Genomic DNA, 70,974 nt, shown 5'->3' with positions numbered 1-70,974 from the left:
ATTTATATGTTCTAGAGCTCATGCTAGGTCTTGCAGAATACTGAGATTAATAAAACATTATCCATCTTGTTAATCATGTAGACTGTTGGAAAAGATTTACATGTGAGCTCAACAGCAGTGAGCCTTTGAGCTAGTCACATTATAAATGGTAGGTGAGAATGTACCTGGTGGAGAAAGATAGGTAGCTGGGAGTGTAGGAGGCACAGTGCTTATATAGGGAGTAGCAAGATATGGGATCTTATCAAAAAAACATAATTTTTTCACATAAAATAAAATAAATATTTTAATTTAAATATATGTCCATTAAATCACTTATTCAACTTTAATATGAAACTTGTAGTTCTGAAGAGACATCTAGATCTTTAACAAGACTATTTTAGATAACTAGATGAAGTGAAGAAATATATTGTTTAGATGGGTAGGAACTCCCATGCAGAAGATCCTGAGATGAAGGTTTTGTGGGTTTTTTAAAGCAATTTTTATTTTTTATTACATAGAAATACATGTTTATCATAGAAATCTAACAAAGTAATAAAAAGAAAACAGGATTTCTTCTAGTTGATAGACAAGATGAACTTGGGGTAGAGGTGGAGGGATGGTACCATTCCATCACTAAGCAAGGTTTTAATATTCAGATTTCAAAGTTCTAGTTAACCAATGGCTGTATTTCATTCTTCTTTAATAAAAAAGGTTTTCATCTTCATATATTTTAGTGACCAAATTATGGCACAATTGAGAGGATTAATTTATTATATAGTCCAATGATTTCATGTAAAACCTAAGGTTGGTGCTTCAACTGATTAATTTTAAAGTTGCTGTTATTTTCTTACTCAGTAATGTCTGTTCCTTAGAATGATAAAGCAAGATGGAGTCTTCCAAACTACTTGGTTTACCTTTTTATTTTACAAACAAGGGAGCTTTTCTTCCCAGGCTTTGGTTTTCACTGACTTATTCCTTTAGATTTTCTTTTGTTAAGTTCTCACTTGATTGTAGTTCTCTGTCTTTCTGGTCAGACTGTTTGGTTTTCCATTTCTCAGCCCATGGTACAAAGAAAAAGGAAACTGAAGAAAGGAGATAGCATGTGCCAGAGAAGTAGAAAGAGCCTGTGTAGGTCTGCATACGATCATATAACCAGCCTGGAAAGAAGGAATGGTTTCTATTAGTAAAGCAAATCTTTCCATTAGTAATTCTCAGCCAGGACCTCCACTTCAAAGGAAGGAACCTTTTATACTTGCCAATCTGATTTGTGACCCATTAGAAAGTTATTCAAGCTTTATACCTTATTTCTAATTGATGAAGTTAAATCAGTTTCATCTGAGTTAAGGACTTATATCTGCACAAGTCATTATGGACTTAGAACTCATCTCCAACCTTACACTGGAAGTTGAAGAAAATGAGCACATACCATTTCATTTTATGGTGAATTTTATTAGCATACTACTATTCTTAAAAAACAAAAGAATCATGAATTGCTATTATTTTCCAAAAGAAAAAGGCAAGAACTAATTACCTTCTTGTATTTGAACAAACATTTGAGTACTTACTGTGTTTCTGGCAGTGTACTGTGTTAAGGATATGGAGCCCAAACAGACATAGCCTCTGCCCTCACAGAGCTTGAAGTTTAATGGGGAGAGAGGTATTAACCATGAAGGGAAGGCTCGGGTGATGAGAATGTATGAGAAGGAACTGATTGATCAAATTGGTTAAAGGAGTTTCTCCTGAAATCTAGATTTTTTTTTTTTTTTTTTTAATGTGTGGGTGCACCTAGGGATTGAACCTAATGGTGCTTTACCACCAAGCTACAGGGTCTTGCTAAGTTGTCCAAGCTGGACTTGGACTTAGGATCTTCTGCCTCCACCTTCCCAGTAACAGGGATTACAAGTGTGCACCATTCCAACGGCTTAGGTTGAGCATCTTTTTTAAAATATTTTTTTTGTTGTCAATGGACCTTTATTTTATTTCTTTATATGTGGTGCTGAGAATAGAACCCAGTGTCTCACACATGCTAGGCAAGCGCTCTACCACTGAGCCACAACCCAAGCCCTAGATTGAGCATCTTTAATCCAAATCCAGAATGCTCCAAAATCTTGAAATTTTTTGAGGACAGACTTGATGCTGCAAGTGGAAAATTACACACCATGAAACTTTTGTCTCATGCACAAAATTATATAAAATATTGTGTAAAATTACCTTAAGGCTATATATGTAAGATATACATGAAACATAAATGAATTTTGTGACTTGGATCCCATCCCTTAGCTATATCATTTTGAATATGCAATTATTCCAACATCTGAAACCCTGAAACATTTCTGATCCCAGGCATTCTGGATAAGAGTTACTAAACCTATATTAGCTGTCATAAGCAATCTTAAATTTAAGTGGCTCCTAGATAATGTTAAAATTTTTTTTAATACTTTGTATTTTAGTTGTAGTTGGACACAAAACCTTTATTTTTTATTTTTATGTGGTGCTGAGGATCGAACCCAGCACCCTGCACATGCCAGGCGACTGCTCTACCACTGAGCCACAACCCCATCCCCATAACGTTAAAATTTGAGCTTCATCCGTATTAAAACATCCAGTCTATTGACCTGGAATAACTAGTCTTTGTCTGCCACTTAAAGTAAAAGGAGATTGTATGTTTGATTTTTTTTTTTTTTAACAGTATGAAATGACTATATGCAAATGTACTTCCAACTCTAAACAGTTTAATATTTCTAAGTACATATTTTTAGAGGAAATTATTGGCAGTTCAGAAGCCTCTGTATTCTAACATTTACATGGAAGCATATATACATGTTGGTATTCAAAGACTGGGTTTTGAATGTAAAAAGGAGGAGGAGATAATGTACCAGCAGTAATTCAGGATGATATACATGCATGTGAGTCCTCACTCCTTGCTGACTATTGTTTCACATAGCCAACATAAGGAAGAGTGAACTGGCAACTGATGCAAAATTATTAAGCCAGAGCCCTCTATAAGCATTTCATCAAGGTCTCTGGACTGTCTGCATCAGATTCATCTGATATGCATATTAATTCATATTCATGCCTAATAAAATTAGACTTATTATATAATGATTATTTTATTTTAAATTGTCTAAGTAATTTTCTTATGCATGGTTGTAACCTTTATTTTGAACAGTAATGTCTAGCAATTTCCTGTGATAATTTTAAAACAATTAAGATTTGCTTGAGCTTTCTTTAACAGTTTTGCAAACCGGGTGTTTTTATTTTTATCCTAACATGATAGTAGAATGCATTTTGACACATCATACATAGAGTATAACTTCTCATTCTTCTGGTTGTACATGATATAGAATCACACTGGTCATGTATGCACATAGGGTAATAATGTCTGATTCATTCTACCTCTATACTCCTCCCCTCTGCCTAGTCCAAAATACCTCTATTCTTCCCAGCAACCCCCAAACCAGTTTTCTTAAAGTCAGCAAAAGAGAATAAGAATAATATTTCAAGTTTGATGTTCAATAAACTATTCTAAATTCATTTTTTTAATGTCAGTATTTAAAAATCAGTCTACATCATTTTATGACTTAAGCCATAACATGCTTAAAAGTTTGACATCCTAAGAAGTATTCATATTGCCAGATATTTCAGAATTTGGTTGCTGAGCTGAGTTCTGAATCCTTTGTATGAGGCTTACTATTGTAAATTTACTATTGGTCATCTTGTTAAAACATAAACTATACCCAGAAGGTCTTTAATCTCAAAGGTCTTTAATGTTAGTTCAAATAAGTGTTTGGGAATTCTGTGATTGCGTAGTTTAAAACAGGACTTCTACCACTATATAGCATAATGGCCAACCTCCAAGGTGTACAGAGACAATTAGTTGATTTCTCATCCATTGAGCCACTGGTTGTTAATTAGCAGCTTTGTCTTTTTATTTTTGGTATGCGATACAAATATCTTGTATATGTGCTATGATAGGAACAACTTTGGGAAATGTGAATAACCAGATTTAAACCTTTTTAAGACAAGAACTCACTAAAGGCCTGACACTAGAAATTTGCAATAAGATTTACTAGGAGTTTAAAAAAAAATTGTGTGCTACAAGTTTTAGTAAAAAGATTATTTTATTTTGAATTATTAGTCTAAGTCATATCCTTATGTATGGTTGTAATCTTTGTTTTGAGCAGGAATGTCTAACAGTTTATGATAATTTAATGATAATTTTGTGGTCTCACATGGTCTGGTGGTGCACACTGGTAATCCTACCCACTAGGGAGGTTGAGGCAGCAGGAAGGCAAGTTCAAGGCCAGCATGAACAACTCAGTGAGACCTTGTCTTAAAAATAAAAAGTGCTGGGGAGGTAACTCAGTGGTGGAAAGTGCCCTTGGGCTCAACTCCCAGTAGGGGTGGGGGGATTGTGGTCTCTATTTGCATTTGGAGGCTCAGTTTCTTGGCTGAATGAATGTGTTATATTTGCAACGGATGAACTGTTCTCTCATATTTTTAAAAATCACAATAGAGAGTTATTTAGAATCAATTTTTTTTGTGTTTTTGTAGGTATTCATCAATCTTAGATATACTGGATCAGAGTGAAATTCTGTGAGGGCTTTGTTGTTTGTGGGGAAAAATAATCACCAGATAGGTAAATGGCTTGAATTATTTTGTTTTGCCTCTTCAGTGTATAATGTATTCCTCAGGACATGTGGAGGACAGAGAACTTGGCTGTGTCTTCCCACTTGTCTCATTCTTACCCCAATCTCCAAACAGATATATGGCAGATCAAAAGTTTGAGTTATTTTGTATCTTTACTTATCTAAAGGAACAGAGATAAAAGAATGGATTTTCATATTTTTCCTATAAAACAGAGTTGGTGCAATATTATCAGTTTGACTCCATGTCATTTCTGATGAGATATGAGGTTGGCAAGTAGTAGCAAGAAAGAGATGTACTACTACTTTAGAAACTAGTTAACTTTAATGTATTCTGGACTACAACTGACTTGCATGTATTCAGGATTAGAAATGTTTTTCCTAGGTTGTGTCGAGGAAAAAAAAATCACTTTTGTGAAATCACCTGCTTAATTGAGATAACCTTCAACATATTTTAAGGGCTTTAGTGTTCCGCGGCTTACAACATCTTCAATCAAAGGTAAGAAATGGAGAGACAGGTTACAGTGGCTTAATCAAATTTCCAGTTTATGAAGTAGAAGAATGTAGATTCCAATAATTCTCAGTTTCATGAGTTGTAGATTTTTTCCTAAGTGTTAAGTCTTGACAGTGTAGGTGGCAGATTGTATACCATACCCATAACCTCCAGAGTCACAGAAGGACTTTGAGAGAGTAACTTTTCTCTTATGTATCCCATATGGCATCTAGCAAAATGTTGTGCTAATAAATAGCTTGATAATTATTGAGTGAATTTACAGTTATAATCAAATAATTATTTATGGTGTTTTAAGGGAGTTTTCAAGTAATTATTTGTGATAGATTTAAATAAGTAAATACATATACAAAAGTATGTACTAGCATAATATATGCACTTGTTAGTTGGGAATGGGTAGTATTTGAACAAGGGGAACTGCATTCAGTTTTATTTTATAGGCAGGTAATATCGGCCTTTGGTTTTATTTTTAACTGAACAGAACTTTGTCAAGTGCCTTGAATGTAAAATTAGGAATTTCAACTAATAGTTTACATCTGATTTGTATATTGGAGATTATGATTATATACTTAATTTTCTTCCCATGGCACTATTGTATGCTTTCTGCAGGTTTACTTTTGTTGTAGAGGTCTACTAAAAATATAATATGGTTTTAAAATAGTTAATCCTTTTCATTTTTACAATCTTCCAAGCCTTCCATCTTAGTGTTAGTGTGTAGTTCTGGATGCTGTACACTGTCAGCCAAAAACAGCAGTTGCATTTGGATGAGCCATGACATTTGGCCTACACTTAGATCTGCTGTCCCTTCTGAGTCTGGGAGCCTAGAACAACCCTAAAACTGACTTAGTCTAATTCTGGCTCTATTTCAATATTTAGTAAATAAATTTTCACTGAATATTGGAAAGGGATAGAAGGGACTGTGGGTTGGAGTGGGCAAGGGTGGTGCTGTACAGAGGAGTATGTATAGGAAGGGTAAGTTTTCAATTCCATCTTTTCAATCCCTTTATTTTCAGTAAAGATGTGATAATGAATTTGGTTGCTACACTTATTTCTTGTCATAGTCAGAGTTGAGAATGATATATAAATAATTTTCATTTGTATTTTTTAATACTAAAAAGTATGTTTTTAAAATTATTGGATATTTTATGCTTTTTATTTCCTTGAATTTGTAAATATGTTATATAGATTTTTTTTTTCATTTCCTACAGGAAGGAGAAAAATATTGTTTATGTAATCAATGTTTCCATTTTTAACTAGTGTTCCCACTGAGGATTTACTGTTTGCCAGATTCCTAATGAAAAAATGTCTGTAATCTTTTATAGGAATTTCAGCTTTTTCAATTGGTAATAACAGATCTAGGTAAGTAAAAAATGAGAATCTCACACAATTCTGAAGATCTAAGTTTGGTTGACAATTCAGTATTTTATCATCAGTAAGATGCCCATACCCTTTGAGAAGTGAGTTAATCTGTTACGTCAACATTTCTGGTGTTCCTTCAGTAGTTGCTATTGGAATCAGAAGTTAGAAACAAATCTAATGGCAGTTGTAAATCCCTTTTGTTGTTTCACAGAAGAATGACTTTTAACAGCATAAGGGGGAAAACTCGGGGGTGGGGGGGAAGCATAAGGACTTTCCTGAACTTTCTTCCTTCAGCAAGATACTTAGTGGCACAATATTATATTCAATGAGAAATCCTGGTATATTATAATCTTGTTTGTGGTACTATGAACAACTCCTGGACTAAATAAAAATCTATATATAAATTATCAATTAAGTCTATTAACTTCCTTTAACTTTTTTGTAGAATTTATAAAATTTATGATTGCCTAAATAATATTCTAAAAATTGATACAAATATTTATCATGAGCTCTTTTTATCCTCACAAATAGTTCTAGGGTATGCTGGACTTTGGGTAGTAAAAGGCTTGCAAATATTTTTTGCTGATTGATTGACAATAAGAAATTTATGTTTCATTCTATATTATTTAGGTGTGTATGTGGATGAAATAAAAGTTTCACAATAAAGAGATAACCCTCTTTCTTAATCTCTGTTGTAGTCTATTCTTTTTCATTAAATAAAATTAAAAAGATCATGACACAACAAATTGATTCATGACCCACATATGCACCTACAGCCTTTTCTTTTTAGGCAGGGGTCCACAAAACTTGCCTTGTCTTGTCATATATATTGAACTCTTTAAACATTTTAAGATGTATACAAGAACATGTATAATGTTAAATATATTGTAATTATATTATTTGCCTTTGTCATTTGAATAAGATATTCTGTGTCTTGGTGTCTGTTATGTTATTATACTTTTGGCCTAATGAACTTGAAAAGTTCCAAGGCCACTGTTGGGACAGCCAGTAAAGAAAGGTCCAAATTGAAAGAATGTATCAACAAACTATATTTGAACTGTTTTCTGCACCACACTGATCTGGATGTTAGCCATAAAGTAGCTTTTCTGGGCAATTCTAGTATGTTGATTCCTTTTACTAATTCCTAGATGACAATTCAAGCCTTTTTTTTTTTTTTTTGTATTGAGGAATGAATCCTGGGTGTTCTACTACTGAGCTACATCCCCAGTTTTTGTTTATTTTTTATTTTGAGGCAAGGTCTCACCAAATTGCCAAGGTTGCCCTTGAACTTGTGATTCTCTCACCTTAGTCTCCTGAGTTGCTGGGGTTACAGGTGTGTGCCTCTGTGCGTGTCTCAATTATGGGCTTTACTTGAAAATTTTGGCCTGCTTTACAGGTGTAAAATATAAGCTAAGAAACAACATGGGAAAGGGTGTGTTCATAAATGCAAATAAGGCAGTTGATTTTATGTTTAGAGTATACTTAAACTAAATCTCAGGTAATGGTGTATTTTTTTTCCTCCTGTTATAAGTTTATGTTCTTTTTCTACTACTATTTCCCTTTTCTAATAGTAAGAGAAACAAATGTAACATTATAAAACTTAGTTTTTAAGAAGTGATGGTAGGGCGAGATCAGAAAAATCCATCCTTTCTCTGTCTCATTTCAGGACTGAAAGCAGCAAAATTGAATTTTAGTCTAAATTCCTTTTTGTAGGTAACTGGAGATTCATGTTATAGTAATTTGTACAAATATATTAAGAGGGCTAGGGATATAGCTCAGTTGGTTGAGTGTTTGCCTCACATGCACAAGGTCCTGGGTTCAATCCCCAGCACCACACACACACACACACACACAAAGAGAGAACCTATGGTGTGTAAGAAACTTAACATTTAAGGCTATTTCCTACAAATATTACTGTGTGAGTAGTCAAAATTTTAGTGGTTGTGGATAAATTGTTCAGTAAGCACAAAATATCCAGTTTTTTAAAAGATGAGTGTAAAATCACACTTCAGCCCTAAAGTTAACTTAATCAGAACTCCCAAATATATACTATATGAACTTGTAATTTTTACCAGTGGCCCCAGATATCCTCTCCACAGAGATTCTGCCCTTTAGGTCAAGTATCTTCCCACTATTGCTACAGATAGAATATGAAGGGCTAGCCTCCTTTCCCTTCCTCTTTGAAATACAGACCCTGGATGGCTATATATACATCAGAGAACAAAGGTATCAGGTTTGTAGCCTTCAAAGTCTGTGGGAGTAACTCTTATTTTTATAAAAGATGCTCATGAATCTTTGAGACTCTGGACTGCCTCCCTAGATATGCAGACATACTTCCTTGTTCTAAAATTCCCAAAAGAATATAAGAAATTTCTTAGGGGACATCTATTGGATAAACAGCAGATTTTCCTGTCATAGTGATGGAGCAGATTAGATACTTAAGATTCCATTTCTTTAACCTTATACTATCATTACATGTTAGCATTAATCCTGGATCAGTGTTTTCTTTTATTGCTTTTGAAATTTGCTCAGAATGTGGCTCAGCCCTTACCTGCTGTAGGTGGTCCAGAAAGGACAGCAATCCCAGCAAAGAAACCAGCAAGTCCCAAAAAACTGTGCACTCTTGAATTCTTACACAGATCAACCTGCAGGCATTAGAATTCAGCATTAGCCATATTAAAGATAAAGTTCTATAGACATCTGGACTTACAAAGGGGCAAGTACTGTTTATGTTGTCTCAGACTATGAATATTATGACTTCTGAGGTAGTTTGGATGGCGTTTTTGTCCCCAGTATAATGAAAGCAGAGATCAAGTAGGGAATAGTAACTTTGCTAGGTAGGCAGTATTTTCAGTTTATTGGGAATTTAGTTCTGGGTTTTTTTTTGTTTTGTTTTTTGTTTTGGTCTAGGGATGATTGAACCCAGGGGAACTTAATCACTGAGCCACATCCTCAGCTTGTTTTTATTTTGAGACAGGGTGTCATTGAGTATTTTTCTTTCCCTGAACCTTTACTAAAGGAAATGGTAATTTACAATCTGAGCTGACAGTGATACTCCGAAATCTACTGTAGCCAAGTACCATAGGTTTTAAGAAATAAGATATTACAAAGTGTTGATTTTGGCTTTAGGAATTTGGAGTTTTGCCTGAGCTGCCTCCAGTGTCGTTATAGCACTTACACTAATGGTAATATCAGGCCAAAAATGTCCTAGGGATTGTTTTCCAGCATGTTGAGGACCTGGTTTTAAGAAGAACCTGTGGGTTTCCCAACAATCCCAAGAACACAGTTCCATTTGAGGTGAAAACAGGGGAGCTGTGTACAGTGGCATACACCTGTAATCTCAGCAAGTTGGGAAGCTAAGACAGGAGAATTGCAACTTCTAGGCCAACTTCAGTAACTTAGTGAGATCTTGTCTTAAAAAGAAAAGGCTGGGAATATAGCTTACTGGTAAAGCACCTCTGGATTCAATCCCCAGTACTTAAAAATAGATAGATAGGTAGGTAGGTAGGTAGATAGATTAAAAAAACCTGAAAGTACACAGGACCAAGGCAATAATCTCACCAAGAGAAAAGCCACACTGATCAGAAAATCCCCTTTTCTCTTGAAGAGTTCTCTGAGAACTTACATTGTGCCTAGGAGTTAAAGACTCCTGGAGCTGAAGGAGAGGAAAGAATGCAAAACTGACCTGAGATGGATGAGCAAAATGGAATCCTGCTGAGCCCTTTCTTGCTGTCATTCCTTTTCTGTCCCAACTAACTAGTTCTCACCCTCCCTCCCCTCAAGGTAAGAGGAAAAACTAGACAGGATATAGCTAGTTACAGGGTTTTTGAGCCTTTTTTTTTTTTTTAATTGTAATACATTTTCTTTTGGAGAGATTATTACTATTACTTGTACTAAGTGGTTTAACAATGTTAATGATATGTCTACTTACCAGTACAGGAAGTATCAGTGCCAGATAACCACCAGCAAAGATGGCAAAGAAGACGGTGTAGGTCATAAGTAGTGGAAATGTGGTGGCTAAAGGAGCAAGCAGGTTAGTGATGCCACAGAGGATGAGGTAAGACCTGTGGTATTGATACTTCTTGATCCAGTTTTGATCGGCAACCCATCCAGAAATAAGCTGACTGACTGTCTCAATGATACCTGGAACAAAATAGAAGGTTAGGAAATCCTGATTTCATTTTCCTAGCCCCTTTGAAAAATGTGAATTAGAAGGCATCTTTTTTCCTCAAATAATATAACCCCCATCTTTACTCCAGGATATGGGGGTGGAGGGGTGGAGGGGATGGTTTCATTTGTCTTCCACAATAGGATCTATGATTTACACACATTCTGAACACTCCAGACACATACAGAAATGCCAAAAAATATTCTTCATAGTTGAGTAGGAAACCATTAAGTTACCAGGTGGTGTTTCTGATTGTGTTTAGGAAGAACAACACCCAACTGGGAATCCCTGGTTACAGAGGACCCTGGGCTCAAGGGGCTTTGCAGTTCCTTCCTCTAAGAAGTCTCAGAAATGAGGAAGTGAGATTTCTAAAAGACTAGTCGACTCTTAGGTCAGTGTTCTAAGGAAGTTAAGTGGTGGAAGATTGGGAAATAAATTAATAAAGCCTTAAGTTTAAAACAACATAGATGTTGGGACTCTTATCATTGATTATGAAACTTTAGGGGTAAGGATCTCCTAAGGTTATTATGCTTAACTTGAAAATATGTAAGAAGTTTAGAAATTGGAGATTATATTTGGAACACTGGAGCTATCATATAGTAAATAAAATTTAAGAACCACATTCTTTTTTACTCCATTTCATTGTACAGCATTCTAAACCCTTTATCCTATTAGAAGCTAATATAACACTGAGATTTTCACTAAGAATAAATAGCATGAACTCCAGTTGTTTCAATTTCACATTCTTTTCTATGGTTCATGTATAAACTCTTTCATTAAAAAGAATTAAAAAATGGGTGCTATCAGTTATCATCATTTTGTAGGGTACATATTGGGAATGTTGTATATTAAGACTTTTGTTTCCATTATTTAGAGTTAATATGATCTAACTTGATTCTGCCAGACATTGTAGTACAGAAAAATTATTTTAGCCAGGCATTTTCTCTTGTGCATACAACATTACTTGACTGAAGCAGAGTATCTTTTATCTTGGTAAATTTTCAAAGAAGTTAGTAAGAAAAGTTACTGTTGAATTATTGTGAATTTCCAGATAATTAGAACTATTTCCTCCTTAATGTCAGCTAATCCACTGGTGACTGTTCCATATTTTTCTGTCTTACTATTATTTTAAGGGGAAATAATACTTGGCTACAATTTTTGCCCCTGGGGGTCCTAAGGATTGATTGCAGGGACTTGCTCATGCTAGGCAAGTGCTCTACCACTGAACCATATCCCCAGCCCTATCTACAAATATTAACATTATTGAATGCTTACTGTGGGCCAGGCACCATGCTAGCCTCTATATACATTATACTTTTAATCCTGATGACCTTATAAGGGCAGGTGTCATTATTCCTATACCACAGATGAAGAAATAATTGAGGCACTGAAAAGGCAAGTAACTTGTCCAAGGTCAAATAGTTAGAAAATGCTAATAAGCACAATCCTGGATTTGGGAAGTCAAGCTCCAGAATCAATCCTTTCAACTCCTGCACTATAATGAATATCTGGGGTTCTCTAGTTCCTGGAGTAGCTGTGGCCACTGAGCACCAGTTTTTTTATGTTTTTATTTTTGGCATCAGAGACTGAACCCAGGGTACTTGACCACTGAGCTGCATCCCCAGACTTCCTTATTTTTATTTTTGAGACAGGGTTGTGCTAGGTTGCTCAGGGTCTCACTAAGTTGCTGAGGCTGGTCCTGAACCTGGGATCCTCCTGCCTTAGCCTCCATAGTTGCTGAGATTTCAGGTATGTTCCACCATGCCCAGCAAGCACCAGTTCTTTAAAATTTGGTATTTATCCAATAGAGTGTATATCTATTAGATCAGACACATAAGAATGAGGTAAGACTTGGGTTAGGATCCACTATGTAGCTCTGAGTGTATATACAAAGTACAGAGATAAATATGTGCAGGGAAAAACCCTGACAACTCCCATTAGCTTCAAAAAACTTTTTTTTTTTTTGGGGGGGGGGGGCTTCCTGCAACTTTTGTCCTTTTTTGTTTGTTTGGGCAGGGGGTGTTAGGGATGGAACTCAGGGGCACTCAACCACTGAGCCACATCCCCAGCCCTATTTTGTATTTTATTTAGAGACAGGGTCTCACTGAGTTGCTTAACTCCTTGTGGTTGCTGAGGCTGGCTTTGAACTCGTGATCCTCCTGCCTTAGCCTCCTGAGCCACTGGGATTATAGGTGCGTGCCATCATATCTATCTGGCTTGGACTTTTTCTTGATCTTTTTAATAAAATTTTATTAAAGCCAAGTTCATTTTTCCTTCTAGATAGGAAGTTAAAGTAGGCTTTCTTACCAGCCACAGAAACAAGGTAGGAGGCATCCATGATGTCAATCCCTAGTGTTTTGGCTCTGGCTACCAGGTGAAAGGTAGGGATAAAATATGCTAACTGACTGAGGAGAAAAGACCAGGTAAATATGTAGAAGAAAGGATTCCTAAAAAGAGATATATCAAAGAGTCGTTTGCAGTTCCACGAAATAGCCTTTGTCTTGTAACTTTCTTCATTAGTGGTTAGTAACAATTGGTTCCTGTCAGGCCCATTGTTGAACTCTTCATTTTGATTTGTAGTTTTAGCAGGTTGTCCAGCTTTCTGCATAGTACTATGCTTGATGGAAAACTCTTCCTCATTGAAGCATGGTGTTTCTCTTCCACACTGTGCTTCTGGACCACTTGAAGACAAACTGCCACCTTTATTTTTAATGTCAGAATTGTTCTCACTTTTGATATTAATAGGTCTTAAGAGCATACTTGAGGGCACCAAATTCAATGCAATTGCTCCAAATAATATAAGGGCACCTAAACAGAAGAAATTGAGACATGAAAAAACAACCTCTCGGTTCACAATAATTTTTGTTCATAGGTTCAGATAATTTTTGGAAACATACTCTGCTTCCTAAGTGTAACTGCTGTGTCTTTGTAACAATGGAGTCCTTTGGACATAGAAAACCAGAAAGTACACTGCTAGGAAGCATTTGGAAACAGCGTTAGAAAAGATGATAGCCTTCTGTCTTGACATTTAAAAACTTTTTTGAGGGCTGGAGATGTGGCTCAAGTGGTAGCGCGCTCACCTAGCATGTATGAGGCACTGGGTTTGATTCTCAGTACCAGATAAAAATAAAATAAAGACATTGTGTCCACCTAAAACTAAAAAATACTAAAAAATAAAACACTTTTTTGAAAGAGAATAGATAACTTCTCTTACTTGATTTCAGGGTTTCCTGACCAAAGCTGTGACTTCATGTATGGTGTGTCTAAGAGTGAGAACAGGCGTTAAGCTCTTCTCTCTCATCTTATGAATTTGTCAGCTGAATAATTTTTTTACTTTAGAAAGGAAAGAGTCAACTGAACCACTGTGTAGATAAAATATACACGTATATTAGCCAGGCCACAGTAATACCACTAATTGGGAGGCTGAGTCAGGAGGATCACAAGTGTGAGGCCAGCTTTTAAAGTTGAGATCTTGTCCACAAGATAAAAATAATGGGGCTGGGGTTGTGGCTTAGTGGCAGAGTGCCTGCCTAGCATGTGTGAGGCCTTGGTTTCAGTCCTCAGCACCACATAAAAAATAAAGGCATTGTGCCTGTCTACAACTAAAAATTATTAAAAAAAAAAAAAAAAAAGATAAAAATAATGAAGGCTGAGAATGTAGCTCAGAGTGGTTGAGTGCTCCTGGCTTTAGTCTTCACTTCCACAAAATAAATAGGTAATCTGATTAACTATTAAAGAACATTATATTCTTTTTATAAAAAATGTTTTTTCCGTTTCATCCTATGTAGTCTAGTGAAAGAGGGATTTTTAAAATGCAGATTTTTCTTCCTTGCCCCCTCCCACTCCATCTCCTGTACCTCCTCCAGAATCCTGCACCCCCAGCACTGGGGTTTGAACCCAGAAGTACTCTCACTGAGCTACATCCCCAGCCTTTTTATTTTCAGATAAGGTCTCATGAATTGCCCAGGCTGGCCTTTAACTTTAGATCCTCCTGCCTCACTCATCCCAAGTTGCTGGAATTTCATATGTGTGCCACTGTGCCCAGCCAGATTTTTTTTTTCTTCTTCTCAAAGGGAAAATATAAAAAAGCAAATGTTTTAGGGAGGTGGGGAAAGGAGGAAGCCTTGTTTCTCCAGGATGTCACTGCCATTGCAGGGTGTTTCTAGCTGCACAGAGTATCCCCCATCTTCTCAGAGTTTGAACTCTGGTGAATTCTGAGGTACTTTGTGTGAACTGACAAAATCAGCAGGTTGCCCAAGATCTCATCTTTTATTTCATTTCATTTTTCTTATTACTCATGATTGAAGCCAGGGGCACTTAACCACTGAGCTATATCCCCAGTACTTTTTATTTTTTTATCTTGAGAAGGGTCTCATCAAGTTGCAGAGTCTGGCCTCAAACTTGCAATCCTCGTGGCTGAGCCTTGAGTCACTAAAATTATAGGCATATACCACCACACCCAGCTTCGAGATTCTTCTGTGGAGTATTCTCAAAGGAAGAGGAGCATCTTTACTATAGATATGCTCATTTCCTCTCTGGCAATATGTTTCAAGCTTTTTTTTTTTTTCTTTTTTGGCACTAAGGATTGAACCCAGAGATGCTCAACCACTGAGCCACATCCCCAGTCCTTTTTTGTACTTTATTAAAGAGACAGGGTCTCACTGAGTTGCTTCCCTTGCTAAATTTGGTAAAGCTGGCTTCAAACTCTTGATACTCCTGCCTCAGCCTCCCAGGCTGCCTGGATTACAGATGCACCACTGTGCCTGGCTTAGGTTTTGTTTTTTTTGCAATGCTGGGGATTGAACCCAGGACCTTGCACATACTATGCCAATACCTTTTGAAATCAATTGCTCTTGAAGTCTATATCATTCTAGTCATCAAATGAAGAGACTGAACCTTAAACCTTGCAGAGCTGATAGTTTAGAAACCTAGACTGACTTACCTGTCCAGTCATAAAGATCTATCAGGAATTTTGTAAAAGGTGCCAATAGAAATGTCAGTCCCATCCCAGAACGGGCAATAGCCGTAGAAAGAGCCAATCGTTTTTTGAAGTATTTGGTAGTTACCACAGCAGCTACTTGGTACAAGAAAGCAGAACCCAAACCTAAAAGAAAAACCAGGAATTTGGAATTAAACTTTATCTAATTTTACTAGTTACTTTAATAGGTGATTTAGTGCAGTGAGATATTCTGGATCTCATAATGTAACTAGGAGTTCAGGACCCAAAGGTAGTAGAAGGGAAGGTTCCTGTTCCATCTCTTACAGTCTTCTGTTTACAGTTTACTCACCAGGTAGAAGTCCCATAGTCACACAAAGAAAGGGAATGCTTGTAGCCCTACTACTGATGAGATAGCCACCAGTAATAAGGAAAGTCCCCAGAATAGAAGTAGTTTTCTCTCCAAGTATTTCACAAATTATGGCAGCCAGGGGACCTTAGGAGAAGAAAGAGAGGCAAATGCTGGGTAAACATGCTTTGGCATCCCTTATTCTCTGGTGTGTGATTTAAATGAAAGAAGGAAAAAACTCTACTTTGGGATATTATGTATCCTTAAAAAAAGTTGTATTGGGTTTTTTAACATTACTAGTTCACACTACTTTGCTTTCTGAAAAGTTTTTTTTTTTTTTTTCTGTTTTAATATTTATTGTTTTTAGTTCTCGGCGGACACAACATCTTTGTTTGTATGTGGTGCTGAGGATCGAACCCGGGCCGCACGCATGCCAGGTGAGCGCACTACCACTTGAGCCATATCCCCAGCCCCTCTGAAAAGTTTTTTTTAAAAGGATAGTAAGATGGTTTGTTGAGAATCTTATTGAAAATGCATTATAAAACTGCCACAATATGAGATTTTACTAGATGGCTGCTTTTTTTTTTTTTTTTAATCAAGAAAGACTGATTTATTTTATCACATAATTTTTAAAGACTCTGTATATTTTTATGTTTAAGGATTAAAGACACATACCAGGGCTGGGGATGTGGCTCAAGCGGTAGCGTGCTCGCCTGGCATGCGTGCGGCCTGGGTTCAATCCTCAGCACCACATACAAACAAAATGTTGTGTCTGCCGAAAACTAAAAAATAAATATTAAAATTCTCTCTATCTCTCTATCTCTCTCTCCCTCTCTTAAAAAAAAAAGACACATACCAAACACAAATAAAATATTCACAATACATAGGACAAATTAAAATTTCTTAGTACAGAATCTAGAATAAGGTAAGGGTCTATATAAATGTCTTTATTATTATTATGGATTAATTTATTAGAAATCAGTAAATAAAAGTTCTTCAAAACTGAAAAAAGGAAATAAACAAATCCCTAATCTCTTAATGTCTAATAAACATACAGTAAAATTCAAACTGTCTAATACCTATAGAAATCTGTCTAAAATATTAGGTATACATTTGTTTGTGGTGAACAAAGATTTCTGAAGGAAAAGATTTTCCAGTTACTGACAAAGTCTCCAACAAATATCATGCAGATGAAAAAGTGAATTTTTACTTTCTATGTGATTTGTAAATAAGTCTTTAAAATACTTGTATTTCACTCAACCTGGGAATTCAGTGCATAGGAATTTAGAATTTTATCTAAAAGAAACAATGAGGAGTGTTAATGTACACTCTTTAAAGACCTAGTAACTTCTAAGTGGCTTCTAAGTTTGAATACTAATCATAAAGGAGGAAGAATTGGTTCTGTGTTTTGTTTTGAATGTGATTAGATGATTAATGCTCTAACTTGAGGTTGAGGGCCTGGCTCATTGGACTTATAATAAGGCTTTGCCAGACTGGAAGAAAATAAGGCATAAAAAATTGAATCAGCGGAGCTGGGGCTATTGCTGTGGTAGAGTGCTTGCCTTGCATGCATGAGGCACTGGGTTCAATCCTTAGCACCACATATAAATAAAATACTTGTGTCCATATACAACTAAAAAAAAATTGAACCAGAGAATTAAATAATTGAAGACGGGCATGGTGGTATATGCCTGTAATCCCCAAAACTTGGGAGGTTGAGGCAGGAGGATCACATGTTCAAAAGCCAGCCTTAGCAACTTAGCGAGGCTCTAAGCAACTCAGTGAGACTCTTTCTGTATAATTTTCCCAACTTGGTACCAAGTGAATGATAAACATTGCGATCTCTTACTCAGCATTACATATTAATATATATTAATAAGTGAACCTGAATGTTAGCAACATGTAAGTCTTAAAGGACTAACAGAAGAGTCTTCATGGAATTGCTTTTTGTGGTCCTTTTCCATGGATAGCAAGCTTATTGATAACTATACCTGCAGAAAAACGAAGTGAAGACATGATGGATCCAATCCAACCAGTTTGCTCAGCAGTGCCTTCAAATTCTTCTTGGAAGACCACAAAGAAAATTGCAAAAGTCTTGGTCATCCCCATCACAAACACATTTACCTAAATCAAAACAGACCAAAAAGTCCCAAGTTAGATACTGAGCAAGCCAGTAGAGGGGAGTTTGCAGCTGCTAGAGGTTCTGTTGCTCTGTCTAGTATTTGCTGGTTTGCCTTATTGGTTCCTCATTACATATCTTGTATTTTGGGGGAGAGTCATTCCTATTTAGAGTGGTTAAGCATGCTACATGAAAGTACCTCATCCTCTTCAATGTAGTGGAATAGGTCAATATTGTATTAAAGAACAGAAAGTTGAAGTTTAGAGAAAATTTCTCAAGGTGGGGTTACAGGAGCTGAGATGTGTACTCAGATGGACTGACTTCAAAACCACCACTGCTTTACTGTCCAATTCTCTTGGCATCTGTTAAAGGCAGCTACTCCAGTTATCTTTGTGGTAACTATTGAAGAGCAATTATTCCTGTCAGTTCTTAGTCTAGCTTTGTTTTAACTCTGCTCCTAAGCTAAGTACCATCCTTCAACATGATATATAATTAGTGAATATACTTTTATCATCCAAATTGGGACACTTATTTATTTTTTATTTTTTTGGTGGTAATGGGGTGGGGACGGGGGTGTTCCTACCAGTTAGCCACATCTCCAGCCCTTTTTGAGACAGGATCTTATTACTAAGGTGCTGAGGCTGGCCTCAAACTTGTGATCTTGCCTCAGCCTCCTGAGTGGTTGGGATTACAGCCATGTGCTATCATGCTGGCTCCAAATTGAAACACTTTTGAGAATGACAGTGCTTAGTTACAGCAACATAGCAGTGTTTAATAGGGATGTATAGTCACCTTATAGTTTGGTCTTGTGCCCCATTCTTTTTCTTTGTCCCACCTAATCCTCCTGTTTGTCCCTCTCGTTCCCTCCATAAGAAGAACTGCTCCTTTTGAGGCCTGTTTTCTACAGACTACTAATACTTTTTGTTGGAATTCTGATTAGCTTGGAGGCAGTGAAAAGCTATTTCTCCTCCTCTTCCTCATTTTTCCAGCAGAGGGAATTGAACCCAGGGGTGCTGTACCACTTCAGCTACATCTCCAGCCTTTTTATTTGTGACAAGGTCTCCCTGAGTTGCCCAGGCTGGCCTTGAATTTCCAATCTTGCCCCAGTATCTCATGCTTCTGGGATTACAGTTGTGTGCCATTGTGTCCAGCCAAAACTTCACAACTTATTTAGAAAGCAAAGTGCTATGGACATCAGGGTTCGATATTCAAAAGTTAAGAAAAAAAAAAAAAAAGACAATCAGTTCCCCAATTCAGGCCATTTATAACCATAATTTTCTTCCAAGAACACTTCTATGAAGAAAATCAAGCTAGGAAATACAAGTTTCAACTTGTTTCTTAGTTTAAAGCAGATTGTGTTCTCTCATGAGCAAAGAGCACTCAAGTGAGGTGTCATTCTGCAAAATAAGCTTTCTTTTTTCTGTGGATGTGGGTTCTGTTCTGGTGTCCACAGGGTGCTGACTTGTGTTCTTATCTGCTCGAATGTGGCTAGCTACAGGCCTGTGGTTTAGTACCTTTCCTCTTTAGTCTGTGCTTGATGTCTGGTTATAACAACTGTGAATAGCTACAGTCTATCTCTCAAAACTGAGTTTGTGTCTTCCATTGTGTATTAAGGTCAAGGGCAGAATTCTTGCATCCATCTGTCCCACTCCCTTGATACCTCTATCCTTTGTTTTTATTTCAACTAAAAAAATTAAAGACCTTTCCTAAGGTCTATGTTTTCCCTTAATTGACAAAGACTACATCAATCTGAATCGTGAGCTTAATCACATGTCTTAGACCAAGGTTGGTGGGTTTTCCTTTACCAGAGTCCATATGAGATAGAAATAATGGCTAACCCCCAAGTAAAACAAAAATCCTTGCTGGTCACGGTGACACATACTGTAATTCTAGTGTTGGGTGGCTGAGGCAGGAGGATTGCAAGTTCAAAACCAGTCTCAGCACTTAGCGAGACCCTTTCTCAAACTTAATTAAAAAGGGGGTAGGGCTGGGGATATGGCTCATGGTTAAGCACCCCTGGATTCAATCCCTGGTTTAAAAAAAAAAACAAAAACCCAAAACTAGAAATTATATATTCCCTCATTGTCTTTTTTGTTATTATTTTAAAAAATATTTTAAATTTGTATTTATTTTTTGGACTGGGGATTGAACCCAGGTACGTTTAATCACTCAGTCACATCCCTAGCTCTTTTTATTTTTTGAGATAAAGTCTTGTTTAGTTGCTGAGGCTGGCTTTGAACTCCTGACTCAGCCTCCTGAGTTGCTGGGATTACAAGAGTTCCCCACCATTCCTGGCTTGTTTTTAAGAGATGGTAATTGGGTTGAACCCAATAGGAACACCTACAGGTCTTCCCCAACCCTCCCAGCAAGACCTCCCTCACCAGATCATTCTAATTGGCTTTGAGAGGAGTTGAATTAGCCTCAGTAACCCATTCTGGAATCAGCACCAGGTTTTGTCAGAGTTATTTTTATTTAACAACAAAGCACTTCTTTCTACCCTTTGTCTCCATCTAATACCATCCTAATTTATCCTGGCCTTTACAAGCTTTTAAACAAGAGTATTGGGAGTGTCCACTTCTCATGCTACCTCTCCACTGAAGCTGAAGTCCTAGCAGTCCCATCACTCTACCCTAATGGCTCTTATCAAGGTTACCAGAGACTTCTTTACTACTAAACTAATTCATATAATTGTCATTTCGATCATATTTTTCCTTTTAGCTGCTTCTGCATATCATTTTCTCTGAAAATTTCTGGATTAGTGCTTCTCTGTTTGCTCAGTGGGCTATCAGATTCATTCTCTACATCAGGTTTTCAAAAGATTTTGTCCTAGTCCCTCCTCTCCCTGATACTTTTACCCATCTTTTACCTTCAAATTAAAAGTACCATGTTTGCTGTAGACACAGATTGTGCAAATCTTGTGTACACACATGCCAAACACTTTCTTGGTGATAAGTCCCTCAGACTCAAGTGTCCAATATTAAATCATCCAAGCTATCTTCACATTATACCCATCTCTTCCTGTGTCCTCGAACTCAGTGAATTGCATTCATCATCTACTTAGGCAAGCAACCCAGGACTCCTTGATTCCTCCCCAACATCTAATAACTGTTAAGTCTAAAGGTCTCCTTGATTTGCTTAGATCCATATTTACTGCCTTTATTCAGCACCTTATTGTTTTCCCGCAATCGATCTCCTTGATTCTAGGCATTATCCACCCAGCAACCAGAACTATATTTCTGAAATGCAAACCTGATTCCATCATCCCCTACTTAACTTTCCTCATTAGCACCTCATAACCTCAAGATAAGAAATAACATTTTAGCATATCTTTCAAGACCCTACCCAGCTCTGATTTCATCTGCCCTCATTTGGTTATTCATAACTATATTATCAGTTTATCCATTCACTAGCAGGTATTTAGTGAGTACCTACTGTATGTCCCAGGAAGATGTAGAGCTAGATGTACAATATTGTACACTTGTGAGCAATGTAGGCATGGTCCCTGCCTTCATGGAACGTTCAGTCTAGTGAGATAGATTGAATATAGAAAATAGTTATACACATAATACAAGTAGTTATAAACAGTAAATTAACATCCCCTGCCCCTGCAGAGAGCTTCCTTAAGCATATTCAGTTATTTTTCACTTAGTTTTCAGGAGTTAACTTGTTATAGAGAAATATTCTTGTGATTCATACAGAACTATAAGCATAGTCCTTTAAGGATCCACATTACCACTGTGAGCACTTACCTCTCATTGTTAACGTCTTGATATATTTTGTGCATCACTCCCCAAATAAGGCATTGTTTATTAATCTGGTTATTAGCCAGCTTTTCTTACCAGCAAGTAAGATCAAGTAATTTCCTAGCCATAGAGGATAATATATGAAAGGGTGGTTCCTGGGGAGAAAGGTGGAACAACTAGTGACCCTTGCTAACAATGTACACATAACACTGCTGAATATGATTTAGGAAGTGGCCTCGCCAGAAAGGGCTCTTAGACGTAGGGCATCTTTAGTTTCCGTATTAGTAAGAAACATTCCTTATTCTTTGGTAATGAAGCTGATATTTATTAGATAGTTCTATATTTGTTATGAATTTCATATTACATAAATCTTGCCGGGTATCTCTGTTCTTCCGGTTCTGTCACTAGGGAGAGGGCATGATGTTTTCCATCTCTGATATTCATAGATACTTAGTTGTCCACATTGTGGATATCAGGTTGTCATCAAGACCTGTGCTCCCATGGCTAGGGGCTGCTTTAGGAGATAGAGGGCATGTGTGTGAATGCATCTCCAGAGTTAATAGAGCAGACCTTGGACACATAATAATTTGTGGAAGCCAGGTATCATGGCACATGACCATAATCCCTGTGACTTGGGAGGATGAGGCAGAAGGATCACAAATCCAAGTCCAGCTTCAGCAACTTAGACCCTGTCTCAAAAAAATTAAAAAAAATTTAAAAGTCTTTTGAAGGAGTGCAGTGCTGGGGATATAGCTCAATTGGTAGAGTGCTTGCCTCCCATGCACAAGGCCCTGGGTTCAATCCTCAGTCCGATAGTAAAAAAAGGCGGGGGGGAGGCGATTTGGGATATAGCCCAGTAGTAAAGCACCCCTGGGTTCAGCTCCCAGTAGCAAAAAAAAAAAAAAAAAAAATGTGGAGCTGGTGCTGCTGTGCAGGGTTGTTTGGGTCACAGCTATGATAGGATTTACCAACTTTCTAGAATAGATACATAGATGACATACATCACCACTATCATTTAGCAACCCTGAGAGGAAGAAAGAGGGAATGAAGTTAACTTATAAAATGGAATGCCTAGTCTAGTTACTTATGGCTGCAGGAGAAAAATAATCTCCCTTTTTGGAATCAATGTCCTTCCTTTCCAGACAAATCAAGTACCCACTGGGTCTAATTCTAGTTTAAGTTATGGTTATCGGGAGAGGGAGGTTGGAAAGTAAGCAACAGGCTGAACTGAGGAAATGTACCCATCCCTGTCAGTGAAAGGATTATATGTTCATGCTGGGCTGAGCCAGGCACTTTTTAAACACTGCCTAGTGCTACATCTATGATGATTAAAAGTATCATTGTCCCCAAATCCTAATTACCATGTAGCTAAGGTAGAGCCTGCTGATCATGACAGGAGCATTTGCTAGGTTTAAGCAATGGTAGGAAGAATAGAGTACTAGATAGAAGCCCTTAGCTTTTACTCAAGGGGAACATTTCAGCTTTCTCTTTGGCCTAGCATGGGCCTCTTGACTTTGGTAGTATGAACAGTTCCTGGCCTGCTGTCCACTCAGATACTAAGGATTTTCTAAGTGATCTTGTTAGGCCACTCTGAGGCTTTCTCCACCAAATTCTAGGCAGTTGAAAAGGAAAGCAGATACTTACCAGGAAAAAATGAAACACAATCATCCATCCCCATCCTCCATCCAAGGTTTTAGTGTAATATGGGGTTTTCCCCTCCCTCTTCAGCATGATGTTTCCTCTGTTTTAAGTGCAGGAAGATCTCTGTGACAGATCCAAGACAGTTGATAAGAAACTGATCTAACCCTTTAAACTCTGTGGTAAACAGTAAACTCACTGTTTACACATGTCTGACATAACTAAGGATTTAGTTAACTATAAAGCCTGACCTCCCTGATTGTTGAGTGGCCTCTCCTCCAATTGTGCACAAGATTCTTCCTTGGGCTGCAAGCTAATTCTAGAAGCTGTGTGTCATCCTCCTGGTCCTCTAGCAAACTATTGACTCTACAGAAATAAGGGGCCAGGTGGCAGGATGAGGGTAGGAAATACCTTTATAAAGCACTTGCTAAATTATTGCTATTCTAAGAAACCGAATAGACATGACAAGTGCAATACCTGTTCTTTTAATGGATCCTGCATCAGAAAAAAAAAGTTGAAAAGGGCAGTTGGGGAAACTGAAACATGACTTGTTTAGTAGAGGGTGCTGTATTGAGATGGATCTTTTGGGAATGATGATGGTCTTACGGTCCTACTGGGACTGTTTTTGTTCTTAGGGGAGAAATGTGAAAGCATTGAGGAATGAGGTATTCTCTACCTCCTCAGGAAGAGTTCAATAAAATGTATATAGAGTGAAAAGAAAATCTAAATGTTCTGAGGAAGGGGTGCAGCACTTGTTATTTCCCGCTGAGTTTGAAAGCAGGCGGTTTCTTTCTGGAGAAAGGAGAATCAGTAGTGTGCGGAATGGCTGTCCAGTGAGCAAGCTGGACAGGAAGAGATGCTGGTCATTTCATTCCTTGTAGAAAATCAACCCAGCATACAATCCCATTTCCACCTTACCTTTGATGTTGTGCTCTCCAAAGGAATCCCCTGCAGACAAGGCAATTTAGGAGGAAAAATAAATCAGACTTATTTCGTAGAAAGTTACTCTTTTTCTAAGCCATTTCATTCCGCTGCACTGTGAAAACAAGTTAGCATTGTAGGGCAGAGCCAGTTGAGGCTTTCCTGCCAGTGGACTTTACTTCCTGAGGGGAGGAGGAAAGGCTGTAACTTGAGAGCATCTCAGGCCCGCCCTCCACCCACCCCTTGCTCAGAAGGTAGACTTTTTCACTGTGGGATCAAAAGTAATTGTCAAGTAAACTAAGGGCAAAATCCTTTCTGTGACTGTGCTCAAGGCTGGGGGATGGGGCTTTAGGATTCTAATGCACATTCCAGAGGTTCCTGAGGGAGATTATCTAGACTTGCTCATAGAGGTGGGAGATACATTTTCTGGACCACAAATGACAATCATGGGGGTTGGAGTGAGTGCTTAGTATGTATAAGGCCTTGGCTCAATCCCCAGCACTAAGCGGTGGTGGGGAAGGCAGTCTTAAGTAAATTCAGATTGTGTGATCCTTTGCGTTCTGGTTACAAATTTGGAGTTTCAGGTCTAATTTTAATCTTTTCTTTTTATACTTACATATCTTAACTTCAAATACCTCCCATAAAAGGAGTATATTTACAGTAATATCAGTGAAGCTTTTTTCTTATTGAATTTTGGATTAAGGCTATTTCTCCTAGAAAACTACTGGGACAGTTCAACTTTCTATTCCTATTTCCTTCTTCTGCACCCTACAAAAAAAAAAAAGGCCAACGGGAAATTGCCTTTCATCTCCCTACACCAATATTCCAGATTTTAAACCAGGGTGTATTTTAGGCCAAAGTGTTTTTCTTGCTGTATCCAGAAATTCTGCATGTTCCCTTTTACAAAGCAAGGGGTTTCTGAACCTTTTAAAGCCATACTATAACATTTTTTAATGAAATAGCTTAGTTGTTTGGGAAAATGCTCCATAAGTGTAACCATGGAAAGATTATGCAATTATGTGGTGCTGGTGGTAGGGATCAAATAAACATTCAGCAAAAGGCAAAACCCAAAGGAAAAGGGAGAATGCTTTTCAGAGAGCTCTTTGTTAATCACACACTCCAGAACATTTTTAGTAAACATCTGTAGGACTGTATTTGTTTTTTTTTTTTTGGTGGCACACTTGTTGCTTTTTTAAAGCAAGGCTCTCTGATTCTAATCACAAGATGAGATCAAACTATGCTTTATATTGATAGAGAGGTCTGATTCCCGAGGCTGGGGACAGATTTGAAATGTGGCAAACAGGGAGTCTAAGAAAGCAGCAAAGTCCCAGAGATAAGCCCTTCCAAACCTAAGGAAGCTTTTAGATGTAATCGGAATTGCAAACTTGGTAGAATGTCAGCTTTGCCATTTTTTTTAAGCATTAAAGCTCTAGAAAAGTTACCTTTACTGATTCCATTTGTGGGAAATACTATTTTTCAAGGTTGTTGTGAGGATTAACAATATATATATGAAGTGACTATGTTAACCATCTATTCCTTATTGATGGAGCTACTGTTTGTTGGTAAGCATTCTTAAACTATGCTGGGTGTGGTGGTACATGCCTATAATCCCAGCAATTTGGAAGGCTGGAGCAGGAAACTCTCAAGTTCAAAGCCAGCTTTGGCAGCTTATTGAGGCCCCGAGCAACTTAATGAGAGCCTATCTGAAAATAAAAAATTGAAGAGAAAAAAAAAAAAAAAAAAACTAGGAATGAAGCTTAGTGGTAAAGCACCCCTGGGTTAAATCCTCAGAATAATAATAATAATAATAATAATAATAATAATAAATAAATCCACCTTTGGGATATTAGTTAACATTTTGGCATCTGTATCCAATCCACAATCCACTTAAAGCATGTAGGGTGTTTTACATAAACAAATAATTCCCTCAGCCTCAAACCTAGTCTTGGCCCTAAAGCTATTCAGCGAGAATACAGCATGTTTTCTTAAGTTACCACTATTACCCTGATTCCTTTGTCAAATATAGCCCATTAATAATTTTTAACCCTTAGTGACTTAAGTGTTTAATACAGTGCTACAGCCTAGAATTAAGAGATTTTAATTTTTTAACTGAAACTTTACGTGTCCTCATTCATTCCTTATGCAGAAAAGAGTTAACATAATTGGCCTGAGATTCAGGTCTTAACAAGTGAAAGGTCTTAAAAAGTTGGCCTCTGCCTGGCATCTGGGACCTTAGATTCAGTAGAATTCCCACTATTCCCTAAAAGGTGCATTGTGCCTAATGTGCAAAGAACATGTTGTATGCTGGACAGTTGCTTTTCTCTGGGACTCTGGAAATTTAGCATGTGCTGAGCAGAAAGTGCTTATGTGACCACCCTCCATTGGGCACTGAATCTCCAGCAAGCTTCCCTGGTTGTGGCATTTCACACTTATCATAACCCACTGCTAGGGGAATTAAGTACATTGTATGATTTCACTGAAAGAGGATTCTTGGAAGCATGTGCCTGGTTTCTTCTTGACATGCCCCATCTAACCTTTTCCTTTGGTTGATTCTCCTTTGTATCCTTTTACTGTATTAAATAACATTAGTACAAATGCTCAGTCCTTTGAAGGCCTACTGAATCATCAAACCTGAAGAAACTATGGCACCCACCTGGAGTCCCAGCCACTCAGAAGCTGAAGCAAGAATACCTCAACTTTGAAACCAGCCTCGACAACTTATCGACAGCTTGTCTCAAAAAATAAAAAGGGGCTGGTTTTGTGGCACAGTGGTAAAGCACCCAGTACTGCCAAAAAACACAACATTTGAGGGACTATATATTTATCTATGTTTTCCAGAGAAATAATAAAATATTCCCTAGAATGGCGGTAGGGGGTGGAGATATTGATTTACTATAAGGAATTAACCCACATGATTATAGAGGCTAAGAAGCCCAAGATCTATACCCAGGAAGCTGCAGACCTAGTGATAGTATGGTTCCAGTTCAAATCAAAGGACAGGAGAACCAATGATACAATTTTCAGTTCTAGTTTGAGTCTGAAGGCAGAAAACCAATTTCCCAGAGCTCAAAGAATGATTTTCAAGCTCTGTATTCTACTCAGGTTTTTAATGGCTTGCATGAAGCCCACCCATATTTGGGAAGGCAATCTTTACTGATTCTGATGTTAATCTCATCTAAAAACACCCTTGCAAGCACCCAGAATAATGTTTAACTAAATGTCTTAGCATCTCAAGTTATAAAATTAGCCATCAAAGGAGCGGTCTTGAGAAAGACCATACTCCAGCTTTAGTTCTGTGGACTAAAAAATCGGCCATCTCCAGCCCTGAACTCTTTTCAGTATTTCTTAGATTTTATCAATAAATTGGTTATGCTGTCCTACCTTCAAGGGGTGGTTTTGAAAAATAAATAAAAAGTATGTTACTCATTTCACTGAATAAATAGTTCCCGCCTCTTGCCATGGTGCTGGACAAGGGAGTATCTTAAGCAGAGTGGTTTTGTCCTGAATGCAATGTGAGACTTCTGAAGAAAGGTTTAGAACTGTGCCTGGTACACAGTGAGTACTCAATACATGTTAATGAACATGAGGAATGCTGTCAGAAATTCAGCTTCAGGGCTGGGGATGTGGCTTTAGTGGTAGCGCACTTGCCTGGCATGCGCAGGGCACTGGGTTCAATCCTCAACACCACATAAAGATAAAATAAAGATATTGTGTCTACCTAAAACTAAAAAAAATATTAAAAAAAAAGAAATTCAGCTTCAATCTAAAATCAAACTTTGTTACCTTTTCTCTAATCCTTCCATTTGACTGCTTGTAAGGCACCTAATTTTCCTATTCAGTCATCTTATTTATTCATCCTCATTTCCCGTTTATCTCTTGTATTTGATCCTGAGCTAATTATCTCAACAGACCTATTTCTTCTCTAAAATGGAGATAAATCATAAAATTGAGGACTAAATGAGCTAAATGCTAAGTAATTTTACTTAGTATGTATCTAGCATGTAGCAACAGTCTCAAAAAAGGTTGGCTGTTATCACAAGAAGCTAAATTAGATGCATGAATGAGTAATCAAGAGTTTTCTCCTTGGGAAAAATGAGCTTGGTCTACAGATTAATCCTAAATTATCCCACTTAGTCTTACCTGCTTCAAAACCCAGGAAAAGGCTCAGGATTCTTTTTTTCAATATTTTTTTTAGATGTATGGACCTTTATTTTATTCATTTATTTATAGGTGGTGCTGAGAATGCTGGGCAGGCGCTCTATCACTGAGCCACAGCCTCAGCCCCAGGCTCAGGAGTCTTAGGTGGGTAAGTCTGTGAGTGAGCTGTCCTTTCAGTTTTTTTTCTTGTTTATTTTTTTTGTTTTGATAACCTCTTAACAGACCAAACTAAGGCATTTGCTGCTATATAAATATTCCTTTTGGTATATCCTGTCTTTGTTAAGCCATTTCCTCTGCCTAGAAACCCTTTATTCCAAGTGCCCATTACATTTAAAAAAAAATTATATATATATTTTTTTTTTAGTTGTAGGTGAACACAATACCTTTATTTTATTTTTATGTGATGCTGAGGATCAAACCCAGTGTCTCACAGGTGCTAGGCGAGCACTCTATCACTGAGCCACAACCCCAGCCCTATTTATTTATTTAGAGACAGGGTCTCACTGAGTTGCTTAGTGCCTTGCAGTTGCTGAGGCTGGCTTTGAACTCTTGATTCTCCTATCTCAGCCTCCTGAACCTCAGGGACAGGCACACACCACTGCACTGGGCCATCCATTACATCTTTAGAGGCCAAGTTTATACTACAAAACCCTCTTGTTTTAGTTGTACATTTATTCAGCAAGTATTCATTCAGTGTCTGTATAAAGAACTGTTCTAGATTCTTACTCATCCCCTCAAGATGTATATGCTAACAGGGAAGAGATAATAAAACACACACACAATGTATGGAATATGACATACATCCATTTCCCTTCAGTACAAACTCAAGGGCTTGAGACATGCCTCATTCAAAATCTTTGTTTCCCTTCTGATATTCTGGATATTTTTTTAAAAAATATCTTTATTTTATTTATTTATTTAATGTGGTACTGAAGATCAAACCCAGTGCCTCACACATACGAGGCAAGTGCTCTACCACTGTGCCACAGCCCTGGATATTTTTTATACTGTGAAACATTAAATTGCTAAAGAGCAACTAGAGCTGTATTCAAATTCAATGAACTGAGGTCCTTTGTGTCTACCTGTGCACCATTCTGTTGTTGAGAACTATAAAGGATAAAGAAAAAGAAAAGTTAACTTATGGTAAAAGATTTTTTCTAGCCAAATATGCCTATTTTTTTCTAATGGTATGGGTAAATATTGTGGGCTCCTGAGTTGGGAGTCTGAGTTCAAAAGGTATCTGCTAATCCCTTAGCCTTAGTTGTACAAACACAAAAGGGCAAAATGAAGTTTTTGGAGTAACTATTTAAATGATATTAGCTATGATGTTATTGAGAGAAGTATATGCTTGATTTAAATATTCATGGACACTTCTGTTAGAGTATAGGCATTTTGGGAAAATTCTGAAAGAGAAGTAATTTCAAACAGATCTTTTTGAAAAACATAACTTTATAACTAAAAAAAATGAGCATTTGATTAGGATTTTAAAGAATCCAGAAAATACCTAAGCTTTCCTCCAAGCAGATTTATTTAACCTAACAAAATTTTATATACAAAGTGATCTGGACATGCTGCTTCAAAACATGATCCTTATTAATATCCTGATACGTTGGTTAAAAAGCAACTCACTCTAAAATAAATAGAAAAGTACCCAATGCATATTCAATGAATGGCTTAATCACTGCAACTTAACTAGTTTTGTAAGATGATTAACATAGTAGGATTGAGTCCCTATGACAGGCTGCTGGAGAACTGATGAGAGACATCAAGAGGCCATTTTGTGCACTGCCACGGTGATGCCATCATGCTTTTGGATCATAATGTTCCTGAAGAAAAAAAGGAAAATATTCAATAAAATGTTAACAAGTGGGACTTCAGTATAAGACTAAAATAACATCATATTTCTATGTATGACAGCAATAAATTAGCACAATAAAAACATTTGGGTGTACTTAATGAAAATATAAAAATAAAATTAATCCTTAATCTTACTATTCACAGATACTGTCAATATTTTCCTGTTTTTTTTCCCCTTAACATTTAAAATTTTTTTAATCTAATTAATTATACACAACAGCAAAATGCATTTCGTTTCATTGTACACAGCACAACTTTTCATTTCTCAGGTTGTACAGGATGTAGAATCACACCATTTGTGTAATCGTGTGTATGTAGGGGTAATGATGTTCATCTCATTCCACCATCTTTCCATGTATGCTACTTTCTGACTCTTTTTTATCTAATACAGATTTTTTTCTTTCTACAAAACTGTGATCCTATTGTGCATAATTTTATATTTTGATCCCCCCCCCATGTACTATTATCCTACAGTTCCTCCCTTGGAATATCCTTAGTATGTCTATTATTATAGAAGTTACTATTTGATCAGTCTTCTTTTGTGCAATTTATTACTTTTTCTTGGTAGACTGATAATTCATAACAATTCTTACTCATTACTGAAAAGTCATTGTGGCTTGAAAGCACAATTAATTTTAGAGGTCAGCCTGTTCCTGTGGTTCCATAGGTGAAGAATTCCCTCCCAAGTACTCTGAGGAATCACTGACACAGGGCAGATTTTCCAGAATAAAAGGAAAAGAAGGGGGCTGGGAAGGGGGCTCAATGGTAGAAAGCTTGCCTAGCATGTGTGAGGCACTGGGTTCAATTCTCAGCACCACATATAAATAAGTAAAGATCCATTGACAGCTATTTAATAAAAAAGGAAGGGAATCACTGACATCTACTTACCCATTATCTGATTCTAGGCACACCACAGGAATATCAGTGGGGTCAGAGGTTAGCTTAGCTGCTTGTTGGGCTAGAACAGATATAACCCCAGCATGTTCATCTGACAGAGTCCCACGACCTGGAAAATAGATGACATCATGTTACCTGATTGTCTTCAAACAAGTACAGAGCTATAGTAGTATCTCCCTTTGAATTAGAAATTGACATGAAATTATTTTCCTTGATATTCAGCTGGTTACATCAGGGAGAAAGTCAAGCAACAATTCTTGAATGTTATAAATGACAATTTTCAAAGTCATTCCCATCATCATCTCTAAACATCATCTTCTCAAGCATATAAGGAAGTTGTAATTCAAGTCAATTTGAAAGTCATAAATTCATTTTATACAGTTTACTAAAACCAAGAAGTTCAAGTGAAATTACCAAAAAGCAGTCAATAAGAACAAATTAATTTAGGGCTGGGGTTGTAGCCCAGTGGTGGAGCACTTGCCTAGCATGCATGAGGCACGGGGTTCGATCCTCATCACCACATAGAAATAAAATATTGTGTCCACCTAACACTAAAAACTAAATATTAAAAAAACAAATTATAAGAAATTAATAAGAACAAATTAATTTAGTGAAATTAATTCCTTTTGAGAAATCTGATTTTTTTTACCGAGTTCAACCTCAAAGGACATATTTTTATTTTGTCAGGTGATAAGAGGTAAGATCACCTTAATAGCATATGTGAATATTCTGTAAGCAATTCTTTCTTTTTTGTTCTGGTTCTTGGGATTGACCCCAGGGTGCTTAACCATTGAGCTACATCCCTAGCCCTTTTTATTTTGAGACCGGGTCTTGCTAAATTGCTGAGGCTGGCTTTGAACTTGTGATCCTCCTGCCTGTCTTCTGAGCCACTGGGATTTATAGGCATGCACCACACGCCTGGCCCTGACTCAGAACTTTTTGATAACATTTTATAATATAATTAAATGTGGGGTCCCAAATACAAACATTAATTACTAAGTTTACAATAGATTTTTACACATAAAAGCAACATAAGGTTAACTGTGCCTGAAATTAAGAGAATAGACTTGCCACCACGACAAACTACAGATTCACTATTGTTATAGAAAACATTCACTGACACAGTGTAGTCTTCAAACCCTTTGAAGTTTTTTCAGAAAATGATTCAGTTTTAGATTTCTACACGTGAATTTCAGTCTTTCCATTACTGAGCCTGGCAAACTCTTCAAAATGTTTACCTTTTTTCTCCAATGAGTATGTAAAAATGACTAAGTTACAGATTACCAAAATGGTGCCAGGCACATTAAGCACATTATTCTACTATTATTGCCATTATTAAACAACAACCCAGTTGTTTAATAGATAACTGGAAACTCTGAGGCGCTGAAAGATTCTTTTTGGTCCAAGTTCACATTACTACCAAATGGAAGAATGGGTTGAACTCTGATGTGTTCGATTTTCAAATCCCTGTTTTGACTGCCTAATAATTTCTTGTTAAGTGTAATTGGGCTAACAAATAACACCACCCACCTTGCAGGGGTATTGTGAAAATCAGACACAGCTTAACAGTTCCAGTATAATGAATTCAATAAATGGTAATTGTTGTCACTATCTGAAGTCCTTTCTAGACCCAATTTAAAATGATTCAAATGCCATTTATGTAGACAACTATTTTGTACTACAGTGATAAGAAAAATTTCTATTCTTTTTTTAAAAATATTTTTTTAGATTGACACAATACCTTTATTTTATGCATCTTTATGTGGTGCTGAGGATCAAATCCAGGGCCTCACATATGCCAGACAAGTGCTCTACTGCTGAGCCATAGCCCCAGCCCCAGCCCAAACGTTTCTATTCTTTATGTGCCAATTAAAAAGTTTTAATTTTCTAATCTTATTTGGAAAGAATCTCTACTCCCACAAAAATTCTCAGAAACTACCAAGGTAAGGGGAAATAAAAGCTAGAGCATGGCAGTGTAACAGGCTCCACGCTAACCTTATATAGGGATTGGATAAAACACTTACAGCCCAGATTAAGTCCTTGTGAATCTGTGCACAGGACTCCAACAATGGACGGATTCTTCATTCTAATTCCAGGAACACATGAAAATATTTAAATAATTACACCAAGTACAGACTTTCTGTGTACCAGATATTTTAAAAATGCTTTGAGTATTTCCCAACCTTTTTTCACTACCACACCCAAAAAATTAAGTTATATAATTTATTTAAATAAAACGTTTTATGAGAAGACTGTCCAGTGCTGCTGAACTTTCAAGGGCCACAATATTGCAATACCTAGGATTTTTTTTTGCCTTTGTTATAGATGTATGCTTTAGCATATGAACTCGTTTAAGTTGAAAAGCTTATTAGGAGTTCCCTCCCAGACAGAAGAGAGAAACTGGACACCAGGTCTCCCTCTATGCCTTATACGTTTCCAATCTTGAATTTCATATAGATACTAGAAAAATTTAAGGGACGATACATTTCCTTAAGTACCAAGTAACTAGATTACATACACGAGAAGAGAAACGTGTGTGTGTTTACACTGCAGGGCTCGAGTATGCACATCCGGTATTCCCCCAAATTAACCCGTTTCCCAAGTTGACGAACCACCGGGACCTTAGAGACGATTTAAACGCCACAGATGGCTTGAGCCCAGGAGACCTGGTGAGGAAGTGTTCGGAGGCCAGCGGGATTTTAATTCCGGGTCACCCACCCCTTCTGAGTCCCAGGGCTCGAGTAGAACTCGGGGCGTCCCCCAAACTCCCCGGCCAACACCCGCAGCTCTCACCATTTGTCCCAACCAAATTCCCCTAGTGCGACCTCAGGACAGCCGGAAGGGCCCGCACTACTCACGTATCCTCCAAGTGCTGCTCCAAAGTCGCCTCCATCCCGCTCGAAAGCCACCCCGGCGCCGGTCCTCCGTTACAGGCCTTGGTCACGTGACGCGGAGGAGGCGCGCACTCAGACGGCGCCTCCAGAGGGACCAAATTCATAGAGGCGCAGCGTCCGCGTTTTTTGCCGGTAAACATCACTGCGCTCGCGCCGGGCAGAGACCCACGAGAGTTCTGCTACCGTGGTGAACCACGCCTGGCTACTCCGCGGAACCGGAGGCGCGGATTTCGCCCCAGAGGCAAGACGTCCACAGCTGGACCTCTCTGGCACTTGACTTCTGCGATTTTTTAACCTTCGGATTACTCGGATTATGGTTTAAACGACTCCGAGTTCTGGCTCGCGCAGGCTCTTGTTCAAGTTTTACTGTAACCCGTGGGTCAGGCCGGGTGTCATCTGGGCAGAGGGGCAGGTACGCAGAAGAGGCAGGGCCGCAGGGTCTGAAGGACGAGATTGCACACTGAGAAAGTGTCGGAACTTTAACAAAGGCAGATACTCATAGCGAAGGCTCAGAAAGTTTTTGAGGGGAATAGTGGCTTTTAAGTCATACCTCTTGAGACAACTGGTAGGAGTACCCAGTTTAAACATGACTTTATTATTTTTTTTTAAAAGGAAAAAGAGTCATCCATAGTCCCACTGTCCAGAGATTACTGTTAATCCCTTGGAGAATATCCTTTTCAGATGGCTAGCTTTGCAAGTGTATACTTTGACCGTTTATTTTTTTATTTTTTTAAAGCAAGTTCAGCATAGATACTGGACATAAAATTCTGTATTTCACAGAATTTAACATGAATATTTTTTCACGAGACTAGTATTCACTTGCATTCCTTTGCAACAGGGCAAATTATTCCATGTTATAGCTATATCTTGATTGAATTAACCAAACCCTTATTAATGTCCAGTTAGGATGCTTATAGTGTTTTTGTTGTGTGTGTGTTTTGGCTGCTGCAATCCTGAGTGAATATCCTCATAGCCAGATATTTGGGTCAAAGGACATAGTAATTTTTAGGATTGTTGATATATACTCTGCAGAGATGTGGTGCCAAGTTACATTCAGATGTGTAGCATTTTGATGGAAGTGGGGTGTATCCGTGGACTCTCCTATCCCTCCTGGGTCTCTACCCTCTCTTGTGCATCTTTCCCTGCACTGTTTTCTCCAATGCTGTGACCAGCATCTTCATTTTATCTTCTGATCAGGGGCCCAGCTCCAGAGCTCTTCAGAACTTGAATTCGGAGTCCTTCTTCACTACAAAGTGGTTGTGATGAAACTTGCAGAATTTTAATTTTAAAAAAAAATTCTAGTTTGGGTGTTGTAATTCGGTGGATTTGAACTATTGTTCTAGAGAATTTATGTTCTTAGGAACAGCACAATGTAGGCCAAACAAATTTTAGAACAGCAGTTTAAAACTATTCTTGAAAGATAGGGTTAGTAGGGCTGGGGTTGTGGCTTAGTGGTAGTGTGTTCGCCTAGCATGCATGAGGCCCTGGGTTCGATTCTCAGCACCACATAAAAATAAAGACAATAAAGTCCATCAATAACTAAAAATATATTTAAAAAAAGATACGGTTAGTGGTAGAGTACTTGCCTAGCATGTGTGAGGCCCTAGGTTCGATCCTCAGCATTGCATAAAAAAATAAGTGAATAAAATAAAGGTATTGAGTCCATGCACAACTATGATTTGAAGAAGTTTGTGCCAGGGTCTAGGGAAGTCAGCCTGCTTCCTGCCAGAAGTCATGCCAAGGAAGCTGCACATCTCTGTACCACCTCCTTGTGGTTCCATGTGGTAAAGCTTTGCAGGGCTCTAGTTTTCTAAACCTTCACAGTCTGTCCAAATAGAAATATAATGTGAGTCATATTTGTAATTTTAAATGCCCTGATAGCCATAATAAAAAGTAAAACAAATTAATTTTAATAACATTTTTAATCCAAAATATCATTTTAACATGCAATCAATAAAAATAAAGATAGCTTACACTTTTTCAACTATAGCATGCCTTAAAAATCCAATGTATATTTTATACTTAGAGCACATTTCAATTAAGCCTAACCACATTTCAAATGCTCAATAGCTGTAGGTGGCTAGTGACTATGACACTGGCCAATGTAGCTCCAGGGTATCTTAGCTGATCTCAAAGCCAGATCAATGATTAAAGGATTCTCAGAAGGGCTGCTGATTACTTTTTAAGTTGTAAGGAATGCCTTTGAAAGGCAAAGGAGAAAGCAGGGAGAGAATGGCATCTGACCCACAGCCTTGTCATGTGGGAAGTGATGTGGGAAGGCAAGCTTTCCATACCACCCCCTCTTTCTCTGCCCTGCTGTCCTCCTGCCCCTGAGCAGGAAGGCAGAGGGAAAGGAATAGTGAATAGAAGCTGGGCAAGTGCTGGGGGACTGGAGTGGTGCTGCAGGAGTTATCTGACCCCTAATTGTTTTCTACCTTCTTCAGCTCAATAGGATATTTGATGAAACTTTATTCTTGGTTTTGAACACAAGTGACCATTTCTGGGGGTAATAGTGTTTCAGAGCAAGTCCCATCCATGTTAGCCAAAGTGATTCCACTACCAGTTGTTTGCAGTCCCACAGACAAGATATCAAACAAGTCATGCAGGGAGGACTCTTTGGGCTCAAATTTCTCCTGAAGATAACAGGTTATTTGCTGACAATATAATGTATCCTATTGACTTAAGGCAAACAGTGCCAGGACAGCCTCAGGCAAAAATTTTTTTTTTTTTAAAGAAAGCGTGTGGGATCTGTAAACCCAGCAACTCAGGAGGCTGAGGCAGGAGGCTCATAAGTTTGAGGCCAGCCTCAGAAACTCATTGGACCCTGTCTCAAAATAAAATATAAAAAGGGCTTGGGATATGGCTCAGTGATTAAGTACATCTGGGTTCAGTCCCCCATACAGAGAGAGAGAGAGAGAAAGCACATGGGGTTCAGCACAGAAGGCCCAGTCTATAGAGTCATCCTCTTGACTTCCATGTTTCCACCACTCATGTCTGTGTCTGTTTGATACTTATCAATAGGAGAAGGTCCACAGCACCCACATTAAGGTATTTGTCCTATTGTATTCTCCATTTCTGCATCCTGAGAGCCACAGAGTAAATAGGAATATAATCAATACTCACTGGAGAGTCTAATGGAATATTTTTCTGTATGTATGGTACTGGGGGTTGAACCCAGGGACACTCTACCACTAAGTTACATCCCCAGCCCTTTTTATTTTATTTTTGAGATGAGGTCTTGCTGAGTTGCTGAGGCTGGCTTTGAACTTGTGATCCTCCTGCCTCAGCTTCCTGAGTTGCTGGGATTGCAGGCATTTGCCACTGTGCCCAGCTTGATGACATCTTTTGGAAAGGACTCTGTAACAGAGAACCGTCATGTCCTGAACATTGACCACTTTTAGTCTCTTCTTTCTTCTTCCTCCATAAACAAGCTCTTGGAAATGAAATTCCCAGGAGGGTTCATCAGAGAATGCCAAAGTCCACATGTCCTGACTGAGGGTGGGACAGAAGTGCAGGGGGTCTCAGACCTTGTGTGTCAGTCCAGTGCTGTTGGACCAAAACAACCCTAACCCCTCTTCCTTGACCTAGCAGAATTCTCCTGAGAGGCCCATTTAAGAAGTGCAGCTCTAATAGTGGGTTCAACTCCCTTCTGGATGCAGAGTCTCTGTTCTAGACTGTGGTCACTCTCTCAAGTGCTTGGGGTTACAGGCCTTCAGTGGAATAAGCCCTTATGAACCACCAGAGGGCACCAAGGCCACAGAAAGCCCTGATCAGATGAAGGGTCTGGGGTGGGGGAAAGGAATCTGTGTCTATTGAGATACCGTTGATAGAAACTAGTGAGGAGGGCATCATGCTAGGTGGGCGGGCTTGGAATCAGATGTAGACTTGAATCCTGTCTTGGCCACTGACTACCATATGACTTCTCAGCCTCAGAGGGTACCTCTATGATGTAGAGGTATACCAGGGTGTAGGGAAGAGTATAGAGGTATTTTATGTAAGGGGCTGGTGCATTGTGCACATCAGTCTGAGTAAGGAAACCTGTTTGTTTCTTCAGGTTGTTTATTATCTAGGTGAAGGCTGAGAATGTAGCTCAGTGGTAGAGCACTTGCCCAGCATGCAGGAAGCCCTGGATTTGGTCCCCAGCACTGCAGAAAGAAAGAAAGAAAAATAATAATAATAATATAATCTATGTGAAGGTGGACATAGAAAAAGTTCAAAATAAGAGCAGAACAGCTATAGGCACCGAGCAGTCTAGTGCTCATGAGAGAGGCTAGGTTTACATAGCTTCTTTTTAGAGCTGTGTTAAATGAGGCTATTATGGTTTGGATGAGAGGTATCCCCCAAAAGCTCACATGGGAGACAATGCAAGAAGGTTCAGAGGAGAAATGGGTTACAAGAGCCTTAACCCAACCAGTGAATTAATCCCCTGATGGGATTAATTGAGTGGTAACTGAAGGCAGGTAGGGTAGGGCTGGAGGAGGTGGTGCATTGTGGGTGTGGCTTTGGGGTATATATTTTGTATCTGGTGAGTGAAGTCTGTCTCTCTGCTTCCTGATCATCAAGTGAGCCGCTTCCCTCCGCCACACTCTCCTGCCATGATGTTCTACCTCATCTCAAGCCCTGAGGAATGGAGCTTACTGTCTGTAGACTGAGACCTCTGAAACTGTGTGAGTCTGCAAATAAACTTTTCCTTCCCTAAAATTTTTCTGGTCAGATCTTTTAGTCACAGCAGCAAAAAAGCTAAGTAAAACAGAAGTAATTAAGTAGACTTTTTTTATGTATTTCTTATAATAATAGGCTTTTCTGTAGTATAAAAATTATAAAACACAATGAGGAAAAACAGTCAAGTGAAATTCTAGCCCTAACTGTAATGTAAAATAGCTAACTAGGGCTGGGGATGTGGCTCAAGCGGTAACGCACTCGCCTGGCATGCGTGCGGCCTGGGTTTGATCCTCAGCACCACATACAAACAAAGATGTTGTGTCTGCCGATAACTAAAAAATAAATATTAAAATTCTCTCTCTCTCTCTCTCTGTGTCTTTAAAAAAAAGTAATTTGTTAAAAAACAATAAAAAATAAAATAAAATAGCTAACTAGAATGGAGTAAGATTTGGAGAAGCTGGAGATGGGAAAGCCACTTTTTAGGATCACAAGCTGCCTTCCTGCTAAAGCCTCTCACCCCAATGGAGCTGAGACACAGCACCCTGGTGGGGAACACCTCTGCCTTTCCAAAGCTGCTACTATTATGTCCCCCCTTTATAGTTAAAATCCTGAGGCTTAGAAGATCAGAATTTGCTCAAGATCTCACTGCTGGCAAGAGATGGAACTGAACTATTATCCTCCCTCTGTCACTTCAGCCCTGGCACAGTGCTAGAACTGAATAGAAGGAAGCGGGGCTGTTTTGGAGGCCCTGTCCAGATCCCTTATTCTACAGAGAAGGAACCTGAGGCTCTGAGAAGGGAAGTGGCTGATGGAGACCTTTTACTTTAGATTTTTAACTTTCTTTTGAAATCCAACTCTATGGTGCTTCCAGATGCTGCCCCAGAGCTTTAGTTCAACCAGCTCCAGAGACATTCATTGTGATGGATTGAAAGGTGTCTCTGAAAGATTCATATGTAGGGTCCTAACCCCCAGAATCTCAGAATGTGACCTCCTTTGAAGATAGGACCTTTGTAGACGTAATCCAGTTAAAATGAGGTTATTAGAATGGACCTTCATCCAGTATATGATTGGTGTCCTTATCTAAAGAGAAAATTTGGACTCAGAAGTGCTTAGAGGAAAGATAACAGGAGGTCATAGAGGGAGCAGACAGCCATCTCTAAGCAAGGAGAGAGACCAAGAACAGATCCTCCCTCACAACCCTCAGAAGTAAACAAACCTTGCCAATACCTTGATTTTTGACTTCTACCTTGCAGACTTGTGAGACAATGCATTTCTGCTGGTTAAGCCACCCAGTTTGTAGTATTTTGTTATGGTGTTCCCAGGAGACCAATATGCTCACATATCCATAAAACTGGTAGTCTCCCATTCCTACAAGGACTGGTTGAGAAGATCACCCTCCCAGGGACAAAAGGAGATGATTTATCCAGTCTGCCCCCAGACTTGCTACTTGGCTAAGATATGCTTCTTTTATTGGACATTGACCATAGTAGCATGACACACTTGCCTTTGACCTTGAATCTGTTTTATGTCTCTGAATTTGACCTATAGAAAATGCTCAATAAATGTGTGTAGAAGAAGTGAGTGGGAAAATAGGCTCCTGGCCACTCTAATTCTCTTCAAGTAATGGGTTGGGCAGGGCAGTTGGGTATAGGCTGTCAGTGGATGGAAGGTGAAGTTGGGCATTGTCACATAAAGTTTAGAGCTGACCTCAAGTTCTGGAAGACCCAGTGAAATATATTTTAGATGATTCAGGGTGGGCTAAAAAAGTTCCAGTGCAGGAAGCTATTTTCCCACTGCTTTATTAATTTTGCTACTAAGGATAAATGAGATGCAGACTTCTATATCCAAGTCTTCGTTAGATGCCCAGTTAATGCAGCCATGACAAATGAGAATGAAACCCCTTATGAATAAAAAAAAGATCAACCCAGTATAAAAAATTGCAGAGCAGAGAAAAGAAAATTTAGAGGAGCTGATAAAATACCGTAGCCTTAATTAGACTGTCTGCATCACACATCAAATCAGCCTTAATGCCAAGATTTATTGGCCTTGGAACTGGGTAAATGAAATAAGTGCTTGAAAATAAATGGAAAAGAAATCACCTATATTGCAATGTATCTGGGGGGCTGGCCTGCACGCAGGCTTGGCCAAATGTGGGTATGCAGCAGCTTTGCTGTGTACCACTGATCCCACCAGTTACCAGTCCTGCTTCCTCACATGTTAACATATAGCATTAAAGAAGCACGTGGAGGCAAGCACATAGAGCAGGGTTTAATTTAAAAAGGAGTAACACAGACTTCTCCAGGGAGGGAGAAGGGGGCCATAGCTGGTATCCTGAGATATATCCCAAGAAGTGAGAGTGTTCTGCCTCTTTTATACATCCTAAATTTTCTTTGTTCTCTTGCTCTCTCCCCCCTTATCTCTCTCCTTCCTGTGTACATGACTAGGCCCAGGAGATGGCCCAGGTGGGATGGCCCAGGAGGAGCCAAGGTGGAGTGATCTGGCCAGGAGGGGGGCCCTGGGTGCATTAATTAACAACTTTTACAACTCCCTTTATTGGAGCAGGGGCAGGTTATCTTGGTAAGGATGAAGGAAAGGCTCTGAGGAATTAACATTTAAATTCCTCAGGGGTGGTCTCCAACTTCTGGAGACCCAAACTGGCCTCTGTTCTCGTGATCCAATGCAATTTACCTATTTACACTGACTGCCTGCCTTAAATTCTGGCTTTACCACTCTACTGGACATGCCTCCTTGGAGCCCCAGGTGGGTGTCAAAACCCTGCTTGTGGGAGCACAGTAGGTGGTGTGGTTAACTGGCCCTGCTGTTATCCTGAAAAATCGTCCTTGAGCAGTGAAATACATTTGTATCTTTTTTTTCCCACCACCTATACATTTAGTAAGGTGGTGAGAACCAGGTGTTACTGGTTCTCAGAGAATGTGGAATCAGATGGCCCACTCAGTTCTCACAGTTCCACCATGGAACAGAGCAGGAACTTACTTTCTGACTGCCACAGTCCACCTTGAAATCCATGATTAGATTTGAGAGCTTATTTGCTATCACAACATGTAATTAGCTTCTTGTGAGACTTTGAACAAGTTCTCTTATGCCTAATATCTGTTTAGATAGTGATAGTACCAGCTCATACAGTATTGTGATAATTCCAGGAGACAGAGCATACAAAGCTCCTAGCACAGTCTCAGAGACCACTGGAAGCACAGAATCAATGAAAGCTCTTTTTGTTTTCGGGATCCCAAGAAGTGAGGAGCTGAGACATTTGAAGTAGGCTATCACTCAGGGTTCTTATTTATTTTTTATTTTTTAAATTTTTTTTGGTACTAGGGATTGAACTCAGAGGCACTTGACCACTGAGCCACATCCCCAGCCCTATTTTGTATTTTATTTAGAGACAGGGTCTCACTGGGTTGCTTAGTGTCTTGCTTTTGCTGAGACTAGCTTTGAACTCAGTGATCCTCCTGCCTCAGCCTCCCAAGCCACTGGAGTTACAGGCATGGGCCACCACACCCAGCCCAGGGTTTTTAATTTTAAAGCAATAATTGCTGACCATGGCTTACGGAGTATGAAAGGAAATTATTACAATGACATCAGGTAGCTCATGGAATTGGAAAGGCAAAAAAGCTAAAATCATGGCATTTGCAGGTAAATGGATGGCGTTAGAGATGATAATGCTAAGTGAAGTTAGCCGATCCCCCCCCCCAAAAAAAATGCCGAATGTTTTCTTTGATATAAGGAAGCTGATTCATAGTGGGATAGGGAGGGGGAACAAGGGATACACTAACTCTAGATAGCGCAGAGGGGTGGGAGGGGAAGAGAGGGGGCATGGGGTTATTAATGATGGTTGAATGTAATGATCATTAGTATCCAAAGTATATGTATGAGGACACGAACTGATGTGAATACACTGTGTATACAACCAGAGATATAAAAAATTGAGCTCTATGTATGTAATAAGAGTTGTAATGCATTCTGCTGTTATATATAAATAAAAAAAATAAATAAAAGTAAAAAAAAAAAGAGCTCAGTCTAAGCTTCCAGGGCCAAAAGTTGTAATATGCCCATGCTGCCCTTGCCCCTGGCAGGAATGTGCCACACCTGCCAGCTGCACAGGGGCCCCTTCTGCAGTAGGAATATAGCCCCACACCCACTGCTGCCCTTGCCAGCCAAGAGGAATTTTCCCAGAGCCTCTGAACTGAAGCCTAGGTACATTTGAAGGTGGAGCCTGAGTTACATGTCTGGCTTCTGTTGTAAGATCAGTTGGGGAGGAAACATTCTGCTTTCTGTAATTCTCATGAATACCTAAACCACAGCAAAGCCATTGATGGGGGGCTGGGTATCAAAGAAGCATACCAAGTGTCTCTTCCTGCGGGCTTCTTGCTTTGCAGGGAGCAGATTCCACTGGGACACCTACCGCCCCTTTCACAACTTGGAGAGCAACTTTTCTGGGCAGCATCCATGCCCTGGCCAAGGGGAGGGATGCATTCTGCCCTGTCTGGAGCATGAGCCCAGACTTACAGGAAGTTCAAGAGCACTGGTCATTTTACAAGGTGCATCTAGAGATAATGGCAGTAAAAAGGAGTCCCAGAGTCTAGGTGTTAGCTATGGCCTCACTGTAGATCCACAATTTCATTCCTTTATTGTTCCCTCACCCATAGTTTGCCAAATACCGTGCTTGGAACAACAGTAGAGCAGGCAGGGTCCTCATTTCCTCACTCAAGGCTTGTGGTCTATACAGTAAATAAGCTAGAAATAATGAAAAAGAAGTCCTGAGTTAAGTTTTTGGAGAAGATACACTTTCCAGATGTGACAGTGACAGCAGTCTATATATACTTTTGGCCCTGGCCAGAGCCTGTGGCCAGTGCTGCAGTTTGCAGACACCAGATTCTAAGGAAAGGACTCAGGATCAGGCAGCTGACCCTCTCCACGCCTTTCAGAAACAGAGCTGCCTCAGGGATGGGGTTGTGGGGAGGAGAGAGGGAGGGAAAGGAGGATGAAAAGAGAAGCATCAGGATCAAGGCCTTGTCTGTGTCTTTACCCTCCATGATGCCTAGATAAACATCTGACTCTTGGAAGGTGGTCAGTAAACATCTGTTCTGTTAGAGAAGAACTCCCCAATGGAAACGTTGACCCTCTCCAACCCTTCATCTGTACCTCATTCCAGCTTCCAAGGAACCAGCAGGAATGGTGACAACCACAAGTGTCAACAGCAGTGAAGGCGGCAGATGCTCTTTCTAAAATACTTGACTGCTGCAGATCTCACCTCTCAAGGCCTGGGTTTTAGTATCTGTAAGCTTGGTATTTTCTCTTGCAGTTAAAGAACAGTCAGGGGTTTTTTTGTTTGTTTGTTTTTTGTTTTTGTTTTGTTTTGGGTACTGGGGATTGAACCCAGAGGCACTTAACCACTAAACCACATCCCAGCCATATATATATAAAATTTAGAGGCAGAGGCAGGGTCTCAATTATTTGCTTAGGGCCTCACTAAGTTGCTGTGGCTGGCTTTGAACTCACCATCCTCCTGCCTCAGCATCCCAAACTGCTGAGATTATAGGTGCGCACCACCGCTCCTGGCTACACAGTTCATTTTAATCCCATGGTCATCCTCTGAGAGATCTCTTTCCCCATGTTATGGATGAAGCAACTGAGGCCCAGAAAGGTCCACTGACTTGTCAAGGTGTTTAGTACTTGAAAGTGCCCAGGGCCTTGGATACCAAGCCTGAGGCCACCACTCTTTGGGATATTCATCCCAGGTATGCGGGCTCATCTGTAACTCTGTTTTTGCAACCACTTGAGATAAGAGCCCTGTGAGTCAGTCCCACAAAGTGGCTGAGAGCTGCCTCCTTCCCATCCCTCCCCCTTCCGCCCCCCCCCCCCCCCCCCCCCCCCCCCCCCGCCACCAGCAACGGGAGGACTTGTCCCCATGTCTTCAGCACCACACAGTATATCAACTGCCACATTAATTCTGGGCCATCAGCATTCTCCCCCAGGAGAAGGTCAGAGGAAAGGAGACTCATATCTCATTGGAATTTTCAATTGCCAGAGGGGAAATAAGATGAATATAATCTATCAAGGTGGGGAAGAGCTAATCTGAAAGCAGCATAGATCACTTTAAGAAGAGAGCAGTTTCTCAGTCTCTGGACAAGAGAAAGTGAAATGAGGACCAACTTTTTTTTTTTTTTTTTTTGTGAAAACATCAATGAACAGAGAAAATGTCTAAGGTCAAGGGCAGCAAGTTCTCTGGCTCTCTCCACTTGCCCTTCCCCAAGATGGTCATTATGTTTCTTATGTACACACACAGGACAAAGTCCATTCCCTGTTCCTTGAAAAATAGTTAAACTTTGGTGAGGATTGATTATTGCCAGGCAGTGAATGAGTGTTTTATACAGTCATGTGCTTGACCCAGGGATACCTTCTGAAAAATGCATCATTCAGTGATTTTGTCTTACGAAGTGTATGTTCACACACTAGATAAGTGAGATTTTCCTGGGGGCCTGGGTACTGGGGATTGAATCCAGGGATGTTTTACCACTGAACTACATCCATAGTCCTTTTTATTTTTTATTTTATTTTCTTAATATTTATTTTTTTAGGTGTAGATGGACACAACACAATGCCTTTATTTTTATGTGGTGCTGAGGATTGAATCCGGGTCCCGCCGGTGCTAGGCGAGCACTCTACCACTGAGCCACAATCCCAGCCCCCTTTTTATTTTTTTTTTAAATTTGAGATAGGGTCTCCCTAAATTGCTGAGGCTGGCCTCAAACTTGTGATCCTCCTGCCTCAGCCTCCCAAATGTTAGGGATTACAGGTGTGTGGCAACTGGCAATCCTGACTTCCTGCTGCTTCTGTCATGCACTGGCAGCGTGTACTTAGTGGTGTTCTTGCAGGCCCTGGGCTCTCACTTGGCAGTTCACAAAGGTTTCAATTTATAGCCTGCGACTTTGCTCCCAAGCAAGACTATAGTTCTGCCCTTAAAAGTCTGGAAACCTGGCGTTGACTTGACCTCCCAATGTATGAAAGTCCTTCAGGCCTTGAATAGGGAGTTTTCATCCATATTGAGGATATGTTCCGGCAAATAATTTCCCTCCACAATCAACTCATTTGAAGTTTCCAAATAATCTTCATCTCCCTTTGCATCAGTGCTCCCAAACTCACCACTGACTCTCACATGATGTCATGAATAACATCATTATAAATGATGGAATCTTTTTTGTGTGTTTGTTTGCAATGCTGGGGATTGAACTCAGGACCTTGCATGTGCTAGAGTCAGCCCTTTTTATTTTGAGATGATATCTTGCTAAATGGTCCAGACTGGTCTCAAACTTGTGATCCTCCTGCCTCAGCCTCCTGAATCGCTGGGATTACAGGCATGAGCCACTGTACCCAGCAGGTCCAGCCTTTTCTTTCAATATCACAAACTCTTTGCTTTGGCCGTGATCTTCATGGTGCTGAAGAGGATATGTTGGTCTACAATCCAGGCCATTAGAAGTTTCTCCATATCTGATACAGAACCTTCTCAAATTTGTAGTAGTGTTGCAGTCCCTTAATAGCTTCTGTCATTTTGCTTCTGTTCATCAAGATCATACCTATTGCGCAACGGGATGTGCCTGGCTGGAGAGAAGTAACTATTGCTGATTGTTTCCAGGTCAATCATGACATGGCCTCTTCCTGGCCCCCTTAGCAGAGGATTTTTTTATGTTGGGAGACCTTGATGAACAAAGCAATGTAGGATTAAATCAAGCATGAAAGAAAATGATGGCATTGAGAATGAGATAAACACACTCCTGGGCACGGTGGTGCACGCCTGTAATCCCAGCAATGCCAGAGGCGGAGGCAGGGGGATCACAAGTTCTAAGGCCAGCCTCAGCAACTTAGTGACACCCTCATTCAAAATAAAAAACAAATAGGGGTGGGAATGTTGCTCAGTAGTAAAGCACCCCTGGGCTCAATCCCTAGTACACGCATACACAAAGACTCAGGTAAACATAAGCCGCATGAGACTGCTGCTAGGAAACCATAGCAGAGTTGCAAAATAAACTATTTTTTTCTTTTTATAAATAGAAAGAGAACACACTAAAACAAAGATAGAAATAATAGGAAATACATAAACCAGTAAACATCCGTTTATTACCAAGTATTAAGTCCAACGCATAACTGTGCGTACGTGCTGTTCTTCATATAACGGGCAGTATAGCAGGCAGGCCTATTTACCAGCATTGTCCCAAACATGTGAGTAATGCTTTGTGCTAGGATGTTAAGATTGGTGCACACCTGTAATCCTGGTGACTCCGGAGGCTGAGACAGGAGGATCGCAAGTTCAAAGCCAACCTTGCCAACATAATGAGGCACTAAGTAACTTAGTGAGATTCTGTCTCAAAATAAAAAGGACTGGGGATTTGTTTCAGTGGTTAAGTGCCCATGGGTTCAATTCCTAGTACAAAAAAAAAAAAAAAGATGGTTATGATGTCTATAATGTCACAAGGTGATAGAAAATTTTCAGCTCTGTTATAATCTTGTTGGGCCACAGTGGTATATTAGGGCTGTGGTTGACTGGAACATGATTATGTGGCACGTTACCATACTTATTATCCAGAGACCTAAAATGATAAGTGAGTTAGGTGCTGTTCTTTGTGCCACTTTACACATATGGAAACTGAGCTTCAGGTGGTTGACTTGCCCAAGGCTACCCAACCAGTGAAGGGTGAGATCAAATGCATACTAGCTGACCCCAAGCAATGCAGGTGCCTCAGCCCCCAAAGTAGCCTGGGCATTCCTGCTTGAAGACCACTGTCCCTTCTCTCCACCCCACTCATTGGCCAAAGGGCCAATCCCTCAGGGATCCCTGCTGACTCCAAAGGGGACCTGCCCTTTACTAGTTGTCTAGAGGCTGGGCACAGCTAGGGGATGGAGGGCCTGAGGCCTCAGTCAAGGTTCTGGACAACCGAGGCTCAAGGAGGGTTGGGGTTGGTAAGCCGAAGGCAAAGGTCCCAACAGCACAGGTGACATCAGCATGCAGGGCTTAGAATGCTGAGAACCTCCTGGCTACTTCTGCGAATGAACTTGAAGTGGAGAAGTGAGGCCCCGAGGATCTCTTGGTCAGTCAGAAACCAGGTCATCCAGTATCTGCCCAGCCGTGGTGTGGGCCACAGGGAGAACATCAGAAATGCCATGGCTGTGAGTTAGGAAGGCTTGGGGACACAATGATAGAACTTCCAAAGGAAGTGCACCCCTGGGATGCTCAGAATGCATGAATCTCAGTGTTAAATCCCAACCCTATGTACCAGCCAGGGGCAGAAGCCCCATCCATGGTGAAGAGCCCTAACTGGGTCTAATGTCAAGGTCACTCCAAGGCTGCAGGTCTCATCCTCTGCAGCCAGAAGCAGGTTTCCTAATGAATATCACTTTCACTCTGACAGAGCTGGCTGCTCTGTGTCGGGCTTTCTTGCTGTTTATCCCTCTGACTGATGCTGGTAACATTTAGAGTCTGTCAGGGAGATATTTCACGGCTGCCCTCTGTGGTGGGTGGAGACAGCCAGGAAGTTCGATTCCCTGGTTAAGGCAGAACCGGAGATGACAGGAGGTGTTGATGGAAAGGCCCAGACTCTCCTCGGGTAGGAGAAGGGGCAGCATGGGCTGTGAGGGGTGGCAACCCAGGGCTGGAGCGGGGACCTCTCGTGCAGGACCTGAAGGGAACGGTGGGGGAGGCAGCCAGGAGCTTTATCCTGGGCTTTTTCACGTGGACACATCACATCTGTGTTGGCTGCTGGGAAAGGCACACAATGGAAGCAAAGGGGGAGGAGAAGGGTTTCCTGCCATCCCCAGAGTCTGAAACGTCTGCTCCAAACCACCATTGCTCCCTACCAGGATTTCATGCACTCATCATGAGGCTGATCTCAAAAGGGACCAAGTGTGTTGCATCCCCCAACGAGGACTGACTTTCGCTCTGCCCCCATAGCACTTTGTACATTACTGTCAAAGCATAAGTCTCAAGAACTTAAACACACGATTCTTCTCCATATGTATATATATATAGAATGGATGCAGGCAAAGACTCAGTGACTCATGCATGAGGGGACCAATAAGATAGGAAAGCTGGGTCAAAGAGACTGGGTATTTATAGGCATTCCAAAGGGAATGTTAGAAATAGTTTTCTAGGTTGAAAATAAAATTGGTTGCCCTTGCCTATGTGATTAATGGTTTTTGACCCAAGGATGCCAACAAATAGTGTTGGGGAAACTGGCTATCCACATGCTAAAGAATGAAGGGGGATGCCTCCCAGGTACCATAGATACAGACATTGACTCAAAATGAATCAGGATCCTAAACATAAGAGTTAAACTATAAACTCTTAGAAGGAAACACAAGGGGAAAACTTCATGACATTTCACAATGATTCGTTGGCTATGACACCAAAAGCACAAGCCACAAGAGAAAAAAAATAGAGAACCTGAACTTCATCAAAATGAAAAACTCTGATACATCGTAGGACACTGTCCACAGAGTAAAAATGTAACCCCATGGAACTGGAGAAAATTTGCAAATCATATATCTAATAACAGGCTAATATCCAGAATATATAAAGAACTCCTGCAATTCAACAACAACAACAACAAAATCTGATCTACTTTTTTTCTTTTGCAGTACTGGGGATTGAACCTAGGAGTGCTCTACCACTGAGCTATATTCCCAGTCTTTTCTATTTTTTTTAATATTAAGACAGGATCTCTGGGCTGGAGAAGTGGCTCAAGCGGTAGTGCATTTGCCTGGCATGCGTGTGGCTTGGGTTCGATCCTCAGCACCACACACAAACAAAGATGTTGTGTCCGCCGAAAATTAAAAAAGAAAAAAAAATTAAAATTCTCTCTCTCTCTCTGTGTCTCTGTCTCTGTCTCTCTCTCTCCCTGTTAAAAAAAAAAAGACAGGATCTTAGGTGGGGTTGTAGTTCAGTGGTGGAATGCTCCCCTGGCATGTAGGAGGCACTGGGTTCTATCCTCAGCACCACATTAAAAAAAAAAAAAAGTAAAAATGAGGATATTGTGTCTACCTACAACTAAAAAAAAAAAAAAAGACAGGATCTCACTAAATTGCTGAGGGTCTCACTAAATGAGGCTGACCTTGAACTTGTTATCCTCCTGCCTCAGCCTCCCAAGTCACTGGGATTATAGATCTGAGTCACCAACCCCAGCTTGATTTAAAAAATTAACAGAAAACTTGAATAGACATTTCTCCAGAGAAGATAAAAAATGGCCAACAAACATGAAAAGATGTTCAACATCACTAACTATTAAGGAAATGCACATCAAACCCACAATGAGATATCACCTCACATCCATTAGGATCACTGTGATACTATCAAAAATCAAAAAATAGCTCAGGGGAAGAATGCTTGCCTAGCATGTACAAGACTGTGAGTTTGATCTCCAGCACTGCAATAAATATCAACAACAAAAAAATATAAAATGACAAGTGTTGGTGAGGCTGTAGAGAAATTGGATCCCTTGTGCACTGTTGTTAGGAATGTAAATGCCACTGTGGAAAACAGTAATGTTTTCTCTCAAAAAAAATTTAACAGAGGGGCTGGGGGTGTGGTTCAGAGGTGGAGCGCTTGCCTAGCATTCAAGAGGCACTGGATTAGATCCTCAGCACCACATGAAAATAAAGATATTGTGTTCATCTATAACTAAAAAAAAAATATTTAAAAAAAGTCAACAGAGTATTACAGTGTAATTCAGCCATTCCACTTCTGGATATATACCCAAAACAATTGAAAGCAGGATCTTCTGCAGATATCTGTATGTGATATCCAAAAGCTGGAAGCAGCCCAAGTGTCTGGTTTTTTGGTTTTATTTTTGGCTAATAGGGCTTGAAACTATTGACACTCTCCACTGAGCCACATCCCCAGCACTATTTTAATTTTTTAAACTTTGAGACAAGATCTCACTAAGTTGGTGAGACTGGACTTGAACTTGGAGAATCCTTCTGCGTCAGCCTCCGGAGTCTTTGGGACCGTAGTTGTGCACTGCCCCACTTGGCCCAAGTGTCTATCAGTGGATAAAGGAATAAACAAGATGTGACATATATGAACAATGGAATCTATATCAGCCTTCTTAAATGAAAGGAAATTCTGGTATATGCTATAACATGGGTGAATATGGGGGACACTGTGCTCAGGGAATCAGCCAATAACTGAAGGACAAATGCCATTAGATTCCACTCTTCAAAGTACCAAGAAGTCAATAGTCAAATTCATAGACAGATTATAGGATGGATATAGGATGGTGGTTGCTAGGAGTGGTGATGGGGAGGGAGAAATAGAATGGGGATTTCTTGTTTCATGGGTATAGAGTTGTAGCTTTGCAAGAGGAAAAAAGTTCAGGAGATGGATGGCGGTGATGGTGCCTAGCGTGAGTGCATGGAATATCACTGAACTGTTCACTGAAAAATGGTTAAGATGGTAACTAATATGTGCATTTTACTGCCAACAATAAAAAACAGCCCAGTGCGGCAGCACACGCTGCTTGGGAGGCTGAGGCAGGAGGATCTCAAGGTCCGATCCAGCCTCAGCAAACTGTAGCAAGGCTCTAAGCAACTCAGTGAGACCCTGTCTCAAAATAAAAATAAAATGAGCTGGGAATGTGGCTCAGTGTTCAAGTGCCTCTGGGTTCAATCCCTAATACCAAATAAATAAATAAATAAATATTAAAAACCAAGACCTGGCAATTAAAAACATAATCTTTGTTGTTATCTTTTCTATCGGATAGAAATTATTTCTATCTTCATTGGGCAAGATCTGCAAATAAATATGTAACTTCATAGAATCTGGGTCCTTATGAGTAAATAGCCAAATCACAGGGAGATAGATTCCCTGAGGTAATTAAGCAACCACTGGGTAGGATTGTGAAACAATGCCCAGGATGAGGCTGGCAGAACATGCTGTACTCTGTTAGCCTTATTACCAAGATTTGGATTATTAGTATTGTTTTTTAGTATCATAGTCATTTATGTCTGTGTTTTTCCACTGACTCTCTTGAGGACGGTGACTATGTCTTGTTCATCTTAGCCTCCTCACCGTGTGCTCTGGCCAGTTGAACTTCAAGACTGAGCACCATGGCCTAGTGGGCTGGGAACAGTAGACCTGCATTGTCATTGTTTCTGTGACCTTGATCAGATCTGTGATTTCCTGGAGCTATGCTACACTCACCCATCAAAGGATGAGCTTACTGGGTGCAGTACTGGGCCCTGGGGTGCTGTCTGATCTCTGGGTTTTCTTCCAGGTCTACAGAGTTTGGATTCTGATTTGGTCTAATCATTCACACCTAAAAGGAGTTAACTTCACACAGACACCTAAACCAGATGGATAATGACTAAGTAAAGAGCTTGTTTTGGGTTTGTGCAACACCCAGAGGCATTTTTTTTTCTTGCTTTTCTTGGAAGAAGCATCCTAGATGTTATCTAAGCCTGTGACCCTGGCTCCTGGGCTAGGACACTGTAGGATGAGGACGTGTGATTTTGTAACCTAGCTAGAGAAGAAACAGCTGTTTCCTGGTGGCAGGACTGTCTCCTCTCAGAAGCTGGGGGCCCTGGGTAAGCAGGCCCTGGAGGAGACAGAGCTGGCGTCTGAGCCTGCCCTTGAGGAAGGAGCAAATTACCGTCTAATTAAGAATTCATGAGACTCTTGTCGCTGTTTTCAATTAATTTCTTGACAAATTCTGGCTGTCCCTCTTGTTTTTCTTAGGACAGGAGGAGTCCTGGCGATCCAGTCATGAGCTCTGGGGAGCTCTTGCTGAAATTAATTTGAGTGCTTTGGAATGAGATTTACACAGCAGAGAGGAGCCGGCTGGGGCTACTCCTCTTGGCAGGCGCTCCCAGGGCATTGGAGATGTTGTCACTTCTTTTCCCATGATGTGCAGTGTCCTCAAAGGCCTTAGGAGCTATGTCCTGCCTTAACCCAGCCTGCCCCCATGTCCCTTGTGCCCCTGCCATGGAGGTCCTTCTACTTCTCTTGGCCTTGGCTCTCACAGGCTGACCAGCAAATCCATCCTCTGGCCCCCGCCCAGCCCAGCTTGGGCTCCAACTTGCAAGCACTGATGGGGCCTTCAGGTATCCGCTGCCTGCATCAGGAGGTGAGTCCCAGACTCCTGCCTGTCAGCTCGCCTTCATCATGGCCACAGGTGGGACTGGAGACTTGATGCTGGGACCCACAGGTCTCTGGTGTTTTTTTCTCCATCCCCCATCCTTGGGTTGGAAGATGGTGAGGGGGAGCTGCCCAAATGAAGCATATCCTTGGTTCCTTGGGGCTGCCTCACTTCCTCTCTAGATCCTCAATCTCCACCCACAGAGAAAACCAAGAATCTCTTCCCGGCACCATATCCATCTTTCCCTGACTGTTAAGCATTCCTGCTCTGAAAACAAAAACCACCATAAAAACAATGAGTCTGCTTCTTTGTTCAAAGCTTGTCCTATTTAGGTGATTTAAGGGGAGGAATCAGAGCCCCAGAGGAGTTCAATAATTTGTCTTAAGTGTACCCGCTAATAAAGGGCAGAAGAATGAGAATCCTAGCTCGGTTCTAAATGACTGCAGTATCCATGTTCTTTCTTACGTTTCCCTTTCCCTCTCTTTTGTAATTGTTTTTTAAAAAGATTTAATTTGCTTTCTATTATAAAAGGAGCATATGCTCAAACAGAAAATGTAGAATTGTGTGAAGATAAAACAACCCCCCAGTCATTAGCAATCCCACCTTGCTAAGATCAAATGTTAACGATTTCTTTTTTTTTAATCTTTTTTCTTCCTGTGTGCAGACATGTGCGTGTTTGCACACACACCAGCAAAGTGGAATCACATTTTATATTTCCCGACATCAATGCATGATCTTCAACCCCATACCTGTTATCGCTTCAAAGCAGGTTCTGCTCAGCTTCATCTTTTTCTGCAACTAATAAATGTTGTTTCTGGGCTGCAACCCGGGGGCACCTGGAAGCTTTTTCTAGCAGACTGTTCTGGTTTGTGCTGGAGATGTCTGCTGTGCAACAGATAACATACTTCTATTTTCCATGAATCTGCCAAACTGAATTCAGGATGGGTGTGTTGTCTTGTTCAAAGCCAGAGAGAGAGAGAGAGAGAGAGAGAGAACTGATCCATGACTAGAGTGCTGTTCTCAGAAGTACACTCCAAAGGCAGTTTGGCCTTTTCCTGAGGGGAATCAGTTAACTGGCCTGTGGGGAACAATTCTCAAAGTGAACTTCATGGGCATAATGGGAGTCCCTGACCTTGGGACCTGAAAGTGCTAGGTCTTATTTTGCTCAGAGTTCAAAACCATTTTGAGAGGGTAAACGTTAACTGAGTTAAAAATGAACAGTGTTTGCTGGAATCCTCTGAGCCTGAAGGACTCACGCTGGCTCCTGTGTATGTGTCACGTGGCCTCTGTCCAGGATGAGCAGGGTGGGATGACTTTTCTAGAAGTCCCTATCCCAGAAGGTGGGGTCTCTGGGCCTTTTCAGGGATCAGTCCTGGCCTCTGCCAAAATGTATATATTTTTTAATATATATATATATATATATATATATATATATATATATATATATATTTTTTTTTTAGTTCTTGGCGGACACAACATCTTTGTTTGTATGTGGTGCTGAGGATCGAACCCAGGCCGCACGCATACCAGGCAAGCACGCTACCGGTTGAGCCACATCCCCAGCCCGAAAATGTATATATTTTTAAAGCAGCTGATTCTGCAAACCACAAGGGGTGGAGAAATAAGAGCTGATGACTTTATAGCTCCATTCCTAACATCAGCAATCCATAGCATCCAAAGGAAGAACTGTGATTCCAAATAGGAAACCTGAATTAGGAGGCTGAATGCAAAGCTTGAGTTAATTTCTGTGATTAGAGGCAAAAACGTAACTTGGGCCTTCTAGGGTGTTGATTTAACATTCGAGCAGCCATCTGAAATGTTAACCACCGTCTTATAAGTTTCATTTTCCTATACTTCCTCTTATCTGAACTCCCCCTATCCCCATTAGTGACCTACCCATGGTACCATAACCCTAAGCCAACCCCAGAAGGACATGACACCTTGACTCTGGAAAGCCCCACGGTACCATCGACCTAAGCCAATCCCACACTATTCCCCATCCACCAAACTCAGATGCAAGCACCCCAAGCCTATCCCATAGCGCCACAACTCCAACTCCAAACCCCTACCCCACAAAAGCTGAACACCTGAACATCTCTCTCCTCTCTATAGAGAGTTGGCCTTTGTTTGTCAGCTCTGATGAATAAACTTTCGTGTGGATCTCTGCCTGGTCTCCATCCTTCATTTCTCGCTCGCCCGTCTCTTGCTTTCTCTCTCCTTTCAGGCCTCTCCACCAAGAGTTGAAGCTCCCTTGTTCCTGGGCCTGTGAATGGTATCTCATTAACATTTCCCAGTGTAAATGGATTATTTCTTTGTTGGGTCCCTTAGTTAGAAAGTCTCTGGCACCCACGCCAACATTTTCCCATTTGGCTCTCATGGCAGACATCACCAATCAATGTTGACACCCTTCCCCCTGAGCCTCAGATGGCTTTAGACTTGGTCTCCACCCACATCTCTAGGCAGCCATTACAGATCAACCAGCACTGGCCTGGGGAATGAAACCCTCTGCCATTCTGAGTTAGTTTATAATCACAGGCAGGACCTTCATTTCTCATTGGGTAGAATATTTAGAAGGTCTGCAGGTTTGAAGGCATGAAGGCAGGAAGTGGCTGGCAGAGTGGACGCAGATGGAGGAAACTGGGTTGAAGAGAGCCAAGAATTATTTTTTCCGGTCCTGCCTTTTTTCTTTTCTTTTCCTTCCTTTCCCTTCCCCTTCCTTTCTTTGCTGTTGCTAGGGTTTGAACCCAGGGTCTCACTCATGCTAAGCATATGTTCTGCCACGAAGCTGCACTCCCAGCCCCCATTTTCTGATTGAAGACTAGATGTGTCTTCACACTGCCCTGGGCAGCCTCCCCTCCTACCTGTTCCTAGTCCTGCCCCAGGACTCTTCCCACCTCGAGTCAGGGCAGCTTAGGTGCCCTCCTCCCTGAGGGCAGGCAAAGGCAAAGCCCTGTCCCTGGTGCCATGCAGGTGGCCCATGTCCTCTGACGACTCAGTGAACATGAGCCATGTGGAAAGGCTCAGGCCTCGCTAATCCCCTTCCTCAGGAAAAGGCACGCTCTGTTGCTAAATCGTGTGTGGAGAGAAAAAAAGGGAAGCAGCAAATATCCCTATGCTGAGGAAGGTCCTTAAAACTGCCACTAAGAGAATTGGTTTTAATTTAATTGCTTTTACTATTTTAATGAAATATTTCAAATGCATAAAAGGCACATCAGTCTAGGTTAGAGAATAATAAAACAATCATCCATGAACCCTCCGTGCAGTTTAAGAAACTGAGGATTATTTTTTAATGAGAAGAAGAGAGTGATGTAGTTCCTGAGTGGGTCAGGGGCTCTGGGGGCTCTCCAGGAGCATGTGGCTGACTTACTGTAGTGGAAAATTGGCCAGCACAAATTTATCACCCAGTATAAAGCTGCGACTCTCAGCATTCCCATAGCAGCGCTTCCATTTATTACTGTGTTCAATCAACACCAGGTAGAAGGGACATTCCCTCCAGGGTGAGACCCTGACTCTGTCCTGATGGTTGGGTGAGCGGGCTACTCCTATATCACATTCAGAGCATCCTAGACTCTCCCCCCGCCCCCCAAGGATTTCATGGTTCAGCCTGTGCAAGGGATGACTGTCACAAGCCACCATGGGTTGCACCTGGGTCACTGCACCTGGAAGCCTAGTGGATAGAGAATCTGGTGTCCGGGAATGGCCAGTGGACATTTCCTCTGGTCAATTGCCCAGGGACAATGTGAATATCTTTCCCACTCTGCAGTGGCCCTCACAGCACCTGAGATGGGTGGGACCTGCCAAGATGTCAATCAACCTGCTGACTGCAAGAAATCATGGAGCAAGACTCTGCCCTTGAAACCTTATCCCTGCTTTGATGGACCCTCTTAAATAAATCACCAGAGCCATTTTCCCTTTGTCTAGTTCCAGAACCCATGTGGACTATATCTATCAGGGGCTTCACATTCTGCAACTATATTTCTGAGTATTTGTGTTTTGTTACTTACTAATTATCTAAGATCGTAAGTTTTAGGGTGGCTTAGATTCCTGGGCAGAAAGAAGGACCCCCTTACTGAGACACTGGCTGTCACTTTTCCCAAAAGATTCCAGAGCTCAGTGTCTCTAGAGTTCTTTTCCAGAGTCTGGCAAAATCTTCTTTGCTTTCTCATGGCAACTCTCAGACCATGATCCTCAGTAAATCTTTTGGATTTGTGGTACCAGAGTATGGAAAAGCTGGGTGGGTCCCTGACTGGTCCACTAACTTTCCAGGTGGCAGGTCCCTATAGAAGGGGAATCTTCTGTATGTCATAGGGTAGCTAAGGTGCTGGGTTACCCCTCAGAGGTTTAGTGTGCTAAGTGACCCACACACCTTCACCAGGGACCTGGGATAGTCACTTTCTTTTTCTCCTTTTTTAATAGATGGCTTCAGAAATAAGGCATTTAAGCCAGTTGCAGTGGTGAACACCTGTAATCCTAGTGACTTGGGAGGCCAAGGCAGGAAGATGGTGAGTTCAAAGCCAGCCTCACCAACATAATGAGGCCCTAAGCAACTTAGCAAGAACTTTTCTCTAAGTAAAACATTATAAAAAGGGCTGGAGATATGGCTCCGTGGTTAAGCACCTCCGGGTTCAATCCTCGGTATCAAAAAATAAATAAATAAGGCATTTATTATTGCACAAAGCAGAGCAACCAGAGTCAGGCTTTTCTCAGGCTGGCGAGGTCAAGGCCAGAAAACTCCATCACTGGTCATGTAAGACCAAGAATATCACTGAAAAATGTAGTCCAACTTTTAATTCACAAGCAGGACTCAGACCAAGTCTTCTGGGCTAAACATGAGTCTAACCCAGGCCTTAACACATTGGGAAGGAGGTGGGAATGGGTGTTGTCTTCTCACAAATCCCTCTCTGGGATGGAAGAGCACAGACTACTTCCCTAAGCAAAAAGTTCAGGCAGATGGTGTCCACATAAGGGGTCTCCTCTAGTGTCACTATATTGAACAAGAAATGTCCCATTTCCAGGACACCTAGGGTGTCTTCCCCATGTGAACTTTGTGATACTTGAGGAAAGACTTTTGGCTAATAGCTTCCTAGTATTCACCACATTTATAAGGCCCTACTCTGGTGGGAGCTCTCTGGTGTGGAGCGAGGCTAGAGCTTTTGCTGAAAGATTCTCCACGTTGGCGACACTCGTAAGGCCTTTCTCCAACGGGAATGCTGTGGTGTCGCAGGAGGTGGGCCAGTCACTTTCCTTGGGGGTCTGGAACCTTGTTTTGTCACAACAGTAATGCTGTAACAACTGTCCTGGTGCTGCATACTGACTATCCCTCAGCAGTGGTCTATCTTGAAACCCTGCCTCACTGGGCTCTTCTCCTGAAAACCCTTCAGGGACCCCACTGCCTAGAGGTCCAAAGCCCAACTCCAGGCCCGTTGGCCTCCATGAGCGCCCACCTGCCTACATCTCTAACTTTGCCTTTTACTACTGTGGAAGTTAAATTTTGCCCTAAACATTGAACTGGGATCATCTTTGCACATCCCCCCCCCCGCTATGTGGTTCCCAAATCAGCTTTTGCTCATTCCTAGGATTCCTTTCAATGTCCCCCAACTCCCAGGTGACACCCCCTCCCCTACCTTGTAACTGTCTGTGCTCAGAGAGGCCAATGGACTGTTCTGTCACGGAGGAACTGTCACACTCTGTTCAGGTGGCTGTCTTTGAGCACAGACTGAGCCTTATCCTATTCTATAAAGCTTTACGAGAAAAGTTGAAAGGAATATATTAGAAAGTCCCAGGGAAGGAAGCCACTGGCTGTCTCTGGTGGCTGCTTCCTGGCCCCTTCGCTGGAGTCCCTCCTTGCCCTTCCTCAGTTTCCCCAAGACCTTTGCTCTGCTACACATTCCCAGGAAATCAGCCACATTCATAATATCCATTTTCATTGATGACCCCTAAGGGGTCAGCCCCTGCCTCCCTCTGAGGGCCAGAGAAGTCAAGTGGCTGCCCCCAGGGCCAGCAGAGAGGGCCGTCTCCAGCACCACGCTGCACTCACCAAGTGTGCTTCTTGCCTCAAGGATCCATTTGCTTCTCAGGTCTACTGTCTGCCTTCTTGGCCTCGCTGTGTCCTGGGAGGCCGACCTGAGGACAACTATGGGCTCCTAGGCCGGCTGGTTTCTGGTTGGGTTTGGGAATTTGGGAGCTCTCCAAGGAGTAGAGGAATGGAGGAAAGTGCATCTAGGCTTTTACTCCTCTAGCATGCTCCACAAGAGGTCCCCAGGGTGATTGTCCCTTGGTTGAAGGGGCACAGATTCTCTCAAGGGACCATCTCTGTAAGATTTTCTCCTTCTGGTCCAGGTACCTTCCCTACTTGTCTTCTGGATGGGTGAGGTAGGAGCTTCTAGCCCCAGGTTGCCACAGCAACCCTCACATTCCACACCAGCACCTTTTCAGAGGTGGGGAGAAGGGGCGCTCCATGCATTATCCTCATTTGAAAGAGCTCCCGGTTTCCTGCTGAGACCCTCAGTTTCCTTCTCCTGTGTGCCATGAAAAGTGCAACACAAACATCTGTACAATTCTCCTGGCCCCAACCTGGTCCCAACCTTTATTTATTTATTTATTTATTTTTGCAGTACTGAGGATTGAAGCCAGATGTGCTCTACCCCGAGCTACATCCCCACCCCTTTTCATTTTTTTTAAATTTTGAGACATGGTCTTGCTAAATTGCTGTGCTGATCTTGAACTTGTTATCCTCCTACGTCAGCCTCCCAAATCACTGGAAATAGAGGCATGTGCTACTGCGCCCCATCCAAGAACTGATTTCAAAGCTGATGTTCTTTTTACTACCCTGAGCCCTGATCCCCACAAGAATACCTATGTCATTGGGTTATTGGGAGGATTACATGACATGATGCCTGAACTGTGCCTGGCACACAGGTAGGAATGAGTGAGCAGGTGGGGACCCCTCCCCTCATCTCCTGTCTCCCTTGTGTCTATTGGTCCTCTGGTCCTACTCCCCCTAACTGGAGAAGGTATCTGGGGGTTACAAATTGTGGAGGCTCCAGTAGAGATTGAAGCTGCCATCAGCAAAGACTGTACAGTAGGCCCCCTGTCAGGAAGCCCAGGCTGTCAGGTTAGAAAATAAAATGTTATTGATGAGAAGCACCCCTGGTGAGTGGTGTGTGTGTGTGTGTGTGTGTGTGTGATTGTATCCCCAGCTGAGGAGGCACTATCCATCAGGGGCAGGAAATAAAATCTTGCCTCTGCAGCAGCCTTGGCCAGCTGCTGGCCTCATTCAGCTACATCTCTAAATTCCCTTGCGGAAATCTCACACAGACCTTCCCCAAACCCCCAAAATCCTTTCTCTCTGGTATCAGGAATTGAATCCAGAGGTGCTTTACCAGAGAGCTCAATCCCCAGCCCTTTTCATTTTGAGACAGGGTCTCACAAAGTTGGTGAGTGTGTGTGTGTGTGTGTGTGGTGGGGCGGGGGGGGGGAGTTGGTCTTGCTAAATTGCTGAAGCTGACTTCAACTTGTGATCGTCCTGCCTCAGCCTCCTGATGGGCTGGGGTTGTTACAGAAAGCTCAGTCCTTGTCCCTGATGCCAATCCAATAACAGGGGCGTGGTTTTGAGAAAAAGGTTCATTGCTTTGTTAGCAAAGGAGAAACACCGGGGACTCCTGTCCCAAAGGCTGTGATTTTGCCCATCGGCAGAAACAGAGGGCTTTTACAGAGGTGATTCAGAGAAAATGAGATTAGGGAGAAGAGACCAGGAATGAGAAGTTCAGGGAGGGGAAGGTTAGGGAAAAGAAGATCAGGGAGAAGAAGGTTGAGAAAAAGTTACAGGTGTGTGCCACCCTGCCCAGCTTTCTTTTCTTTTTTTTTAGTAGGGCACCTACCTTCATGACTACTGGATTAGTACTGAGAGATCCTGACAACTTTTAAAAAGTTCATTTATCCCACACACCTGGCAAATTTCATTTTAACAAAGTCCCTACTGCCCTATGAGGTGGAATTTCACTATTAGAAGAGACCCCTCTGGGTCAGCCCATAGAAGCAAAAGTCAGTCACATGGGGGACCTGGGGCTCCTTCTCCAGGCCTAGTGGGATGTAGTTGATAAAGACGATGACTGTTATGGACCCCATCTCCTCTCTGCACCCAAATACCACAGACAGAGAGAAGCTACTTCCTGAGCTCAGGCTTGGGGCTCCCACACCAGAGAGCCACCCCCTCAGAGAACTCCACTATTTCCTTCCCTCATTCCTTTCTCTTTTCTTTCACTACTGGAGATGAACCCAGGAGTAGTCTTCCACTGAACAATATCCCGAGCCCTTTTAATTTTTTGTTTTGTTTTGTTTTGAGAAACGGTCTCACTAAGTTGCCCAGGCTGGCCTTGAACTTGTGACCCTCCTGCCTCACCATCAGGCCTGGCCCACAGCGTTTTCTGTGAGCGTTTTCAGGCTGGGCAGGGCCCAGCTGGTGCAGTGAGTGGAGAAAAGTCCTTCCTATCGTCTTCCTTAGGTTCCTCAGGAGCATCAGCCTCTGAGAGAAACCCAGACAGCCCCTGTCCCAGGTGGCTGGGGACTCAGGCATTTTGTCCCCATGTGCCTTCTCCTGACCCCAGCAAAGGGCCTACAAGGTGCACCTGGAACCTTCAAGGCCCTGCCCTTGACAGTTGCTTTTTCTTGGCCATCTCTGTCCTCTCTGCCCTTTATGGACTTGTCACCATGGTCTGCCGAGAGTAATTGCCCATGAGGGCTGGGCTAGGGGAGGGCTGGGGACGGGAAGCTGCCTCCTGGGAGATTCTGGGCTTTTGCTCTTCCTGACTCAGCTTCAGCCTCGGGCCTTCTCCCATCTGACCTAAACTGACCTCCACCAGGCCTTCCTGGAAGTGTGGTCACAAGTCATTAGATGCTCTGACAGTATTTATGCCTGTCTTTCCGAGCAGTTTCTGCAGGATCTGAACACGCTGTCTCCCTGCCCTGTGTCCTCAGAGTCCCTTCTGTGACTCTTTCTTCTTTTTTAAAAAGTTTTATGGTAAAATACATATAACACAGCACTTACGACGGCCCCGCTTCCTTCTCATTCCTGGCAGCCCTAATGAGAGTGCTTGTTACGGTTTGGATGTTAAATGTCCTCTGAGGGCCAGAGAAGTCAAGTGGCTGCCCCCAGGGCCAGCAGAGAGGGCCGTCTCCAGCACCACGCTAGACTGTGTGCTAAAGGCCTGGTCCCAGCTGATGGCCCTGTTGGGAGGTGCAGAAATATCCGCAGGTGGAGCCCAGATGGAGAAAGCAGGTCACCTGCCTTTGAAGGATCTATTTTGTCTCTGCTCCTGCCCCCTTCTCTCCCTCTTCCTCTCTCCCTCCCTCTTCCTCTCTCCCTCCCTCTTTCTCTCTCTCTCCCTCTCTTTCTCTATTTTTGCTGCCTGGACAACTTGAAGTGAGCAACTTTCTTCCTCCATGACCTCTGCCATGATGTCCTGCTTTAATATAGGGCCAGAAACAACCGCACCAAGTGATGATGGACTGAAATCTCTGAAACTGCGAGCCAAAATGAATATTTCTTCTTTTAAGTTTATTTTTTCATGGTATTTTGTCACAGTAACAGAAAGCTAACTAACACAGCGCTCCTGTTTGCTTCTTCCCCAGACTATAGGGAAGGATCAAGTTGGGATGCCCCAGATCTCCCATTTGGATGAAAACTTCCTTCCTTCCTTCCTTCCTTCCTTCCTTCCTTCCTTCCTTCCTTCCTTCCTTCCTTCCTTCCTTCCTTCCTTCCTTCCTTCCTCCCTCCCTTCCTTCCTTCTTTCCGGATTGAGCCCAGGGCATTCTACCATTGAGCTACATCCCCAGTCTTTTATTTTTAATTTTGATATAGGGTCTCACTAAGTTGTCCAGGCTGGCCTTGAATCTGTGATCCTCCTACCTTAGCCTCCTGGGTTGCTGAGATTACAGGCATGCTTTATTGCACCTGGAAAAAAGTTTTTATCTTATCAACCATTCCTTTGATAAGTGTGAGTGTCCTACTCAATCTGCCTTCCCTCAGGAGAATTCTAATGAAAAGCGTTCAAATTTAAAAAGTCAAAGAGTGTTGGTTCTAGAAAGATCAACCTGCTCTTAGCCTATGTGCATCAGGAAAGAGCATCGGATCCAAACCTAAAACACTGTGAAGGCTGCCGGCTTCCAAGGAGCCAGTGGGGAGGACACCAGCCAGCAGGCGAAGGGCTTGGGTCTCCAGGTGCTTGGACTGTTTGGTCTTTTCCGGAAGCCTGTAGTTGGCTGGGACATAGCCCAGGTCCTGTCTGTGGGCGGGGACGGGGCCCTCCCCTGATACACAGTGTTCAAATTGGTATGCTTTGGTTACAAGACAAACAGAGCATGGGCTTTTGTTGGTTTTACATGCGGTCGAGTAAAGGACCCATTTCATTCTATCTTCCTCTTCACCATCGTTAGCACTGGCTTTCCCCAAAGACTGGTTACCCTGATAGTCCCATTTCTCTGCCTCCCATGGTGCCAGGGGACCCTGCTTCCTTGATAAATCCAACTGTAGAAAGAAACCACCCTCCCATGCGTAGAATGCAGAAAGAGACTACTTTCTCTAGCACAGACTTTAAGTCATAGGCTGACTGGGCCTATCTAGCTCAGATGTGCATCCTGGACCAATAACAGTGGCCACGTGGATGATGTGGTGGATGGACCCTAATCAAGATTCAGCACCAATACTGGGAATGTGGTCGGCCTTCCGTGAGTTACCATTATAAGCTCCCTGGAGAATTGTACTATATGGAGAAGAAGAGCATACTGAGAAAAATTGGGTTAGGAGGAAAGATATGGATCATGGTCCTCACAGCAGTGTTTTTCCAACAAGGGATTGAGGTCCATTGGTGGGTGTGACATCAGTTAAGACTGTGGCTCAAGCCAAATTCAGCTAGCCACCTACTTTTATAAATAAATTTTTATTAGAACACAGTCACCTCTGTTTCCTTTCCCACTACAATGGCTGAATTGGTTAGTTGTGACAGAGATCCTACGGCTCTCAAAGCCTAAAATGTTTACTACCTAGCCCTTTACCAAAAAAGTTTGCCAATACTGGTTTAGAGGGTTGCAGCCAGCATTAAAAGGCAAAGCAGGTTAAATAAGAATAGGAAATATCAGAGCTCCCTGCATGTGATAAGGATACGTTTTATTTTATGAGTTCTTTCTTGCAGTTTGTATAAACATACATGCATGTGCGGGTGCTGGTGGTGATTTATTGCTTCCAGTGGTTCATGATCAGGAGTTGAATGACTACTCTAAGAGCACTCCTCACTTTTGCCATGGGAATAACTTCTTACGGAGGTCTATCTGTAATAGTGCTGTCCCTTGGGTTGGATGGACCTGCATACCTGAGAGGGCCATGAAATCATTTTCTGGTTGTGACCTGGGAATGCTGGATGACACGATAGGTAGAGGACTAACAGGATCCTGGACAGGAGAAATCTGGACCAGCCATGGTTGGACTTGCTCCTCGGTAGGAGCACCAAGGCCAGCTGTTATAGTCAACCATCATCCAGTCGAGTGAGACTCTTGGCCTCGGGCACATGGAGGAGCCTGTGCTAGCAGCCCTTGAAGCCTCTGCTCATTGCAAGCTTCTGTGATTTTCAGAGTAGCCTTCACCCTAGTTGTAGATGGAAAACCAAGGACCAGAGGAGACCACACACAGAGCACCCAGGGGCAGGATTGGTGGCTCAGGCCTCCTCCTCACCCCCTACTTTCTTTGGCTGAAGCTCTATGCCTAGAAAGAAACTGGTCCAGATGGAAACTGCCTGGGAGTTCGGACTCTTGGCTTCTCCTTCCTGGCCAGCACAGAGAGGGAGGATTCCCCCTGACTCTTTCGGGGAGAGGAACCATCCTCACATAGTTCTCCATGTTTCTGGGCCTCTGGCTTTCAGCAGTTGCCCTCCTTGCCTTCCAAGGCTGGGTAGGCATCTCCCCACTAGGATGGGAGTCGCTGGAGTGCAAGGAGGCTGAGGTCCCCGGATGGTTTCTGCAGCCTCTTAGCCCCTGGTGAAATAATATTGGGCTGTTCATGGCCATGGCCACTTCAAAGACATTGCTGGGTTCCACAGAAGGGATGGTTTGACATTTATAGGGAAACCAAGGAACTAAGGAGCCAGTGAGGTCTCTGGTGCCTGGAGGATGCTCTTTTGAGAAGAAGAAATCCATCCCAGACAGGGATGTCCAGATGTTAATTGGAACTATGCAGCCAAGGGCACATAGCTTCACACCCATGAGACCTCAGGACCGGACAGGCAGAGGACTCTGAGCATGTCCTTGGGGAGGAGCCGGATAATGTTGCCTTGGATAAGAAGCTTCAGCAGGAGTAGCTGGAAGGACTTGGCTCTTTCTTCTGAAACTGCTCTCAGGTTCTGGAAGGAACATTTGATGTGGAAGTGGAGCTGCTCTCCAAAGAGCTTGTCACTGGACTTGATTAGTCACCAGAGTTTCCCCTTCCTTCCAGACAGCCGAGGCACAGGGTCCAGAAGTCCTGGTTTTTTTTTCTTTTTTTTTTTGTAGAGATGGAAAATTAGATTCTGAAATATCAAATGACAGCTTGGGTTCTCCAGAAAGCAGAGCCAGAGGCAAAAGCATGTGCATGAAGGGTGAACCTGAAGGTGATTCTAGAAAATGTAAGGAAAGCCAGGAGAAGCAGTGCATGCCTGTAATCCTAGTGAGTCGGGAGGCTGAGGCAGGAAGTATTGCAAGTTCAAGGCCAGCCTCAGCAGCTTAGTGAGGCCCTAAACAGTTTAGTGAGGTCCTAAGGAACTTAGTGAGACCCTGTTTAAAAAAGAAGGGCTAGTGATGTAGCTCAGTAGGTCGGCAGCCTGGGGTTCAATCCCCAAAACAAAACAAAGCAAAAAAAAAGTAAAAAAAGTAAAAAAAGAGGGCTGGGGATGTGGCTCAGTGATAGCGCGCTTGCCTAGCATGCGTGAGGCACTGGGTTCGATTCTCAGCACCACATACAAATAAATAAAGGTCCATCAACAACTAAAAAATATTAAAAAAAAATTAAAAAGTAAAGAAAAAAAATGGAAGGAGGGAGGAAAAGGAGGCAAAAAAGCAAGGAGTGAAAGAAAGTGTTGTTCTCCAGGGTGGGAGCTGGCTTCTTGCAGGCCTTCTGGAGAAGAGGTCTCAAGCCTTCTAGATTATCCACTGGCTCTCATCCCTCTGGTCAATGGGTCCTCCAGTGGCTTTCTGCACTCCCAGCTGCAGAAAGGTGGTCTGAGCTCACGTGAACTTCCCATCTCAGGTGCTGCTGAAATCCAACCATTTGGGCCTCATGTGAGGGATTTAGCTCAGGTCTGGAAAGTCAACAAGCTGAGCCTCGAAACCCAGCAGACTACGAGCAGGGGCAACACGTGAGGTCATGTACGTGGGTATACACACTCTCACATGGGAGTAAAGTCACACACACACACACACACACACCACACATTTACATCTTAGCTTTTGAAAGGACTATGGAACTAAACCAAATGGGAAAAGAAAAGGTCACCTACTGAGCCTGCTATAGCAAGAGTGAACTCAGTCATGTGTATTTGGAGAGACTCACAGGCACGTAGAGGAGTGGGAAGGCTTTATAGTGGGCAAGGGAGGCTTCAGGTGCCCCCTGGTTGGAGGCTGCGGGCGTGAGGAAGTTGGCTAACTAGATTCAGGGCGCCCTGTGTGTTTGGTTAGAAGCGCATAGCTTTCCCCTAGCATGTCCTAAGTTGGATGTGGGGACAAAAATTAGGGAAGCTGTCAGTTACTAATCAAGTCCTGGCCATGTCGGGCTGATTGTTTACAGCGGTTTGGCTTCCTGGATTGTCATGAGAGATAGCAGACTGACTTCCTGCCTGTCTGACTCACAGCGGGCTGGCTTCCTGGGCGGCTTTCTGTAGAGAAGGGGTTGGTTTCCCAGCCGGTGGCTGCAGATTGTATGTCACTGATCTCATTTAGACATGAGATACATCCATTTGTATATTCAGTCTCTGTACCTCAAAGGCCCCTGAAAGCTGATGGTAGCTTACTCACTAGGGAAAGCCAATTCCCTCATCTACTGGGATATTCTTCCTTTGCTGGGCCAAAGTCGTCTCCCCTATAAACACCACACTTGAATTCTACTTTTGTCTTGTGAAGCAGCTCAGGGCAAGCCTTCCTCGGCCACCCTCTGCAGTCTTTCCCACCTGAGAGCCAGTGTGTCCTGGGTGGTTGGTCTCTTCAACTCACCAGCTAGATGAGGAAGTGGGTGGGGCTGAGGAGCTATGTCCCTTCCTCTAGGAAAGACGTGACAGTTCACAAGACACATTAGCCACCTCTCTCCCTTAAAAACACATGAGGTGAGACAGGAGCCAAAGACACAGGTTGCAAGGAATAAGGAGATGTTGGCGGGTTTGCGTGGCAGAGCCAGGGTTAAACTTTCTTCCTTCCATCCCAGTTCTCCTCTTGTGCTATAGCTGGTGGAGTCTGGGCACAGCCACATCTCAGTGAGTGACCTTTGAACTTTTGATGGCCCAAGCTCCTTCTCTGCAGTGAGGAGAGATGAGCTCACTTTGGGAGTAAACCTTGTGGTGACAATTCAATGATATCCTATTAGTGGGTGTTGGAGAAACAAAGCCTTCTTCTTCCCTTGGCCACTGTCTTCCCAGGCTTCTCGGCCCAGGTGCATCTCACCTCTGGGCAGTGAAGCAGGCACCTTTACAATCCCGGTGACTCTTAATTTCTATGTAGTTTCCTTAGGAATCATGATGGGATAGCTTAGTCAAAATAAGCAGGCCCCAGGGAAAAAAGTGTCCCCCCATTTCTTAGAATACACCGAGAAACAAACAAGCAACACTGAACACAGACAAGCTATAAGTTCCCCGTGTGTCTTCAGAAGAAGCCAAGATAAGTGGGAACCAGTTATCCTGTTCTGTCCTTGATCAGTGAAGCTGGGGGACCAGAAGCCAGTATCTACTTGCCTCTCTGGCTCTTGGGGAAGCCGACTCCCTTCCTGGGTAGGGCAACGTCTCTATTCCACTTTATTTTCTGGAAAGACTTTCTCTGCAGAGGTTGCTTATAAAGGAAAGTCTTACTGTGATGTTGGCTGACCCGAACCTGGTTTCCTGGATCCCCATTTCAGTAGCATCCCTGATGGAAGGGATAGGTAGAAAGGAGGACAGACACCCTTTGAGTGTCTGTGCTAATTGCCTCCAGCTGCCATAAAAAAATTGCCCCAAACAGCAATGGAAAGCAACAGAAATTTAATCTCTCACAGGTCCAGAGGCTGGAAGTCTGAACTCAAGGTGACAGCAGGCCCTCATTTCCACCCATGTCCCTGGAGAAGAATCTGTCCTTGATGTTCCAGCTCCTGGTGGCTCCTGGCATTCCCTGGCTTGTGACAGCTCAGCTCCAATCTTTGCCCCTGCCTTCTCATGGTCTCCTCCTCCTCTCTTTTATGAGCTCACTTGTCATTGGATTTAGGATCCATTCTGGGAATCCTGGATGATCTCATGTCAAGATCCTTAATTTAATTATGTCTGCAAAGACCATTTTTTCAAATAAGGTCACATTCATAGGTTGGAATGGTATAGACTCATTTGTTCTTGGGGACATCATTCAACCCACTCGGGTTGTCTAAACAGTCTGAAGAGTTGTGTTCTGTACTTCTCACAAATACCAGTGATGAGGACATTATCACCAGTTTTCAGAAGAGAAAACTAAGTTTCAGAGAGGTGAGTTAACTCGCCCAAGTCCACAGCATCAGCAAGTGGCTGGACTAGAATGGAAACTTAGGGCTTCACCACCCAGACAAGAGGGAAGGGGACCCATGTGTGGAAAGGTAAGGAGGATGCAAGATTGGCCCAGTAAGGATGAGGGAGAAGTTTCATCTTGTTGCAAAAGTCAGTGGGTGAAGGTGGGGACCATGGGACATGGGAGGTGATGCTGGAAGGAGAGCTGGGGCCAGTCTCCCAAGGCCTTGAAACAGGCTAAGGATTTGGGCTTGATCCTGGGGACAGTGAGGAGTCCTTGGAGACTTGCAGTCTCTCAAAGGTGAAGGGTGGCTCTCTGGGCTGTGTGGAGGACGGGGGTGGGGGGGGGGAAGAGGAGTCAGCATGGAGGGAAGGAGCCCATCAGGAAGATGGAAACAGATAGCTCTGGTGAAGGTGGAAAGGGAGGGGGACTCTTGAGCCCAGGGGAAGTCCAAATGATAGGAAGAGTGTGGGGAAATTCAGGACTCTAGGAAATGCCCAGGTTTGGCTACTGAGTGTGACATGGGGCCACCTAATAACAGTGTAGGGAAGACCTGGCAACGGGCAATCATGATTTGCAGCTGCCTAAGAATTTTGAACACTTTTCTCTTGTGCAATTATAAGTCTACCCTGGAAGAAGGGTGCAGGTGTGGGAGCCGGCTCACAGTCAGGCAGCCCCAGGAGTCCTCCACAGGATGAAGCAATGTGAAGAAGGAGGCTCCCGTGGCCTGGATGTCAGCAGAAGATCTGGCTTTGGGAGGCACTTTGCTCATTAAGGAATTCTATGCTGTGGTCCAGGGCATTGTTCTTGGGCACTGAGCTCCATTCTGTTTCTTAAGACACCCAGCAATTCAATTTTTTCCTTTCTGCTGAAGCCAGCCGGACTAGATTCTGTTGTTTACAACTAGGTACCCTGAGCCATATGAATGGTTTATGGGTGAGGGTGGAAATGGGGTGCCAGGGGACAGGGATGTGTTGAAGGTCAAGTGTGTCCATGTGATGATGTCTAAGGGGCCATTGGCCTTGTGGGTTAGGAGCACAGATTTGAGACATTGGCTTGAAGGTGACTGTGAGGTTCATTGGAGATGAGTGTGTAAATCCAGGGAATCCTTTTATGGGGTGGAAAGAAGCAAAGGAGACTTTGGAGGAGACTGAGAAAATGGGTAGACCTAGAGAAAATGATGTGAAAAGCAGGAGAAGTTTAAGGAAAGAGTAGTGACCAGTGCTGAAAGCCACAAAGGGCAACTGAGAGGAGAACTGAAGATGGTACTTTGCTTTTGGCATTTAGAAGGCCAGGGGTTCAGGGTGTGGTGGTGAAGGCCTGTGATCCCAGCTACTTGGGAGTCTGAGGTAGGAAGGGTCAAAAGTTTGAGGCCAGCCTCAGCGATTTAGCAAAACCCTATCTCAAAATAAAAAAATAGAAAGGACTGAGGATGTGGCTCAGTGGTAAAGTGCCCCCCGGGTCCAGTCCATAGTAGCACCCCGACCCCACTCATGCCCAGAGTGACTTAGACAAAGCACTTCTCCTGGTATCATGGGAGCACCAGATGGGCTGGCATGGGGTGAGCAGGAGAAGAGCAAGTGCAGACTACTAGAAACTGACCGAGGAGGGAAGAATAGGAGGAGACTCAAGCTAAAGGAGAGAAGCCAGCCACAATGGCAGCTCAGCAGAGGAGCTGTGGTGGTCCCAGACTGTGGTGTGCACCAGATGGGAGTAACCAGGGGTGACGGTGCAGGTTGTCAGGTTGTTTATTTGTCGATACCTGATACTCTCTGATACCACTGTGATGGTGTCTTCTCTTTAATTGCATCTTCTAGTTGTAGAATAAAAAGTCTTTCGATCACTTAAAACCCAGTTAGACAGATGGGATCAAAGTAACTTTGGGTGAGGAATCAAGTTTGAAATCCAAACAGCTCTGACAATGAGCTAGTACAGGGGAACAAGTTGTGGTTAGGGAAACTCCAGGACCTGAGATGGAGTCTACGTGTACCCAAGTTAGAAGCCAATTTCTTCTTGGTGCCTCCATGTGGATATAGCCCCCTGCGATGGTCTGAATGTTTTTGTTTCCTCAAAATCCCCAATATGATAATGTTAAGAGGTGGGGTCTTTGAGAAGGTGCCCTTTCTGGGCACCTGGTCCAGAATAATGTTTTAAATGTGTAAAAGTAAGTAAGATTATAAAGGAAATAAATTATATTGAAATACAGTTATAAAACTATATATTAAAGCCAGGTATGGTGGTGCACACCTGTAATCTCAGCA

General features: G+C 41.9%; 2 protein-coding genes and 1 long non-coding RNA gene across 6 annotated transcripts in view; all 3 read right to left on the bottom strand.

Moving 5' to 3' along the window:
- Positions 1 to 881: 881 nt before the first annotated feature.
- On the bottom strand, positions 882 to 25,117 carry Slc16a4 (solute carrier family 16 member 4). 3 transcript variants are annotated; one of them, XM_058586313.1, is made up of 10 exons: positions 23,455 to 23,580; positions 21,500 to 21,591; positions 17,940 to 18,072; positions 16,624 to 16,730; positions 15,952 to 16,095; positions 15,606 to 15,767; positions 12,971 to 13,471; positions 10,427 to 10,638; positions 9,047 to 9,140; positions 882 to 1,136 (listed from the first exon to the last, which is right to left on the bottom strand). In XM_058586313.1, exons 5-10 carry the CDS (start codon positions 15,965 to 15,967, stop codon positions 949 to 951), a joined length of 1,173 nt encoding a protein of 390 aa, XP_058442296.1. In that variant the 5' UTR covers positions 15,968 to 16,095; positions 16,624 to 16,730; positions 17,940 to 18,072; positions 21,500 to 21,591; positions 23,455 to 23,580; the 3' UTR covers positions 882 to 948. The 3 variants fall into 3 exon arrangements, with proteins under 3 accessions (XP_058442296.1, XP_046323091.1, XP_046323092.1); XM_046467135.2 differs by lacking the exons at positions 16,624 to 16,730; positions 21,500 to 21,591 and adding an exon at positions 24,367 to 25,117 and having other exon boundaries at positions 23,455 to 23,574; XM_046467136.2 differs by lacking the exon at positions 16,624 to 16,730.
- A 4,915-nt stretch (positions 25,118 to 30,032) lies between these two features.
- On the bottom strand, positions 30,033 to 59,108 carry Lamtor5 (late endosomal/lysosomal adaptor, MAPK and MTOR activator 5). Of its 2 annotated transcripts, none has more exons than XM_058586314.1 (5): positions 59,019 to 59,108; positions 34,140 to 34,615; positions 33,306 to 33,367; positions 31,273 to 31,390; positions 30,033 to 30,353 (listed from the first exon to the last, which is right to left on the bottom strand). In XM_058586314.1, exons 2-5 carry the CDS (start codon positions 34,313 to 34,315, stop codon positions 30,293 to 30,295), a joined length of 417 nt encoding a protein of 138 aa, XP_058442297.1. In that variant the 5' UTR covers positions 34,316 to 34,615; positions 59,019 to 59,108; the 3' UTR covers positions 30,033 to 30,292. The 2 variants fall into 2 exon arrangements, with proteins under 2 accessions (XP_058442297.1, XP_046323089.1); XM_046467133.2 differs by lacking the exon at positions 59,019 to 59,108 and adding an exon at positions 53,731 to 53,931.
- A 5,016-nt stretch (positions 59,109 to 64,124) lies between these two features.
- The window catches only part of LOC131425042 (uncharacterized), an 8,444-nt gene continuing 1,594 nt past the window's right edge, over positions 64,125 to 70,974 (bottom strand). The window contains exon 2 of the long non-coding RNA XR_009228849.1: positions 64,125 to 66,257. This is a non-coding gene — a long non-coding RNA (uncharacterized LOC131425042). The remainder of the gene's footprint in view (positions 66,258 to 70,974) is intronic.

This window comes from Marmota monax, unplaced genomic scaffold, assembly GCF_021218885.2.
Source record: "Marmota monax isolate L192 unplaced genomic scaffold, Marmota_monax_Labrador192_F-V1.1 WCK01_AAM20220418_F8-fsc00181, whole genome shotgun sequence".
NCBI classification, from domain to species: Eukaryota; Metazoa; Chordata; class Mammalia; order Rodentia; family Sciuridae; genus Marmota; species Marmota monax.
This window is presented reverse-complemented; position numbering and strand designations above follow the sequence as displayed.

Excerpts from the sequence above, each read along its gene's own strand:
- Slc16a4 (XM_046467135.2), bottom strand. The coding sequence starts at position 23,541 with ATGCTGAAGAGGGAGGGGAAAACCCCATATTACACTAAAACCTTGGAT. Across the intron at positions 15,768-15,951 it reads GACTATGGGACTTCTACCTG|GTTTGGGTTCTGCTTTCTTG; the intron begins GTGAGTAAACTG and ends TTTTTCTTTTAG. Across the intron at positions 10,639-12,970 it reads CTACCTTGTTTCTGTGGCTG|GTATCATTGAGACAGTCAGT; the intron begins GTAAGAAAGCCT and ends ATTTTGTTCCAG.
- Lamtor5 (XM_058586314.1), bottom strand. The coding sequence starts at position 34,315 with ATGTTTACCGGCAAAAAACGCGGACGCTGCGCCTCTATGAATTTGGTC. Across the intron at positions 33,368-34,139 it reads GAGCAGCACTTGGAGGATAC|AATGAAGAATCCGTCCATTG; the intron begins GTGAGTAGTGCG and ends TCCTGGAATTAG. Across the intron at positions 30,354-31,272 it reads TGCCTAGAATCAGATAATGG|GAACATTATGATCCAAAAGC; the intron begins GTAAGTAGATGT and ends TTTTTTCTTCAG.